The sequence below is a fragment of the Coturnix japonica genome, chromosome 3 (genome assembly GCF_054131305.1).
Source record: "Coturnix japonica strain WE chromosome 3, WE-NBRP24, whole genome shotgun sequence".
In the NCBI taxonomy this organism is placed as follows: domain Eukaryota; kingdom Metazoa; phylum Chordata; class Aves; order Galliformes; family Phasianidae; genus Coturnix; species Coturnix japonica.
The window spans coordinates 92936779-93008867 of NC_140665.1; positions in this window are offsets into that span (position 1 = coordinate 92936779).

Genomic DNA, 72089 nt, shown 5'->3' on the forward strand with positions numbered 1-72089 from the left:
TTTTAATATCCTGATACATAAATATTTTATTATTGTAATAACTTTACCTGAAGAAAAAAAAAAAAATTAAGATTAATTGCATTACAACAGTTAAGCAATTGAACTGAAATCAATTTAAGAAAATACAAGATTATAAAGTCCTACTTGTGAAACTGGAGTTTTGTAATTCCTTTAGAAGACTAGTAAGAAGTTCTGCTTCATATTTCACCAGATTTTCGAATGTGTTTGAGCAAAAGATACAAAATGATCATTTGTTGATTTGCTTATGCTTTGTTTAGGTCAAAGGAACTAATGATATAAATAGTAAGACCAGCCAAATTTCATCTTAAAACTGTATATGCTTCAGTTTCTTACCATTCAAACAACATATCACACATTAACATGACAGTTCCTTAATGGAAAGTTCTGATTGTAAGATGGCAATGGCCCATCTTGGGTTTAACCCTCTGAAGCCAGGAAGTGTGGAGTTTTTCAGTATATAAAATAGAACACATTGTTTTCATATCATCAAAACTCTAGTAAAACAGCTTTCAAAATGTAAATTTCTGTCTCCTAAGTTATCTTCCTGTGACATGAACATTCAGGCTCTAGGAATTTATTACGTATCCTTGGTGAAGCATATGTCCAAGTTATTAATCTCAGTTCAGCACTGGGAAATAAATAATGAATGTGGAACGCTGGAACGCTGCTTCTGAATCCAAGTTGAGCAAGTAGCAATTTATCATTCCCCACTTTAAAAATCTCTCCTTTTTTTTTTTTTTTTTTTTTTTTTTTTTTTTTTCCCTGTTTTGGTTAATGGTTAGAAAATTGCCATTTGCCTTTTTGCTTACGTCTGCTGATTCTTGCTGGAGTTGTAATTCTGAATAATGTCAGCTTCACCTTAGTCATTTTGTACAAACCCATACTTTCTAGGGATTTAGTCCAAGAGAATTAAGAATTCTTGTGCCCATACTCTGGGCGTACTGGAGGGAAGGAAAGTGAGGTTTGATCTTAAATTCAAAATTTTTTCATATTTTCATCTCCATTTTTGGCTTGATTTGGTTTGGATTGATTTTATTTGGTGCCACCCCACACTGTGAGAACTACAGTTCCTATCTTAAGTTGCCCTTTTTCTCACACTGAGGTTTACTATTTCCACAGGCACACTGGTATATATATTCTATAATACCAGAAATAGAAATCATTGCATAAATAAGTTCGTAGTCCACTTAAATTCTGTTCATCATCTTTTCCCAGCTTTTATATGAGCAAGAAAATAGCTGAGACCTTTTTCTAAACAAGTAGCATAAATTTTGATAGTAGCATGTATAGTAGACCCTGCTGTCATTCACAAAGATAGATATTAATTTAGAATACGGACTAAAATCCAAATATGCTTTTCAGCTGAAAATTCTAAATACCATAGTCTTAGCTTTAGTGAGTCTTCTGTGATTTTATAATTAGGATGACATAGAAGAAGAATAGTAGTAGAAACTAATGTAGATCCTTACTACTCAATTATTTTTTTTCAGGCCTAAAAAAAAAGCAAAGGAAGGGAGGGAGAAAACTGTTTTTCTCTTTTTTCCACTGTTTTTACAAAATGTGTCTTTTGTATATTGATAAAAGCTTTGCTTTTCCATGTCAAACAAAATATTTATTCTAATTTATTTTAAATCTTTTTCTGGGGGTGGGGAAAACATAACATATTTGGACGATCCAACCTATGAAATATTCCACTGGACAAAAAAGAAATAAACAGAATAAGAAGTTTTGGTCTCTAGGTCTCTTTCCTTTCCTTTCCTCTTTCCTTTCCTTTCCTTTCCTTTCCTTTCCTTTCCTTTCCTTTCCTTTCCTTTCCTTTCCTTTCCTTTCCTTTCCTTTCCTTTCCTTTCCTTTCCTTTCCTTTCCTTTCCTTTCCTTTCCTTTCCTTTCCTTTCCTTTCCTTTCCTTTCCTTTCCTTTCCTTTCCTTTCCTTTTCATGTAAATGTACAATAAACTTATTGTTCCTTAAAAACTGAGATTGTGCACGGAAAATTAGAGCCTGGAAAAGTGTTAGGTTTTATACTTAAATATTCTGTAAAGTTAATACTAATAAAGATCTTCACAATAGAAGAGATTACACAGCCATATCTTACCAGCATTGCTATATATAAAGTCGTCCATTACATTAATATTTACATTTAAGTTAATATGCTTGAAAAACATACAACTGAATGCAGTCAATATTCTATTGAAAAGCATACTCCATCAATGTCACAAATGTGCTTCCTGGTGTTCAAAAAACCTTCTGTGTTCCAGTTTGTGCGCATTGTCTTCTGTCTTATAGCATCAGTGAAAAAAGTCTGGTTTCACTGTCACTGTATCCTCCCTTCAGGTATTTGTAGGCAGTAATGACACAGAATCAAAGTATCATAGGGGTTGGAATGGACCTCTGGAGATCATCTAGTACAACCTTCCTGCTTGTGCTCATTGCCCATTGTTTTCTTGTTGCATATCAATGAAAAGTTCCTTTACTTGTTCATTGACTCTCAGCCTTTAGACACTTACAAGTACTGATAAGATCCCCCCTTCAGTCTTCTCTTCTCCAGGCTGAGCAAACCCAGGTCTCTAAGCCTTTAGTCATCAGGTAAATTCTCCAGGCCTCTCATCATCTTTGCGTTCTTGTTTTACTTAGTATTCCTTTGAGACTCCTCTTCTGTAGATTGAAAAGTCCCAGGTCTCTCAGCCTCTCAAGTGGTATGCACCAGTCCATTGACTGTATTGGTGACACTGTGTGGGATTCTTTACAGTATGTCCAGGTCTTCCCTGTACTGGGGAGCCCAGAACTGGGCACTGCACTTGTATACCCAAGAGAAAGATTAAAACACAATGGGTCAAATATTTGCCCAACATTTTTATTTTTATTTTTATTTTTATTTTTATTTTTATTTTTATTTTTATTTTTATTTTTATTTTTATTTTTATTTTTATTTTTATTTTTATTTTTACACATCCTAGTTGTACCAAGGTTTTCAGCGTTGCTGCTTTTTCTTTTGATGATCTCAGGAATTTCCTTTCCTTTCCTTTCCTTTCCTTTCCTTTCCTTTCCTTTCCTTTCCTTTCCTTTCCTTTCCTTTCCTTTCCTTTCCTTTCCTTTCCTTTCCTTTCCTTTCCTTTCCTTTCCTTTCCTTTCCTTTCCTTTCCTTTCCTTTCCTTTCCTTTCCTTTCCTTTCCTTTCCTTTCCTTTCCTTTCCTTTCCTTTCCTTTCCTTTCCTTTCCTTTCCTTTCCTTTCCTTTCCTTTCCTTTCCTTTCCTTTCCTTTCCTTTCCTTTCCTTTCCTTTCCTTTCCTTTCCTTTCCTTTCCTTTCCTTCCTCTCCTCTCCTCTCTCTCCTCTCCTCTCCTCTCCTCTCCTCTCCTCTCCTCTCCTCTCCTCTCCTCTCCTCTCCTCTCCTCTCCTCTCCTCTCCTCTCCTCTCCTCTCCTCTCCTTTCCTTTCCTTTCCTTTCCTTTCCTTTCCTTTTCCTTTCCTTTCCTTTCTTTCCTTTCCTTTCCTTTCCTTTCCTTTCCTTTCCTTTCCTTTCCTTTCCTTTCCTTTCCTTTCCTTTCCTTTCCTTTCCTTTCCTTTCCTTTCCTTTCCTTTCCTTTCCTTTCCTTTCCTTTCCTTTCCTTTCCTTTCCTTTCCTTTCCTTTCCTTTCCTTTCCTTTCCTTTCCTTTCCTTTCCTTTCCTTTCCTTTCCTTTCCTTTCCTTTCCTTTCCTTTCCTTTCCTTTCCTTTCCTTTCCTTTCCTTCTTTTTTTTTCTTTTCCCTTCTTTTCTTTTCCCTTCTTTTCTTTTCCCTTCTTTTCTTTTCCCTTCTTTTCCCTTCTTTTCTTTTCTTTAAGTGAATTCCATTGTAATGTGCATATTTTCTTACCAAATAAAATCTAAGAGTTTTTATGTTGAGATAGTTTATGTATGGACACCTTGAGTGTGTAGCCAGACATGAAGTGAAGCTGACACACACAAGAAGTACATAATTAACAAGAAGTTCAGAATCCTGAAGAAAGTTATTGTTGCTCTGTAATGAATACGCTTTATGCATTTTAAAAATGCTTACTTTTAATACTTACTTTTATTGTTCTCATATGCAATGAATTTTTATAGGTTTTTTTTTTTGTTTGTTTGTTTTTGTTTTTTTTCCCCCTCCCTTTTAAAGTATTAATTACACAAATAATCTGTAATTTGGCTAACTGGAGAACATGCCAAAGGCTAAAGGCTTTTAGGGTGTATGAAGATGCATATATTGCAGCTATATAATTTGGATTGTATTTACATAAGATTACTGTGGGGAAAAAGAAGGTCTCCTATTTATTAGCTCTTGAGAGAAGAAGAAAGTTGGCTGGTAAACAATCAGAAGAAAACTGCATGTCACTTTCATCACCTTGACTCATTTCTTTTTGCTAGCTTACATCATTATATCTGGCAAGAATATTGTAACTTATATTGTTTGCTATATCACTGCTTACTGCAAGACATTGTATATATTTTACCAATGAGAAGGGAGCATAACTGTTTTCTTAATCAGCCTGTTTTTGTAACTTAAACTTTCAGTCAGTCACCCCACTGATATATATATATATATATTTTCAGTGCTTGTTTATTAACTCTGTAAATAAGAGCTTCCTGCACACCTGTCATTCACAATTTATGTAAATATGTACATCACTGTCTTCATAGTAGGGCTGACACTGTTTAACCCTGGAATGTATCTATGGTTCCACATAGAACATATAAAGAATCTTTAAATGAAACGTGCCTGCTTCTCAAATGATTCAGTGGATACTAAAAAGTCTGGTGTGCTTTTCCCAAGGAGTTGAGTATCCCAATGCCAGTCTGTACAATGGTTCATTACACTTTCATTTTACAAAATATTCATCATTACTTTGGAGATGTAGTGTTTAAAAGTACTGCTGGCAATATGCACAATACGTTAATATATAGTAAGGTCTAGATACCCAGACAGCATCATCTTATGTTCAGTTTATGGCATATTCTAGTGTCTTCCTTCTTATGACTAAGACATTCTTGTGTGATATATATCTAGACATATAGGTATATATATAATTTATATTCCTTAGCAATGAACTATTGGAATTGAAAAGATCCAAAAGGAAGCTTGCATTTTTAACTTCTGGCACACCTGCGTCATTTATATATTCCTGTGCTTATCAGCAAGGTTATAAGTCAATGTAGAGTCTTCATGAGTGTCTTGCTTCAGTTTATAGGAGGGAGAGGAGGTTCTTTGGTATATGTATACCTGGCGTGAGATTAAGAAACAATGGTTTAAATGTTGGTCCAACCAGTTTATTACAAATCTTAATCAGGTAGATAGGGAAGGGAAGGATGGATGCTTTAGGGTGGTAGGGAAGGGAAAGCAGGCAATAGAAAAGATAGAAAGAGGCAATGATTTTATCCTCCTCTTTTTTTCTGCCTACTTGACATCTCTGGGTGCTTGGGTAAGAGTCATGTACAGTACCCCCCGAGATGGCCATCTTCCTCTAGATAAGCCCACACAAAAGTCTGCTTCCCAGCCATTAAGCTGCAGCTTATCTCTCTCTCGCTGCCCCTGGCTTAGTCCATCTGTGTCCCTCAGAAAATGGATTTCTCAACTCTTGACCAGGACTTGCTTGGACTTTTTCATTTGTGTCCTTCAGCAAGCTTTGAGTCAATTCTGCAAAAGAATAATCTCTTACAATGAGAAATTGCAGAAGATCTTGCTGAGGTCACAAAGGTCACCGCTGTTGCAAGACATTAATAGTTTGCTAGGAGAATATGTTAACATTCTTTTATTTTAGGGCTGATAGTTTTGTTTTGACCCATATTGCCCTTTGGCTGAACAAATATATTTAATCTATTTAATACACCTATGCCATCCACCCTCCATTTAATGCTAGTATTTATTTATTCATTTTTGTATTAGCTGTCTTAAAGATGAATGTTCCACGGGAACTTGGAAAGTCTCTATGAGCACTTTAGAAAACTTTAATTTTACGTCAGTGAATAGCTCATCTATTACCTTTTTATTTATTTATTTATTTTTAGAAGCCATTTTAGAAAACACAGTTAAATAACTTATTTCATTTTAAGTGGAATAGAGAAAGATTCTTCAGAAAAACATATCAATTAAATAAGTCTTTGAAGATAATCCGCTGTTTACAATGCAACATATCAGCTGCAGTCAAAATGTGCACAATTGTATTCATATTGTCTTTTGATTTTTAGTAATACTGATTCAATTCACCCAGAGTCATTTCAGTTTCTAACCCCAATAGCCCTAACACTGTGGTTCATCTGGTATTCAATACATTAAAATTTCTTATTATGTCAAGAGGGATCTGGAGTTTGTCCCAGTATGAGGAAAGTTTGAGGGACCTAAGAATCTTCAGCCTGGAGAAGAGGAGGCTGAGAGGGGACCTCATGACTGTTTATAAACATCTAAAAGTGCAGGAGTCAAATTAATTGGGCCAGGCTTGATGCACAGCAACAGAACAAGGGGTAAGGGCAAAAACTGCAACACAAAAATCTGCAACATTTTCTAAGGTGTTTTAGGGAGAAAACTCTTACAAGCTCTTGACAAAATAGTTTAGCAAACTTGATAAAATGCCCAGTCATTGATTACTAAGCAGCAACTTGATTTCATGATAATTTCATTTTAAAAAAAAAAAAAATAATAAAAAAAATTTCTACATGCATTTAACATGATGATTTATTAAAATTTAATGTGGATATGATATAAAAGGATGAGAACTGAGAAATCTAATGCTACCACCAACCTTTGAATTAATAGTATTTAAATGTAATGTCTCTCTTAATCTTTTAGTGACTCCTTTGAGGATATTATCATATATTTTAAAAGATTCTCATAGAAGATTTTCCTTCCAGTTCAACATTACCTTATTTTCCCCTGATCTAGGTTTCTTCTTGGGTCTGCATTTATAATTCTCTTTTAATATAGACCCTTTGAACATTTTGAAAACTGATTGTTTTGTCTTTGTTCTTCCTACTTCTGATTATCCCCATTGCTCTTCTTCATATATTATTTTTTTCCTTTATTAATTTGAACTTACTGAGATAGGAGACGAGATTTCTCTGCAGTGTTCTGGCAGAAGCAAAATGGATTTATACTACGACAATTTTTTGTGTATATGTTTGCTCTCCACTTAGTTTCTAGTAATTGCTAATAATCATTTCTGCTTTTGGACTATTTCCAAGCATTGCAATGGAACTGCCCATGCATCAGAAATCTTCTTCTTGTAACTACTGCACATTTACTTTCTAATTAAAGATAGTTTATTTGCTTCTTGCTTTGTTGGCTTTATTCATGAACATATCTTGGCATTTTTGACACTGAATTTCATTTACCATTTTGTATTATAGCCTTGTAGAAATTATATGTGGTTATTCTGTAACTCTTTGTATTTGTTTTTATCTTTAGAATTGTAAACTAGATATATATTCAGTCAACTTTTTTCATTGCCTTCCACTTTTTATGACTTTATTACTATTTTCAAGAGCACAAGCATTGGAACCAGTTCCTGCAGATCTCCAGTAATGATTTCCCTACACTGTGAAAGCTGCCAAATTATTTCTACACTTGATTTCTTATCTTATAGCCCATAGGACATGACATAAAGAAAAACTCTCAGAGAGTGGTCAGGCACTGGAATGGCTGCCCAGAGTCACCATCCCTGGCAGTGTTCAAGGAGCGTCTGGATGAGGAGCTACGTGATACGGTTTAGTGGCTTGTGGTAGCAATGGTAATGGGAGGACTATTGGACTAGATGATCTTGTAGGTCCTTTCCTATCTTGTGATGCTATGATTCTATGATAATTAGAAGATAAATGCTTTTCTTCATTCATGCATTCATTTCTCTTAAACACTTGAGTGAATAATATTGTGAAGTACCCTTTAATAATCCAGACTTTTGGATGAAGTCACTCATCCACATGTTTTTTCACTCCTGTAGAAATGGATTATGTTCAGAACTTGTAAGAGCCATACTGAAATCTTTCATTTTGGATTATTCTGATTTGTTATCCTGTTTAGCATTTTAGAGGTCTTCCATAACTTGTCTTGAAAATGAAAATAACAAAATTAAAATAAATAAATAAATAAATAAAAATTAATCCTCATGTTCAAAGAAACAAGAATAAACTAGTATGTTACTTTCATCCTATGGTACTAGGGCAGTTATAAATGAAAAGTTATTAGTACACTTAAATGTGACAGTATAACTATTTCATACTCAAGTTACTTTACAACTACTGAGGGAAAAACAACTGGTTGTATCAGTTTGTCACTGCTCATTTTGTTGAGTTATGCTTAAACTCCTGTCCACATTGCAATTTCAGACACATTCTCTGATGGGCCTAGTGTGAGGAAACACAAGTGTGGGACTGAGATCTCCTGAAGTAGATATGAATGAGAAAGAATACTCTTCCTTCTATGCCTACATTTTTACTCACTTCTTTCACTCTTTTGTGGTATACTGACACTCAGACTCCTTGTTAGGCATCTTACATCAGTGGATTTTTTTATGGGAAATTATTTTCTGCTGGGTAATTTTCAGTTACTCTGTGAGACAAAAGATGAGCGAAGCCCAGACAAAATCTTCTCCTTCCATACCATACATACGTTTCTGTAACAGTTCCATGTCTGACACAAACATTCCGACAGAAAATATTTGGTACTAAATGCAATGTAAAACTATCTGAGAATAAATGTACTGTGATTTCAATCATAAGATAAAATTTTCTTTGCATGCAGGCAAAATGAAGTAATGACAGTGTTCACAAAATCTATTCTACTCTTAAGACTGCTGTTTGAACTTGTTTTTTAGGAGGACTCTTTTAAAAATGTTAAAGTTGACAGTGCAATAAATTTCACACACTTTTGTCCATAAACTGTAAATTGCAATTGAACAATGCTCACATTCTTCTACTGTGTTCTGTGTATGAGAATACTAAAATGAGATCTCAGGGTCATCAGACCATAGTGCTTATATTAGCAACATAAAATTGTACATTTCAAGTTAATGGTTACTGGAATGCAGATTTTCTGCATAGTACACTAGGTATTGTACTGAGAGAGCAAAAAGCCTGAACTTTCTGCGCTACAAAATTTCTCATTTTTTTATGCAAATGAAGCATTTCCACCAGGAGAGTGGTAGGGCAAAACCATTACATTATAACACTGTATACAGTTTAGAAAAGAATATCCTTGTGAAATGAAAATACATAAATTCACTTTTTTATGAGCATAAAATTTCCCAAGATATGGAATACTGCTGAGATCTTTTTATTGGCAGGTGTATGTCAGTCTCAATCACTTCTACTTCTTTCATAGGAAAATGCAGTAGTTCAATTACAGTGGATCCAATTATTCCAAAAGAAGGAATGTAAATGCTTTCTTTTAGTAAGGTTTGCGGCTATGAGTGATAAACAGAGAAACAGTGAGACATTTTAATATAGAAACGAGATTTAAGAAATGATTATTTATTTGTTTGTTTGTTTTGTACTGGATTTCCTATTGGTAACCTCAGGGAGATTTTTGTTTAGATGTCCATTAGTAAAACTACCATGCTCTCCATGCATTACACAAGTGTAGCTATGTAGTCGAGAACAGATATTTTTTTTAAGCCACATTTTTACATTTTTATTGTCTCATTAACTGTTATTTTGAAGCTTCTACTTTTAATTATTAGGCCTTCCATGTATCTTGTACTTTGATATCTTCAGTGACATCATCAGTGTAGGTCTCACAGAGGGAAGGCTTTGTAGTATTTAGTGACAGGTCTGAATCATCCCTTATAGTATAGTTCCAAATAATTTCCACATTAGGAAGTATTGCTTTGAAGGGGAAAGTATGCAGAGTGTATGTGAGTGGCAATAATAAAAATAATACTGCCAACTGCAAAAGCATTACATTTTAGAGTAACTCTATACAGATTTGTTAGTTTCCCAGGAAAGCATTCGGCATAACCAAATGTGTGAATCTTACCGAATAGGCATCCTCATGGGGAGTGGAAGAGTTTTTTTAGCCCACTGGCGGGTCCCAGAAGTCAGCCATGTCCTCCCAGCATTTTTGCAATGATGTCTTCTGCAAAATCGCTTTTCTCTTAGGTAGTTTTTATACAGTATTCCTACTTTCAGGTAGAGACTGAGTGATTCTAGTCACACCTATATTTTTTGCAATTGCTGTTACAGAAAAATGAAAAGCTGATAACTCAAGATGACCACCATACAGTGTGTCAGTGGTACTACCAAATTCACATACCTGAAGTGTTATTACAGAGCATGTCCATGGACTTTTACTCTTGTCTACAGCCTCCATGCTGTACCTCTTAGAGAAATCATGCCAAGTTCTCCTGGTAGTTTCCTTGATGCTATACTTACTCTTAAGAGGTGGTTATCTCAGTAAGTCATGTCCAATAATTATTCCACGTAATTCACCCCAAGCCTACAATCACCCAAGCTTCTCAGTGTTTAGAAGTAACTGGAGAGGTCGTGTTATAATGATCAGATTTCAAAGTGCTCTTGAGCTGCTCTCTATGGGATGAGACTGTTGGATAATCCTAATCCTGGAACTGGAGTTAACTACAACTATCAACAGGAACTAGTGAGACCATCCTTCTCCCTCCAATTCACCCTTCCATTTTTTTCTCTGTGTGGGTGTGGGATGTGGGGGTGTCTGGGTGTTACTAAAATGAACATCACCATCTACAGGCCTAATGCTGCCTCCAGAACTGGTGAACTCTCTTTTTCTTTCTCCCTTTCTCACTCTCTTTTTCTCCTAAGAAAGGCTTATCTGAATTCCTTAATAAATTGCACAGCTTATGTAGATATAGCTGTGAGAGGACCAAAGCATACAGGATAACAGTTTTGAAGAAATATCCTATCGAAGTTGATATTTTCCTCTTGAAAAGGAGGAAATGACCTTGAGTGGCATTTCACTTTAATCTGACGGGATTTGCAAATTGTATTCCCCATGTGGGAGACAAAAGCTCTCAAGAAGTTAATGAACCTTGGAAAAGGAAGTAAAAAAATCAGAATTACAAATTGTGAAAAAATAAGAAAACAAGGATAGCAAAGAAGTGTTTAAATGGCCTATTTTAAGACTTGAAAAGGTTAAGTGGGGGAGCACAGGTATTGTACTTAGGTTAGCAGCTATTAGTGTTCTAATTAAGGGCCCATAAAAGGTCATTCTGGGGTTAAAGTCTGTTGATTATATATTTAATTATTTGTGTATGGTCTGTACTGCAAAAGATTATGAGAAATTCTTCAACCACAGAACAACAGCAGAGGAAATAACTTTGAAGTAAGGCAAATTATACAGAAGCTATTGAGCAATTCATGCAAACCTAGTAAGCCTTTGCAACTGTAAACCCTCTGATAATTTCCTGAAGTAATTTTGAATGAGTCAACAAAGCAAAGAATGAACAATGCTTTGAAAAGAAACAAGTACATTCAACTAACCACAAAAAAAAACAACAAAAAAAAAAACAAAAAAACCCCACAAAAACCAACAACAACAACAAAAAAAAACACAACAAAAAAAAAACACTGAAAATCAAAGCTGTCTGAAAATCTTTTTTCCAGCATCCTAAGGTAACATATATTTCATTCCAATGTTCCCCAGTGCACTGTTTCAGTAAGTGATGTATTTTAGAATAGGTTGCTCTTGGCTATATTTTGAAACCAAATCTGTGACTGCTCCTATCCCTTTCTTAGCTGTTGACTTCTCCATGTCCAGTACTGAACAGCTGAGTTGCTTGATGAGTGCTGTATTTCACAGTTTACAGCACTACAGGAAAGTAAAACGCACGGACTTTATGATTCATAAGCAAAATCATATTTCCATTTGTTATGGTGCATTTGTTTTTAAAAAAGGCATCAGCGACACAAGGTGCTAGCTGAATGTTTCACTGGTAATCTTCACACTGTAATTCTGCTTACATGTCTACCATCCATGGCTTCATATTAGGACTTTCTAAAGTCTAATTAAGGCTTTTGATTACAGTTTTCTTGTCTTTTCACTCTTTAGCACTTATCATCACATTGATCTGGTAACAACAAATGTGTATTAACTGAACAGCCTAATTCAAGAGACACTAAAGCATTAGAGAGATTTCTCCTACATTCCAATCCTGTTGTTCCTCAACTTTTGTTACTAATTCTATAGAAGCCAAAGAATGGTTTACATGCTCATTTTCACATTTTAATTTTGATTTTCTTTTCCTCTTAAAAATTTAAAAATCAACAAAGAAATTATTTATAAAGTAAGAGAAGGTGAAGTGTCTTCACTAGCTTTTGTTGTTATTGTTGTTCTTTTAATGTATTCTGGGCTTAAAACCATTTATGCCAAGATTTACCTTGGATTATTTATTTATTTATTTATTTATCTGTGTTTTAGTAGACCACTAAAAGTGTTATAATAAAACCAGTGATGTGTATTTAACTATGACATCAGTAGCAGAGTTGCTAAAGTAATTGGATTTGGGGTGAAATGCAAAGCTTAATTTGCAAATTGTCCCTGTTTTCGGGAGAGTCATTCATTTCTTCCTGAGACAAGTAAAGAAAATTTAGCATAGCCATAGGAAAAAATACTAAAATAAATAAATGGTTCCAAAAAAACACCCAAACAAAATTGAAGACATGAACATAGAAGCAAAGTTATTCTGCAGATGTTTTATTATTTTTTTTCTGAGTTTCCCGTGTTTTAATCTAATTAAAAACACATATTGATTTTTTTTTCTTTTTCTTTTTTTTTTTTTTTCCCCTATTACTTGGTTTCTCTCCTCTTGATAACATCTTAATGAAGGTAAAGTCATAAACAGATTTTACATTATAGCAATATCAGCATTACCTGTGATAACACAGAAAACTTGGAGAAGGACCTCCACATCTCATGACATTTTTCAATTTTAGACCTAATTCCAAACTGCAGCACGTGTACACATCTAGTTGTCTCTTACAAATACTCATTGAGCTGCCTCATCCACAATGACTTTTTAAACGGCAATTTTTAACATATACTTGAACTACAAATATTTGCCAGGTCAGATCTGGAATTCAACTCAATGGATTTAAGTCCTCCCGGCATCTCAGCAGCTTGCTGTAATTTCAGAAAATGCACTTTCCTCAACTGAAGTTTTGCAAAACCATAGTCAACATGACCCAGACTGTGATGTTCAATTATTTGTCAGATCCAATGTAACCATTTCTTTAAGATATAACCATACTTCTTTAAAAACTATGCTTGGAAAACAGCAGTCTTTGAAATAAAAAGAGTAGACTTCATGTAAAGGTATCTGTGTCAGAAAGTATTTGTACAGGACTTTACATTTTTAAGTGTGTTTGATAAGAAGAAGTGCTTTAATGACCTTCAGTGACTTGCATGAGATCAGCTCTCTCATCCTGGACAAGAATTGCAACTTGTCCTCCTTTCAGCACACCAACTAGCATGACTCTTTCTTGGTAGTCTAAATGGTAAAATGAAAGTCATTGCACAATCACTTTCTTATACTATACAGAAAAATCCTTTCAGTGGTAACTGAGGAAGTTGATATGAGCATGTGTGGGTCTATTACAGCTCCATAGCCCCAAGCAGACTCTGGGATACTTGTCTCTATTTTCCCCTTTTCACATTAAAAGAAGAGACAGCCCTTCACCTCATTCCTTTAATATCTCACTGTGCTGTCTTCCTACATGGCTGTTGCTCATCATACTCCTGATGACAGCTGTGATACTCTGAGAAAAACAGCAAGGATACTCCTCCATCTCCTGGGCAACTAATAGGAGTAAAGGCAGAAGTGGAACTGTTTTCTCTGCAGTTGGTTTCAACACTCTACCACAAAATTATGCCTAATTTTTCTAAGTGATAATTACAGTACAGTTAGTGTAGTTATTGTATATTGAATTTTTACTAGTGATGAATCATAAAGGTATAGTCTGCCTTTTTCACTGCTTTCAATAGTAAGCTATGAAGTTTAATTTTTGGAAATATTTCTAAGACCTACTCTAGCTTTATTTGTTTAAAAACCCTGTTTTCTAAAGAAAGCTCTGTGTTTGTTTGAAATCCTTTTTCACATCTTTCATATCTTTTTAAAAGATATATTCAGTCTTGTGATGCTATAGTAATCAGTAGGCATCCCTATAGTGTTCTTTCAAGTGAGTACTGCCTTGCATCTTAAGTCTGAATTGCTGCAGCTGATGCACAGTAACTCATTGGACTACTTGCTACAGAAAATTTAGCTACAGAATTCATTACATGCTACTGTCCAACAGTAAATTGCTGACATACTTAGTGGGTAACATAGCTAAAGTTACTTTCATGATCTACTAAAATACTCCCTGCAAGCACAAACAAAAACAAAAACAAATGAACAAAAAAACAAACAGCAAAACCAACAGAAAATAGCCAGAAGCTGAATAAAATCTGAAAATTTGCTCAACTGGATAGCAAAAATGTAAATAAATGCAAAATTTTATTTGTAATGCAATATTCTTTCTTCCTTTCTATTACTTAATATTTATTTATTTTGAATGCTGTTTTGCTGACAAAAGCACTGACAATTTAACTTTTCTTAAATTTTCCAGACATAATATTCTACAGAGTTACAAAACTTACTTTAAGGAAGTTTTCCAGTAGCATTCATGGGGTATATATATATATATATATTTATTTTTAATATTTCATTTCTCAAATGCTCTCAGTATTTGCCTTGACTCTCAAATCTCATCAGTTTCATTCTTTTCATCTCCTGTCTCTGTGGTATTGATGTTTAGTTTTCAGTTATCCACGTGTTTTTCACAGCTTATTTGCTGTTCACAGAAACTAACAGAAGACAGGTGCAAAGAAACGCATATCACATGATTAATTAATTAAATAATTAATTAATTTATTTTTGTGAGGATTTTTTGTTTTATTCTTGCAAAATAGTAATACTTTGTTTCACTGATCTATGCCATTGTTAGACATTAAAATATTCTTTATACATGAAATCCTCCAGCAAGATCAGCACTGCAAGAGTAATATGTTGCTCTACAATATGAATCACTTTACGTAGCAACAGCTGACTCATGCAAAATGTTTATAATATTCTCATATATATATTTATATATTCTCATACTGAAGCCCTGTGAACTGAGCTTACCATTCCAGATGTTGGATGGGTTCTAGAAGAAAAATCTGGTGTGTTAAGGTTTTCATAGATAATAATAATAATAATCATCATTTTTTTTTAAAAGGAAGAGAATAGAGTAATAGAAAAAATAAATAAAGAATTGTTGTTAAGAGTGTGTTAAATGCTTGGGTTGCTTGTATTAGAATTTATACCTTTTATTAATCTGCATTATATTGAACTATAAGGCAATTCAAGCCATTTTAAAGTCTCTGATTCATTTTTTTATTGTTCTGTTAATGTAGTCCTTTTACACAATATTGTTTTCTGAAAACCATTTTTAACAAGTGAAGTAATGATTTCAGTACACAGAAAATCAGTGTAGTTCTTACATCTCTGTATGTGCATCTGGTTTAAACAAAGATAAATGATCCAATTTTGTCACAGGAACTTGTCATCAATAATACTATGTAAATCATCTCCATTATGACAAGTTTGGTATATTTGCTCCTTTTGACATTTCATGAAGCAACGGTAATGAAATTTGTGAACTGCTACAGAGCTTTGTGAAAAGGAAAGTAGTTGAGATTATTTTCAGAAGTTTGTAAGGAATGCTGGTTAAGTAAAAAAATTATTTCTGTCAGATATTATGAATACCATTAAGGAACCACGAACGAGGTGTTTTGTTTTGTTTTTTTTACTATGTAACTCTTCTTGTAGTAGCGCAACTTCTGCAAATAATCCATCCTAAAAAGTTTACTGTTGCAAATTAAAAAAAAAAAAAAAAAAAAAAAAAGGAAAGCAAGCTGAACTGTAACCATCTTTGGGACCTTATTAATTAGTAAGATGGACTTTGCAAAGCACCTTGATAAATTCTGGGATGTTTTTATATTTTCTCTTCATATAACAGCAGTCATGTTCAATTGTCTTAATCTAATGTTACTCTGAGAGACTTAAGCATCATAAGCTTTATCTTTTTCAGATCCTATACTGTCACTGGTGGTTGGTTGCTTACTGTCACTGGTGGAGGTAAGGGGTTGGCTTTTTTTGTTTGTTTGTTTGTAGTTTAGCACTTATATTTGGTATAATGCAATGGAAAGAATTTTAATTTGTCTAATTTCCATTAAGATTTCACTCGAGCAGTTTTCTATTTTTCACTATGTTTAAAATAATAGCACAGCAGTTTGTCCTTTAAACCTTAGACTAATCTAGTAACTGGTTTGCAACATTTACTATTATAAATATGCTGGAAATAGTGAAATGAGGAAAGGAATATCTTTAGCATGAATCTTGGAGGTAGGAGTCTATAGCTTTTGAACTGGTTCTCCAGATGACTGGATGGTAATACTGAAAGACTTCTGTAAAATTAGGCTGATAATACCACTCTATCAATCATGACTGCTATAATGATTTGTTATTTAATATCTGTACATTTCTGTAAAAGTTACAGGTGCTAGATAATACTGAGGAATATACTGACTTACAACAGAACTTGACTGCTCATTCTACAAAGCAAGTGTGATAATGAATTGTCATGGAAATGGCTGTATAATCACAGGTTGTGGATTGATTGTACTTCTACGGTGGCATAAAGTAAATGCAAATAATTGCTAGGAGGAGATAAAAACTTTGCTTGAATTTGAACAGCAAAAGAAAAAAACATTAACAAAATGTAGAGAGGCAAATACATGCACTGGGGAAAGCTACTCTTTTTCAGTTAAATTATGATGTGAATTTGAAAAGTTTTTTCAGTCAGAAAACCTCCACTTAGCAGACTGAAGAGCGTTAAGGATTTGCAGAAATTTCTCTAGTGGGAACTGATATTTAAAAGCAAAGGCTACTGGGCCTGATTATTTTTCTCATTAGGCAGCATCTCTAACTAAATAAATCAGATGTTGCCATACAACATTTCACAAAACCTGTCAAATGGAAGGCTATAATCTGAAAACATACCAAGAAATTACCATAGATCCATGCAGAACTGGATTCAGCAAACTTTTTCATCTTATACTAATTGACAAAAAGAAGTGCCTCTGCAGCACAGAATTTTGCATGCAATTATTATTAGACAGACAAGTGAAAACATTCTGAATTACAATATTTTCCTCGTGTTTTGATGTCAAGTGCTACTCAAACCAATGTCTGGGATAAGTAGATTTTTTTATTTTTATTTTTTTTAATACTGTACAGTACTCCCTTTAGCAGCCTTTTTCTCCTTTTAATAACAAAAATTAAGTGAGATTACTTCTCTGTGTAGTCCATATAGAAGAAGAATTAAAAATACTTCTTAGGAAGAAGTGTAGAATCAGTTTATCATAGACGCTCCAATATGTCTAACATCATACTGTGAGGTAGTTACATAGGACATATGGCTGAAGGCCAAAGTTAGTCTCCCTGGCTGAATCTGCAGGGAGTGTGTGTGGGGGGGAAATACATACACACACACACACACACACACACACACACACACACACACACACACACACATATACACATATATATATATGTGTGTGTGTGTGTGTGTGTGTGTATATGTGTGTGTGTTCAACAGATTTAGTGCTCTTAGAACAGGAGCTGCTCTGGAGATTCTTTGTGATGAACAAATGATTAAATGCTCAAAGGTAGTGACAGAGAAAGAGAGAGGAAGAAAGACATGGGACTGCCTATAGACAATAGAACATTTAAATCTTATGAACAGGATGTTATTGCTTTAACTGGGAAACAGAAGAATGCCCTTGTGATATCTTTTACTGCTACTCACACTTTTTGGTCAGAAAATTTGAGTTCAAATTACTTTTCTAAATCAACAAATAAAGGAAATATGTTGTCTGTTTCACAAACTGTGTGGACACTCAATGAGGTGGTTGGTTTTTATGCGTGGGACTGTTATCAGAGCAGCCATCGGGAAATTTATGTGACTACTTTGCTGGTGCTAGTACTTCTCAGTAAAGAATCTAATATCTAGGAACCATAGATAAATGAATGCATCTCTCTTTATATGTGCTTGATTTGATGTGCTTTCCAAAAACATGAATGGCATACATCTGGGCAAACAGAGCTGTGTCAGCCCATCTCTCATAACTTCTTGAGTCCCTTCAGTTTCAGGTCTTCTTAGCTGTCTTCAGATTTGATACAAACAATTGTTAGTTGAAGTGGGAACTATTTACAAGGTTATTGATTATATTTGGCATAGTGCTGATAGCTATCATTTATTAGGCACCGTGCATTTAAATCTTCAACAAAGCTCCAAGCTCTATCTGAGCTTCCTATAGACATACTGGGAGAGGTGCTAGTTTTTAGTTATATTATTCAGTCATTTACTGTATTTTATTTACTGTGTATTATTCCCTTTGTTATGTGAAGCAAACCATTCTTGATAAATTCTAGCATTCTAGAATTAAACAGACAACAAACTACACAGTCAACTTTTAACAGGTTGTTCAGTGAAGCATGACACCAACTTCCCTTGCAATTGGTTTTTAGTATAACTCACATTGAATAATCACCAGTTTAAAAATTTGTGCCGTAGTCCAGCTTTACCTTATCTCTGCTAATTTATGTATCTTATGTAGCAGAGATTGATAAAATTTTACACATACTGCCCAAACAATCACATCTTGTTATTTCCTATCAAATCAAACTTTGAGTTTTGTTAATTTTCAAGGTTTTTGTAGAAATAAAAATGAAATGGAGCTGAGGCAAAACATTCTCCGTCCTCTCAGTGTGTGTGTGGGTTCCTCTTATGTACAGTATCTGATATCTCATATCAAGCAGAGTAGGAATGACTAGAATAATGAATGGTCAGTCCCCCTGTTTCATATACTGATACTATGCTTAATGCATGAAAAAAAACACATGAAAGGAAAAGTAATTAACAGGGAAACATTTCATATTATAGCAGTTCTTATAAAATAATTAAACGCTCTGTTTACTCCAATCAGATACTGTGCTGATGGTATTCTAACATGATGGCATCTATGATTTTAAATACATGCATATACATACATATTTTAAAGTAGGTGGCATTTACAAAACTTTGGCATAAATTGCACTGAGTTTAAAAGCAGTGTGTGCTCATTGTAAAGGGAAAATGTTCAGGGCAGTAGCAACAAATATTATCAGTAGTAGAGAAGCAGGATAATTAAAAGATAACTAAAGATAATTAAATGATAGTGAAGACTAACCTGATGTGCTTTAGGCTAAGTGAAATAATTAATCTTGATACATGGTATATGATAAGGGGTTTTCAATGTATACTCTTACACTAGCTTGCTAATATGAAATCACATCCTTATATTCAGGAAATAATTGGGCTAAAGTTAAATGTTTGTATTAGACTCACTTTGTCACTAGTGCAGTTAGTTTTACTGTGAAAGGTGAACTTTAGAATGCAAGCAGTGAGAACAGAAATACTCATTAGCTACAGAACTTTTGAGGCTTCCATATATTTATGAATCACTAGGCTCATGAAGGGCTTGGAGAATCAACCCTTTGAGGAGAGGCTAAGGAAGCTGGGGCTGTTTAGTCTGGGGAAAAGGAGGCTGAGAGGAGACCTTATCGCCCTCTTCCAGTACCTGAAAGTTGCTTACAGTGAGAGTGGGGCAAGTCTCTTCTCACTGGTGACAAGTGACAGGATGAGGGGAAATGGCCTTAAGTTACACCATGGCAAGTTTAGGTTGGATATTAGGAAGCACTTCTTTACAGAAAACGTAGTCAAGTACTGGAATAGGCTCCTTGGGGAGGTGGTTGAATCGCCATCCCTGGATGTGTTTAAGAGCTGTTTGGATGTGATGCTCAGGGATATGATTTAGCAGAGGGTTTTTAGAGTTAGGGTTCTATGGTTAGGCTGCGGTTAGACTTGATGATCTTCAAGGTCTTTTCCAACCTGGATAATTCTATGATTCTATAATTTAGAAAATGTGATCCTCCTCATCTTTTTTCTGGGGTACTGAGAGGGGAAAGATGCTGCGATGATTAGTTGAGACTTTTTAGATATTACGGTTCCATGAACTGCAAAGATACATTAATCCTCTTCCTGTTCCTGACCTGGTGTCCCACAGGGGTCAGTACTAGGACTGACACGCTTTAATACCTTTATCAGTGATATCAACACTGCGACTGAGCAAATCCTCAGCAAGTTCATTGATGACACTAAGCTGAATGGTGCAGTCAACAGGACTAAGGGATGGGATGCCATCCAGAGAGACCTAGACAGGCTTGAATAGCAGGCCCAGGGGAACCTTGTGAGGTTCAACAAATCCAGTGCAGGAGAGACATAGATCTTTCAGAGCACAACCAGAGGAGAGCCACCAAGGGATGAAACACCTCCTCTGTGAGGACAGGATGAGAGAGCTGGGGCTGTTCAGCCTGGAAAAGAGATAGCTCCAGGGAGACCTGGGAACAGCCTTTAAGTATCTAATGGGGAGCTATAAGAAAGAAGGGGACAGACTCTTTAGCAGGGTCTGTTGCAATATGGGAAAACAAATGCCTTTAAATTGAGAAGAGATTTAGTCTGGATATATGAAAAATGTGTTTTACAGTAAGGGTAGAAAAACACAGGTACAAATTGCCCAGAGAGGTAGTGGATGCTTTGTCCTTGGAGACATTCAAGGTCAGGATGTATGGGGCTCTGAACAACCTGATCTAGCTATAGGTGTCCCTGTTCATTGCAGTAGTTGATCTAGAAGACCTTTCATGTCCCCTTCCAACTCAAATGATGATATGCTTCTATGATGATTCCATGCTTCTAGCATGGCTGATCACAGTATCATAGTATCATAGTCTCATGTGGGTTGGAAGGGACCTTAGAGATCATCAAGTCCAACCCCCGGGATTCGAGCCTCCTGTGTAGCAGAGCGGCACTTCTACCACTTGCGCCACGGGGGGGATTTGAACCCAGGGCCTCCGGTGTTGCAACGCGGCATTCCGACCACTTGCGCCACTGGGCCAACACTGATAGTTGGCATTGGTCAGGAAATGCCTTTCCTCAAGCACTTAGTATATCTAAGTAAACTGATTTTTTCTAATCTATACTGGAGCAAATACAGAATCTCAAAAACTCTTCATTTTGTGATGAAGGAGCAGACTTTACATAAAATGTGGATCCACTTAATTTAGATGACAAGTATTAATTGCTTATCTTGCCTTTCAGTTGTTTGTCTTGATCTATCAATTTCACTTTGCTTTCTCCTAGTTTTTTAACATTCTCAGAAAATTTATATCAGTATCTTCAGCTGTTAATAACTGAGTAGAAATTTCTTTGTGAAAAATTAATATAACATATCACCAAAATCTGAATTATAAAGCAAGTTCAGAAGAGTTATTTTTTTAATAAATTATCTAAATGAGTGCAGACACTTTGCAATTTGCTTGTTTATATAAAAGAATTTAAGATTTTTAGGATAACTTAATTTTAATTAATTTACTACTATTTTTAGTAGGAAGTATCTTCTCATCACCACGATTTTATACTATTCATTTTAGATAAGCAAAGTAACATTTAGGAAAAAGTAAATGGTAGGTTTTAGTTGTTCATTATGTCAAAATTCTAGGAAGATGGAAAAAGTAAGTATTAATTAGTCTCAACTGTGGTAATATTTTTTATAATACTGATTTGTTAGAAATGAATTGGGGTTAATAATTTCCATTCACGCAGAGTTCCTAATGGCAGCTTTTTAATCAGTTATGAAGAGTTTATAATTTCTGTAAAGAACCACTATTTAAAAGAAAGTACAACTGGTAGAAATAAAATTTTCTCCCAGCTTTTCAAGCATAATATTGTAGGCCAACATCATAAAAGAGGAGACATTATTTTTGGACCAGCCCTTTTGGTTGTACCTGCCTATGTTCAGCTTTCCTGGCTAAGTGTAAAATGCTGATTCCCCTGTGAACTGTGGTGAGTCATGTTCTACTTTGCAAGTCCTCATGTCACAGAAGGCAAATGGATGAAAAATTGGAAGCTCTGCTCTGTGAAATGGAGATTGCAAGGACTTTTCCAGATTTCATTAACAAGTGCACAACAGAAAATACTGCAATAAAATTTCTTAAATTTTATTAATTACTTAAAATAAAATTACTTAAATAAAAATGCTTAAATTAAATTACTTATTACTTAAATAATAAGATGAATATATGAAGATAAATATAGATTATGAGTAAGTCTTACTTTTTTTCTGATGCTGGAAACTCCACATCTATTTAGCATCAGGCAAAATTGGATGAATTCTCAGAACACAATGCAGGTCTTATCCATGAAGAAATTCAGTCTGTATTGCCTTTGTTTTTGCATACCAAACAAAAATATGTCTTTTCCTGACAGGATAGGATTCTATGCCTTTTGTGACATGCATCTGAGCTCAACACTGAACTTCATCCGAGTGCATTCCAGCACCACTACTTGCATGCAGGGATTTGCTAATATGACAGCTATCGATGTTACTACTTCACAGCCACTTCTCAGACCTTAAATGCACAGCTCAGTAAAACACATATTCTTTACTCAAGATCACAAACTACTCAAATACAATGCCTTCTCAAAGGCACCAAATACGGAGTGCAAGTCAGCTAGAGCAGTGTGGGATAGAACTAGTAGACATATTGCAGATCGTTCCTGATAACAAGTTGCAGAAGTCTCTTTGACAAAGCAATATTAGGAATACATCTAAAAATGCATGTTTGAGTGGTGAGAGTTTATTCTTATATAATTGCTTTATGATTTCTCTGAACTGGTGAAATTAAGGGAAAGTTTATTCTGAGAAGTTCACTTGCTGCACATTAATTTGTTTTCTGAACATGCCTTTTGTTTTGAATCTTGAACACAGTAGTTGGGAGGAGGTGGAACTGGTGAATGAATGGAAATAAAGAAGAAAAAGCATACTTCACACGCAATTTTGTTTTCATTTTTTAGTACTTAGGCTCTGGAATAATTCTACTAGTCTATCTCCAAAAATATCCAAGCCATTATGACACACCCTGTAGAGGGTTGGCCCTGAGCTTCAGTTTCACTGCATCATGGATAGAACTGTAAGCTAGGAAATCCAGAATGCTCCTCAAAAGATCAGTGATTTAGTCCTTCAGGTTCAACTAGTAGGCTGAATAAGGATTTGCATCGGTACACTGCTAAAATTCTGTGGACTTTATTGTCTCTTTTTGCAAGATTCAATTTGAGTCTTTTTAGGAGTTATGTTTGCCAATCTTATTGCACTGAGTGGGAGATGAAGGTGTCTGACAGTTCTGAGGACGAGTGTTACCTGTCACAACCTTAGATGAAGCAGCATTTTAATGGGGATACATCTATTACTTATTTGAAATAGAACAACTGAAGAAAGTACATGTACAAAGGTGAATGAGATTATGTACACAGCCGAGGAAAGCAATTTGCCTTTTCCATTACAGTACCTACTTGTGAACTGACAGAATAGGAGAAGCAATTCATTCCATCCTGTGGAGGGGATTTTAGATATCTTGGAAATAAAAGCTGTGAATGGTGACAAACAAGAACTAAGAAGTAGTAAGATAATGGAAGAACTGCTTGACAATGTGTATGTCACTACTAAGTACTTGGGATGAACCAGTTTTTAGATGGATTGCTTTACTGAGAAACAGTCTTCTGGCTGTGTGCATTCCCAAACATTTTTTGCTTCATGTGTTCCAGATGAAAACATCCCTTCCACTTGGCACTTCATAGCATCTCCTGCTCCATTCACTGCAGTTTTCAAATTATGTGCATGTGAAGTCCTCCAATCTGTACTTGTTTGCAATACTGCAAAATAGGGTGGTTTTTTTTTGTTTGTTTGTTTGTTTGTTTGTTTGTTTTGCACAGATAGTTTATTAATTTGCTGTACAAGAAGCAGATTTGATGCCTGTCTGTTGAGTCCACTTTAAACCCTCTAGCTTAAAATAGAACTCAGACATTTCCTTGAAGTACAAAATTATGTTATTGATTACAAAGTTGGAAGCAATGCCTCCAAAGAAAAGTATAAAGTGGGAAAACTTAATCTTAGTCTTAGATGACTTGACAAGAATCTTAGCTGCTCATGTACCATAGCAAGCTTGGGAGTCTTTTGCTTTATTCTGTGCATATATGCAGTCCAATAGCAAAAGCTTTTCAGTTCTCTTTCAGAACAGAGCCTCAAAAGTAGATTTCCACTGCCAGTGAAAATTCATTCAGACTAGAAGGAATTGCCTGTTTTGTGAAAGACTGAGCATGAACATGTTGCCTGAAAAAATATTTCTCCTACACCTCACCTAAGCTAGCTTAAAATTATAAGAATTCTAAATTCTTAACATGTCATAAAGTATGCCTGGATCAATAGAAATGTTTTCGTGGGATAAGTAACATGAGCTATTCTGGAAAGTTTCTTAACATTAACTTTTGAGAATGTCTCTCAGCAGTCTTCATCAGTTGCCAGAAGTCTCCACCAAAAGCAGCCTTGCTTATTATGAGAATGTTTGTACTTAATAGGATTTTTTATTCTTCTTGCACTGTGTAGTCTTCATTCACCTCAAGGATCCAGACTGTCTGCACCCACGGCAAAGGAAGCCTTCAATCCCAGAAGAAAGGTAAAAGATAGTAATTCTTGTCAGCAAGAACAGGTCTTTCTTAAATCACATGGAATTTTTTTCTTGGAAGAGTAAATCCTTTAAAGCTTAATGAGCTGTTTTGCGTTCTTAGTTTCACTATATCTCAGAGTCATCTTATGGATGAGAAACTGATATTTCTTCACTTCAAAAAGATGTTAAAGAGGTAAATGCAATGGTTGTACAGCATTTGTAACTTGTATTATCATATCATGAGGGAGCACAAAACAGAAATATCAACTAGAAAAACAGAATGACCAGATAGGGGTCTTTAAATATTTTTACATTTTATTATTTCATTTGACTTTGTAGTAGCCTCAATCAATTTTCTGCTTATTTACAATGACATTTGCAGTTCTTCAGTATGAATGAAGAGTTAATTAGACTGTTTTGTGATAAATTCCTAACTATGAAACTTCAATTAACAAAGAGTTTAACACAGCTCAGATGGCTGATTTGCAGATTCATAGTTCTGTATATTTTTTAATTAATTAACATTTGTTTAATGTTTCAAACATGACAAGAACCCTGAAAGCAATAGACAGAGTTATTCACTCCTATGCAGACTTTAGGTGAAAGAATTAGCTCAGCTGAGTTTGGAGAAATACAATCTAAGTAGATGATTACAAACACTTGATAGATCACTGGATGGCAGTAGGAAAATGGGAGACAGTGTTAAGAACTTTGTATTTACATTGACATTGATATGTACAAATGGGACACATGACTTTCCGCGTTATTTGACATGGCAATGGCTTGTGCATCTCTTAAGTGTGCCTTCAATTTTCACTTTAGCTATTTCCCTATTCTTTTATGTGTTGTTATTTTTTTCTTTAGGTTTTGATCCTTATTTCTTCTTTGCTGAATCAGTGCTATCGACTTCCTTTGATATGTCCGAGATTGAAAAACAGAACCATTGCTCCTAACCTGATGCATCTTACAGCTGAACTGGGTATATTTTCATTCGTCTAGCTATATCTTCTTGGAGATGTGGTTATTATATACATCTCTATACTTTCCCAAACAATGCACTTCAGCCAGATTACAGTTACACCATCTTTTTAAAACATAAAAAGCAGAAGCAAAACATTAATATGTTTCTTTTCTCATTAGTGTCAGTGTGGATTTTCCCAAGAGTTATTGTGAAAATAATGTGAGAGGAATAATATTTTTGAGATAATACACTGGTAGACTGTGTTATAGCAGTGAATGAACTCTGAATCTTTTATCAAGGTCTAAACCATCCTTCTTCACTGCAAAGAAGAAAAGAGACATACACCAAACATTGCAGAGGAAAAGACAAGCAATCCTCTGATACAACCAGAGTGATTTTTGGTTTATCACTTTGTTTACTGAAACCTACTTATTATTTTTTAAAATTGCCTTGATGGTGTCTGCAATAAGTTCACTAGAGTTTCAAATAATATATCTTGCTTCTGGATAGAGCCATACCAATATGAGTATTTTCATTTGATGAACCTAGATTATATATGGTGATGCAATGGCTGGAAGCAGTATATTGATTCATCAGTTAGAAAGTGAATTAAATAGTTCTTACAACCTAGAGAATTTGGAATTGTTGAATGGTTTCTTGCATTTTTCCAATTGTAACCCCCCAGGTGAAGGGATTCACTTATTTCAGATAAATTGCAAATATCTTTTCCAAACCTAGATATTTACCGCCTTCTGGGGAAAAACTTTAAATCAAGTTCTTAAACAAAAGACATTTACTTTTCTGAGTGTCACTATATACTAAATACTGTATTAAATAGGCTATCAATAAAAAAACTTTTCTGAAACAAAATACAAATCCTTCCAGAATCTTTATTAGCCCTTGGCACATGGTGCTGATAATCTTATTGTCTGGTCTTTTTAAAATAGGATGGAGGTTCTGTCCCACAGGAATATCCTACCACACTCAAGGATAATCACAGGTAATCAGATCTATTTTATTTCATTTTATTTTATTTTATTTTATTTTTTGAGGAATTTAATATTTGAAAATTGGATTTATCTGAGAATTACACAGGTACTGCTAAGTTATCACTAATCAGTGATCATGAAGATTTTGTGTTTAACTCTTTCTTGAGTGTGTGATAATTAAAACAAAGTAACATACTCCTTTTTGTCTGCAAATATGGAAATAACTACTTTCATTTTAACAGTGGTTTCCCTTGATATAATTTCTTCTAGCAAACTTAGTGTCATTAGTTGCCATATTGCTGATGTGTGACTTTAACTAGGCAGCAACCTGTCAGTGCTGCTTTTATCCACTGACTTTCAATTATCACAGCAGGTCAGTTCATTTTAAGATGGCTCAACACAAAACTGACAGTAGGAGGCAGTGTCACTTAACTGAAATATTGGCTTTAAACAGTAAAGCTCTCTTCCCAGTGAAGCTGCCCTTGGAGTTCTTCCCCCCCCCCTCTTTTTTTTTTTTTTAATAATTATCAAAATAAAATAATTTGTGAAAAAACTTGTTTTTCTAATGTACTGAGTTGATCAGACATATCTCACATTGAGTTTCTGTAAAATTAAACCATATAAATAACATATCTCAGTTAACTACTAAAACATAGTATTCCCCCACAAAATGAGATTTGCTTTTATGAAACAGTAGGAGTTAATAATTTACTATTGCTTTATGGCACTGTCACAGAGGAAAACAGGAAAACTGAAGAATGAAAATTACAAATTTACTAGATCCAGTTCTGTTCCCAGGTATATCACGCCATCGATAAAGTTTATTTGCCCTGCTGTAGTTAGTATCTTTCTGTCACATTAGTAGCCTTATGTTTGACTTTGTACTGAGATTTACACATGCAAAATCTCAGTGTTTTGTGGGTGGAAAATGAGACCTTCTTCTGAAATCTAAAAGGATTTTGCACAACTATAAGCAATACTACAATGTAGTAAGTATTCAGTAAATCTGCTATTATTTTCCCTCAACTTTAATGTCTGTTATCCCTCAACAGGAGAGGAGAGGAGAGGAGAGGAGAGGAGAGGAGAGGAGAGGAGAGGAGAGGAGAGGAGAGGAGAGGAGAGGAGAGGAGAGGAGAGGAGAGGAGAGGAGAGGAGAGGAGAGGAGAGGAGAGGAGAGGAGAGGAGAGGAGAGGAGAGGAGAGGAGAGGAGAGGAGAGGAGAGGAGAGGAGAGGAGAGGAGAGGAGAGGAGAGGAGAGGAGAGGAGAGGAGAGGAGAGGAGAGGAGAGGAGAGGAGAGATCTCATACATGTTTATAAACATCTAAAATGTGGGAGTCGTGTGGATGGGGCCAGGCTCTTTGTAATGGTGTCCAGTGACAGAACAAGAGGCAATAGGCATGAGCTGCAGCATAGGAAGTTCTACACAAACATGAGGGACACTTAACTTTAAGGTTCACAGAGCACTGGAACAGGCTGCCCGGGGAGGTTGAGGACTTTTCTCTGGAAATTTTCAAAACCTGCCTGAATGCATGCCTACCTGTGCAGCTTAATCCACCATAGGGAACTTGCTTTAGCAGAGGTTGCTCTAGATGGTTTCCAGAGGTCCTTTCTAACATTCATGATTTTGTGATTCTGTAGGATGACACCAGAAATTGATAGAGAAGAATGCAAAAACAACTTGAAGGGTGATATCTCATTAAGAAGGGAGAATAATTGCATGCTAATGAGGAAGATACTGAGCAAAGAAGAGTGACAGTTACCATATATTTTTTATAAGGACACAGGTGGTAAGACAACAAAGTAGTAACAGCAGTCTCCTATGCTTTTGTTTTTAAAACAGACTAACTCTGAAAGATATAGATATCATGCCCTTAAATTGCTGGTTAATTAACACAGCCTGTAGAGGCACACACACATATATATCTCAAACGTTCTTCAGTTGTTACTAGAGAAAGTTACCATGTGAAAGCAGGTCACATGGAAGTTGCTGATAATCTATGGATGAGCTAATTGTAGACTTACAATGTTTAAATTTCCATCTGAACTCGAGGGATAGAAAGCATTCAGAGATCTACTGTTCTTATGCAAAGCATACACTTAAAGAGTGATAAGTTATTCACCAAGGCTAATGAACAGAAAGATGCAGAGAGACCACAGATGGAAAAGCAGATTGCTTGGGGTTGACAAAAGACATTATACTTTTTCAATGTACAGAGAATCTGCCTGCAGATGGACAAGGCCCTGGAGAGAATCTATGCTAAACTATCCCTTTGATGGAGTTCATGGTTCATTAATCTGTGACTTGGTTGCATCTTAGCTCAGGTCATGAGAGGAAAACATATCAGCAGAAGCACATTTTATTAGAGAGTATAAAGACAGACAGTTCCCTGTTTTAAGAAGAATGAGTACTTCTATTTTAAGAGTACTAGAATTTTAGATAGAAGGCACACTATGGCTAGCAAAAGATGGGAAATGCTTTTGGGAGAATATGTCAAATGTGAGGACTTTCATAGAGATAATAATTTTTAAAAAATGTAGATTGGTAGATAAAACTTAATGTAAGACCTCTGTATAAATATTTTTAAAATGATTCAGTTTCTATAGGATATATTATGGGGGAAAAAAATCAAGAAATTCAAATAAGGCCTGCAAATTGGAATGCAACTCAATACAGCCTATTATGCTTATACTAGTCCTATCAAAACAACTAGGATTAATCACCTTTTTTACCTTATCTTAATTCTGCTTTTTCTGACTCTTACTAAGGCACATAAATTTATGTGTCATCAGTATCAGAACAGTTTGCCAGAATAGTGACTGGTCAGTATAAGTTATGTTACTATGTTTAGCTTTTATGAACAATATTGCCAATTGGTAATTGACAATTATCAATTACTACCAACTTTAAAATATTTATTTGTTTGTTTGTTTGTTTGTTTGTTTGTTTGTTTGTTTATTAAGAACATCTGAGTATATCACTTTGTCCATTGTGTTCCAGAAAAGACCTTGGTTGTATCGTGTAATTAATAAACTATGAGTTCTAACAAACTTTACTGCAAAGTCCAGTCAGAGATAACATAGAACAGTAACAACATTTCCAGACACCTGATTGACAGAGCTCATTGTGGTGCTGCTGATTTGAGGAGGTGAAGGGGAAGAGATACCAAGCAGACGATACTGTCTGAATATTATTAAAGAAAATAAAAATATATATTTTTAATATTAGTGCCCCAGCTAAGTAACTGTTGTAATTTCCTTTAGACAACGATAAGGACAAGACAGAGTAGTTCAGGGAACAATCTCACTTTTAAAATATGACCTTCACTACAGTTAATCTGTTTTGGAAGTACAGCTGGAGAAATACACACTTCTAAAGTCCAAAATACCTTACTAGTCCTATAGGAGGCTCACACAAGTAGTTTGCACAATTTCAAATGCATTGTTGTAAGTAATCACCTTTCTGCTAACTTAATTACTTCAGCAGAAATCATTTCTGTTTTGTCCTTTTCAAGAAGCGTACTACTTCTGGAACATCTGCACACACAATAACGTATTTAGAAAGTGCTCAAGCAAGGCTTGATTAGAACTGCAGGAATAATATATGCTTCTATATAAATTCAGTCTAAATCCTATTTTATGAAGTCTTTTATAATGCAGTGTAATAAATGCCAGTACAGGGAATGTCACAGCTGCAGGTGAATCAGCCTGCAGCATGTATACAGGCCTCTCAATCACTCATAGAGATGAGACAAAACACAGAAGGGTAGGAAAAAAAAACAAAACAAAACAAAACAAAAAGAAAGAAAAAGAAAAGAAAAACAAAACAAAACAAAACAAAACAAAACCACCCAGAATGCTGCAAGGAAAGACAATGCAACAGTCATAATTTACAAATCAGGTCTTGCTTAAGGATCTGGAGGAATGATATATACCATTCTGACAGAAATCCTTCAGGTGAAGTTGTGCGCTCCCAGAACATCACAGACAGCAAGATAAATCTCTCTGGAGTAAAAATGCTACTCTTAAGACTTAGACGTCTGTGTCTGAAAATCTGGAAGAGGTAGAAAAGGTGAAAAAGAAGCACTGAAGAAAAACAAATTGATATGTACATGAACTATGATATTTTTACGCAGACGACAAAAACTTTCTGAGAGATGATGCATAAAGGTGTCACCCCCAGTAAATCCACTGAACATCACAGTGGTATGTACAAAACTGATATGAGAATAGAATCTTCTTGATAATTTGTGGCACAGATTAATTTAGGAAAAAATCAATGCACTCCAAAGGCAAATCAGGTCAACAAAAGTTGTCATACACCCTTCTTATTTAATAGTCTATTTGCATTTGTGTGTTTACATTTGAAATTTTCAGGCAAGATTCTCTCTTATTTTCTCATGTGTTTGTATATAGAGTCAAATACTCTTTTACTCCATTCATTGCATACTTTAATTTTGCCTAATTACTAAGTTCCTAATCGATGTCTAAGTGCATACTGAATTAAGAGACATATTTTACTAGCTGTTCTTTTTGTGTGTATTTCTTTTTTTTTTTAGTTTAGAAAGAGAAAAGTAAGAGTAAGTGTTGTTATTAACTCTTAATAACTAAATTCAATTGCAGCCTTTCTCAAACCTATTTTATCTTCTATTCTTACCCTCTTACCCCTTTGCTCTCTCACAGACCAAATGATCCCTTTCTAGGCTACTACCAGCTGTGAGGATTTCAGTAAGCAATTTTCTCTAAGTGCTTTCTCCCGAACCTTTCTTATGTAGCTTGCAATCTTTCTTATTGAAACAGAAGGTTTATGATCATTTTGGCTAACAAAAGCACAAATGACAAATCAGACCTCATTTTAGCAGTGTGCTTAGTGTAGGAGATTCATGCATTCAGAGAGAGTTCTGTACAAGTTCCTACTTTATCCTTATTTAGAAATACTTGCCTTTATAAATAAGCAAAGGCATATTAAGTATCCAAAATAACTCTCTGAAGTTCAGTGCTCCAAAAGTGTAGTGTCTCTGTCCAGTGTAAACGTGCTTTTCTCCACCGACTGCAGTATAGTCATAGCCGGTTAGAGCAGAAAAGAATTTCTACCATGGGACAAATTTCCACTCTGCCTTTTGGAGTGTTTGTGACTGCAATATGTCACTTTTGGTCATATAATTTACGAAGGCTAGCACTCCAAATAAATAAATAAATAAATAAATAAATAAATAAATTTTAAAAAGTAATCTTTTTTTTTTTTTTTATTAAGGAGACAGAAAAAGAAAAAAAGAAGAAAAAATTACTTCAATAGTTTTGTAGGCTTATAATACTCTTAGCATGTTTTAAAAACAAACTGACATTATTACTGCCATCACTTAAGCTATAGAAATATGTGCATATTAAAATTTTCATTTGCATACTTTTTTACCATCTTTAAATGCCAGTAATTTAACAAGAGTTAGGAAGAAGGTTAAATCAGAACATATTGTTTTCCACTCCAGACAATGTTTGCTGTTTTAACCTAATCATGCTTTCAAATACAGTTTTTACTTTATATGGAATTTTATTTCTTACAATGATTCATATCTGAAAAATGAAGCATGTTTCAGATCATAGGGAAATTGATCCTTTGCCTTTTTTTTCTTATGAGAATTATTCCACTGCTTTTTTTCCTTTCTCTATTGCTTTTTCTATAGTCAACCTCTTAAATGTGGAAATAGGACAATTAAGCCTAATAAAGATAATACCTATCAGATTCTTAGCTGGTGTTTTACTTCTTTCATGTACTGGATAGAAACTGTGTAATGAAAATAATAAACTGAGTGTTATTTATTTTATTTTACATTATTTAACATATATTTTAAAGCTGCAATATTAATGAAAAGCAGAAGAGGACCTACTCCAAATAACATTTTTGTTTTGTTAATATTAGTATCAGATGAGGTTTAGACTGGACGTAAGAAGGAACTTTTTCTCTCAGAGAGTGGTCATGCACTGGAATAGCATGCCCAGGGAGGTAGTGGAGTCTCCATCCCTGGTAGTGTTCAAGGAGCATCTGGATAGGGAGTTAGGAGATATGGTTTAGTGGATTTCTGTAGGATCCTATTTCTATTACTTTAATGTAAAGCACCTACTTCTGCAGATGCAGACTTACTGGAGGAAAGGGAGAAAAGATGTGCAGCACAAGGATATTTACTTCTGCTAGCATCACCTATCCAAAGTACATTATCATATTGCCACGTATTGCCATGTACTGCATTTCCAATTCTACTGCTGTGAATCTGGGTATTAGCAGGTCACTGCAGGTAAACAAATCACTGTTGTTACACACTCTCATAATCTGCTTAGTCATGAACTTTGGCAACAAACCAATAAAAATATGCTTGTAAAAATGTGGGAAGCCAGAAATCAATGAACCTTGTGTATGAGACACAATGTTTTCTAGACGTTATTATAATAGAGCCTTACAATAAGGCAGTAGGCCATGAAATGTTGATTCTATCATCATATGCTGCCACCTGCCAGAAAACACCACACTTGAACTAACCAGTCATGTACTTCTGAGGCTGCTGAGTAAACACAGCTTACTTTCTGAATCAAAAGCTGTTTCCTTTTGCAGGTTCAATGACAAGACTAAGAAATCTCAGAGAATGCAAAACAGATAAATAAATAAATAAATAAATAAACAAAACAAAACTGTTTCCTCAAGTGAACTTAAAAGGCAAGTGCCGAGTCATCAGCTGAGTCAGATTCTCTAAATACAGTTGCACTGTTTTGTACTGTTGCTTTATACTAAGATTTTGGATATGTTTGGGTAAAAGATTTTACTTCTTTGGATAGAAGCATTTATTTCTCTTCAGGCACAGCAACAGGCCCAACACTGTCAGCAAGGTGTCTCTCATACTCTGTATTACATAAGTTTTTCCAAATTTATCAGGAAAAACTTCTTTACAGAAAGGGTTGTTAAGTACTGGAATAGGCTCCCTGGGGAGGTGGTTGAGTCACCATCGCCGGGTGTGTTTAAGAGCTGTTTGGATATGGTGCTTAGGGATATGATTTAGTGGAGGACTGTTAGTGAGGGTAGTATGATTTGGTTGTGTTTGTACTCAGTGATCTTTAAGGTCTTTTCCAAACTGAGCAATTCTATGATTCTATGATTTGCAGACAGATTTCCCAGCAGCAGAGGATGATATGGTCTGAAATGTCTATTTACTTTTAGATAAACAGTATTTTGTCATGATCTTGCACATTAGTCAGGAAGACAACCTCTCTGATCGAAGCTTTTAGTAATACATGGACTTGCTTCCATTTGTGTTGAGAGCAATTCGAAAAGAACTTACCAGTAAAACTGCTCAATATTGTCCTACATATCTGAATCTTACTGATGACAAAATGTTTGTCTCACTTTCTAGCATGTGCTCCAATACTTCCATTTCAGACATAATAATCTCTATAACTTGCTCATATCTGAACTGGCAGGACAATTCAATATAGCAGGACAAGCTGAAGTCTCTGGTGTTTATCCCTGAAGCTACTGTGATCCAGGGAGAGCTTGTTGACATCTGTGAGACTAGAAGGGGAGTCTTCCAACATTAGCTGATGTCCATAGTATCCATGCTGAAATGTGCCTTTTGGGGAGGAAATTACCATTGCAAAATTGTTGGCAATTTAAAGGCCTTTAAGTGGAACACTGATTTGCATAAGGCCAAATTTCAGTCTTTAAAGCATTACTGTCTTCTAACACACAGAGAGAGCACTGTCAGACGCATTACTCAGCATCTTTTATTAGACCAGTGTCTTCCCTGGAGGAATTCATTTATTAATATGGCTAAAGCTGCTTTATCATTATAAAATTGTATTTACCTAATCTGAAGCAGTAAAAAAAACTGTAGCTTAGCTGATAGCAAATGGTCAGAATAAGAGCCCAAGGGATTAATTCTAGAAAAAATCTGCATGAAAAGGCAAATATTTTCTTGCAGAGACCATACTTGAGACATTGATCTCATGGGATGGGTTGTGGAACAGCACATGTTCCTCATGCTTGCAGCAGAAAAGCAGTTCTCTAAGATTAGTCTTTAAGTTCAAAAATATTTTATGTATGTTCAATAAAAGGTAAAAACAGAAGTACTATGACAGGATTATGTCTTCAACTACAACAATGTTGTTGGTTTCATTTGCTGGAAATTTTGTTAGAAGTCGTGAGTCAGATATACCCATCTGGTTTGCATTGCTTCTCTGAAATAAAACATCTGTAAACACTAACTCAGTGGTATTATTTCATGAATTACTGTTGATTAATTCAACCACTGCTAGCAGAAGTTATTTTAGGGAAAAACAGAACATTTTTTTCTCCACTGATTAGTAAAAAAAATATGTTAACTGTTCAGCACTCCATACATTAAAATAGTAATAATACTCTTTGTAACTCTGTAGCCTGAATTTACCTAATTTTGCAGACACTTCTAAAAAGAAAAAAAGGGCAGTGTAAATTTCTGATAAATTCCAAGACTGAGCTGTATTCATAGTATCCTGATCAGCTCGATGATCCTATCATTATATTTGATTGTTAATTATTTTCTTCTCTTATATTCAAGACTGTTCTCCTCTTTTCTTTGAATCTGATAAAACAAAAATATCTTTCAGCACTTTGCATTCTCACTTTGCTGAGAAGAATGGCAACATTATCACAATTAAAATGAAGCATTCAAGGAGAGCTGTCTACTTCCAGATCTTTGAGAGGAGCTGTGCAGAGCTAGCTGCTTTAATTGAACTAATGAATTCCGTCTACAGTACCCCATGCAGATATTCTTTTACTTTAGCAGCTATATTGAATGTTTTCTATTAAAAGTCACATTAAATTGGAAAATTTGTTTGTCTGCATAATCCAAAATGTGCACATTGATTTCTTCAATTTTACATCTGACTTTTTATTATGCTTTGTTATATTTTCAGGAACACGAACAGAGGATATCTACCATAAGGATTTCTACCCTTTGGTTAGAGAAAGTCATGTTCTTGCATGTTAAAGGATCTATCAATCTTTTGCAATAAGATTTATTGTGATTTTTGTCTTCTTTGCATACTCCCTCTTGCACACTGCACTGAGAACCACTTTGCTGTCAAGGTTTACAGAATAGCCAAGTACTCAGGGCACTTTCAATCCCTATTAATGATGACATGATTTGGACTGTGGTTGAGATGACCTTTTTCTTCTGGAGTTTGATATAACTCATTTTTTAGTCAGTCTTACCCTACAGGTCCAATTCAACCATACACTGTAGGCCATCAAAAGACAGGCGCTGTCTTCAACAGAGCTAGATTGGGCCCTCAAGGTTACACTGTCTGTGTTTACACCATGGATTGCAGTATATTTTTTTTCTTTGAAAAAAGTACATAATGCAGCTTTCACAAGACTCAAACTGCTATTCAACATTGTCATATTAAAGATAATAATTTTGTAAAAACTGTGGAGGATTAGATTTTTATCATCAGCTCTCTTAGATAAAGTCTATAATAATAATATCATAGATATAATTATTTTTATGAGGAAATTTGCTTGAATAATTTTATATACATATTCACATCATTTATCTTTATATGTGGAATTATATAAAAAGAAGGAATGAAGGAAAAACTGCAAAAATCAGGTGTATCATAGTACATACAATTCTTTTTTATTAATAATAGTAAATAAACCTTAATTCAGAGGATGAATAGCTACATTGTGTCAGAAAGAATACTGTGCAGGAGTTCTATTAGACTTTAATTTCTTATTTTCTGCTGCTTCTGTATTAAAGATAATCTTAAAGCTACATTTTACCAGAAAGTATTCTTATTCTAACCATTATTATTATAACTATTATAAATAAATAAATCAGGAAACATTAGAAAATTTTTGAGGCCGATTCAGTTTAATGTAAAGGGAACCTCCTTTTTGATTTGTGATGTGATTCATGAGAAGTAAGTGCACCAGAATTTTCTATCATTTCCATTCTAAGAATAACACTTCCTCAACAATTGTGTAGAATTACATCCCTACCTCACAGAACAACTTTGTTCACACTGTGTAGAAGTTCAAGTTCATACCTTACAAAAATTGAGTTAGGTGTCTCAAGTAGGTATTCTAAATTTGTTTTTTAGTGTCAGTCCCATAGAAAATCATGGTATTGATTGGACACACTTCAAAGAAATAACTTGGAGACTTTAAAAAACAAACATGTATTTAAAAAAAGACTTGTATAAAAATGTACAACCATGTTAAAGAATAATCTCTTCAAATTTTAAAAGGAAAAAATCATAATGTTATTGATTCTATGATTGTATTTATTGTATACTACCGAACAGTTTTTCCTCAAACTAATAGAAATGGTTTCTAGCAACCTCTTCTGGTATATCACATGTTATGTGGACTTATTTATTTATCTCCAGATTCATATTTATCTGTTTGATTTAGAGTTGTGAATTTATTTCCATAAAACCTTGTGAGGTGAACAGTGTATCATTACCATTCAAAAAAAGTAAGGCTTCTTTCCCTTTATAGATTAAATTCAAGATTATCTACAAATCCTAAGTGTCTAGAATAAGAAATGTAGGATCTGATTATGCAGAGAGTTTATATTACATTTTATACATTCAAAGCACAGTCTCCACTGACTGCATTTGCACTTCTATAAATCAGTGTCTACAGTCTCAAGTTAGACACCTAGAAAATGAGAAACATGTATTTGGTAGTCTCCTCTGAAAAACTACATTTAAATGACTTACTATGTTCAGAGAACTGTAATTCCACAAAAGCAATCTACTGAGTAGGTCAACAATTAACTAAAAAGTTACCAGCTGTAACTAGAAAGCTGTAACTAGAAAGATCTTACCTTCCTTTTTATGCAGACCTTCAGATTCATTCTCTGAATCATATCAAGCAACAAAAAAAAATAGCTGCTGGTACCTGTAAGTTATCATTCTTTGTGAAATTCAATATGCTACATGAATGATATACACACTTTAGATATTTCATTGATACATGCTCACAGGGTAAGGCAATTTCTGTGCTAAAGTCTGAAAAATCTCTTTTGGAACTAAATAGACATCTTAAGGAGTATTCTATGTAAAATAAGTTATTTTCAAAATTCAGCAGGCTTTCATGACTGTCTGGAACATGGTTTATCTTTCACTACACTATCACTGTTGAAATACACCATCACATGGCAACAAAATTTATAGGAATACTCGCATGAAGATTCAACCTCCATTTAGTTATTGGTGTTGAGATATAGTGTCACTACTACAATCTGGAATCAAAACAGTATTTTATGAAGTGGTGACTTGTAAATGGTCCATCAAAGAAAAAGTTTAAGATGCAGCCCTTCATGGAACGCACTGTCTTTTAGGATAGGTATGATCTAATCTTCTAGATTTACTCAAAACTGGTCAATTCATCAGCTGACTTCTATATCATGACACTGACTAAGCTGAGGGCTCAAGCTTCAGGACAAAGTCCTGAAGAGATAGTAAGGCCAGAGGAGAAATCAGTCTTTCTCTTGAAACATGACAACTCCAGTCCCCATGCTGGTTTGAAGACTAAAGAGTACATTGCCAGTCTTGCCTGGGCTGCCCCACTAGACCCACCACATAGTTTGAGTTTAGTGCTTTCTGACTTCTATTTATTCATGCCAATGAAAGATAGACTGCATAGGCATCACTTTCCTAGCATCAGTGCTGTAATAACCACTGTGAAACAGTGAATTACTGTGGGAATACAAGAAGGAGCAGCATCTGTGGAGCAAAGTAAACAGCATGAGAACCAAGAACACCCCTAGGAGAAGAAAGAACAGCTCTTAGCTCTGATTTGATAAGCGCCTGCATGAATGGCAGAAGAAGTGTTTGTGGAATGTTGACATGTAGGGGAGAATGGGAAAGCTAGGAAAAGAAAACTTGTGAAGACATGTAAGTGATGTGAGAAATTGTAATAAATGATTTGGATCATTCACATTTGAGTCCATGCATCAGACGCAGCAGATTACCTCCACCAGTGCAAATTATTACAAGTGTAGCATGCAGACTCTTGTTCACCACTGCCAATAATTCAAACTAATAGTGATGACTATGATGAAAGTTGTGTTTTGTAGCTGAGTAAGCTCTATCAAACAGTTTTATTATGATCTTTTAATCTGTTCTAGTTGCCATGGAAATAAATAGGAAGCATTACTTTTGGAGTGCCCTACATAGAATGTTACTGTTGACTTTTACCTGTTCTCATTTCATTGGTGGAATATGGTCATAATAAATGGAGTATAGTACTGACAATGGACAATGTGAAAACATAATCTTCTGGTCTACAGATATTTTTAGGTAGAATATTAAAACAGTATCCTGAATTTTATTTTAAAGTGATGCTGCAATATGAGATAAGCATTTCCTAATAATAATCACTACCCACTGAACGCTAAAATTTAATGCAATACTCTCTTTCTTTTATAGTTGAATGTGACATTTGAGAAGAGTCAAGAACAGACATACAAGTCCGAAAACAATAAAGACATTGCAAGGTGCTTTAGTAAAAACATTGCAAGACTATTTCATGAAACAAAGGTTTTACTTGCCAAGGTCTTCACAATTAGATGCAGGTTTCAATTTAAAATATATCCATTTTCCAATATTCTTGTATAAGTTAAAATCTTCATCGCTGATTTTTATTTATTTTTTTCCTCTAATTGAATGCAGAACAAAAATCTCTGACAATCCTGCTGACACCTGTACTAAGTTTCCTTACAGGTTTTGGATGTGCTTTCAGGTATAATTCAGAATATTAATGATGACTTTTATAATCTCACATAGTCTGAGATTTGGTTTCCTAAGAGCTCACTGTCAGTCTTCTTGCTATCAATAAGTAAGCTAGAAGTTTTAGACTAGTATGCATTTAAATACCTCTGTAGCATTAATATGTTGTTGCTGGAATTGCCTATTAGTAATTGCCTATCTCATATAGCCAGCCCAGTATGCATTCCATTCAAACAATAGCAATAATAGCAAAGGAAGGTATGCAATGACAGTAATCCTCAAAAACTAAACAAGTAAACAAAAAAAGATAAAAAATAAATAAAAAATATCTTTAGTATAGAAAGTTTCATTCAGAAGAACAATATAGACTGCTTCTTCAAAAGCTGTTATTCTGGTACAAATTCTCTCAATTTAAAATCTTTGTTGGTAGAATCACAGTGGTAGCCCATTCCTTAACTAGACAGGTTTTCTTAGCTCCAGAATTTGACAACCTAGGAGGATGATATGTTAATCACAGTACTGTAAGGACTGAAAGAGACTTATGGAGATGGCCTAGTGCAACACCCTGCTAAAACAGGTTCCCTAGGGCAGATTGCACAGGAAAGTGGGTGAGTTTTGAATATCTCCAGAGAGGGAGTTTCCACTACATCTGGACAGACTGTTCCAGTTCTCTGTTACCCTCACAGTAAATAAAATATTTTTCACACTCATATGGAACATTCTATGTTCCAGTATGTACTCATTATGCCTTGTTCTGCCCCTGGACACTGCTTAAAAGAGCCTGACCCCATCCTCTTGACTCCCAACCATTAGATTTTTATAAGTATTTGTAAAATCCCCCCTCATCTCCTCCAGGCTGAACAGTTTGAAACCTCTCAGCCTTTCCTCATAACAGAGATAATCCAAGCCTTCATCATTTTTGTGGCCCTTTGTTGGGCTCTGTCTAGATGATCCCTGTTGTTTTTTTGAAATGAGCAGCCAGAACTGAAGACAGTATTCCAGATTTGGACTCACCAGGGCAAAGGAGATGAGTATCACATCCCTTGACCTGCTGGCCACACTCATTTTAAATAATTTTTAAATAATAAACTTTTAAAATAAGAAGTTTGGGGAAAATATTACTTTTTACTCTTTTCAAACCACTATCTGAAAGAGGCTTCTAACACTAGATGTTACCCAATGATTTCCCAGTGCAAAACCTCTTGAACTTCTGTTCTGTGTTTGTCATGGACCCATTAGGAGTAAGACCTTACAGTAGTGAGCCAAAGTAAAAAAGATGTTGCACCTATATGCTAGCAAACCTGTGCTAAGGAACATACAGATGTCCCGGCTGTAAGCACCAAGTCTGTCTGTAGCAGAAGAGGAAGAGCTTTAGTGCATGAGGCTGAGGATCAGTGTGGTGAGTGCTAATAGGGAATACTGTGAATGAAGATGAGGAAGTAATTTGTGAGAGTGAGAATAGACACTGTGAGAGTGGTTAATTCAGAAGAATCTAGAAGCTGAACCTCAAGAGAGTGTCCATATAGGGAGGAAACAGAAGGTATGGGCATCCTGGCCTATTTCAAAAAGCACTGAAACTAGATTCTACTATGGAAAAATCAATAAAATGAGAAGCAGAAAAATGAAATCCACTGCCAAGATCAGACTTCCATGCACCATTTTTGTATTCCTGTGTTCACACAGACAGAAAGAGCAACATTCACCTATGTTTAGTGGAGTGTGTAAGGTGTCCTAGGGATCACAGAATCATAAAATTGTAGAATTATCTGAATTGGAAGGAACTTTTAAAGATCATCTAGTCTAACTATGTGTAAGAAGCCATGCTTTTTACATTACTGTCTCAAAGTTTGCTGAAATGGACAAGTTCAGGCAAGTCCTGGCCAAGGTTCCAGGACTGCCTTTGTCTGAGACACACAGGAGATGGACAAGTCCGGGAGCTACGAAAGGGAGATAAGATACTGATCAATGGCCCTTAAGTGGTCTTTCCTGTTTGCCCATCTCAAGGAAGATTGACAGCTCTGAGGAAGTCACAAGACTGACCCGAGCCGTCCCGAAATGTCTCGAAGGCTGGAAAGAAGGATAAAAAGGGCACGGACAAACCCCGAATTTTGGGAGAGGTTTTCTGACACCAGATGCCTCTCTACGCGAGCGCCTGCATGCTGAAGAAGATGGCTGCATGCTGAAGAACCTTGTTGGGCATCTAGGTATCCGATCTCAGATCCCTCCACCGTTGTCCTACTGCTGCCTATTCTCTCTTCTGGGATTGCTGCTCGAGACTCTGCTCCGAGGGACCTCGCTGCCCGAGACTCTGCTTCTAGAGACCACGGTACTCTGACCGTCTTTTCTGCGATTCACCGATCTGCTGCTTGCAGCCTGCTACTCCGTTGCTGCTCTCCCCTGCCCTGGACCAACGTTAACAACGTGCTACGGGACGCTGCTGCATCCAGGAGGTGACTATTCCCCGCTTTAACGTAATTCTTGCTCTTTTCCACCTTTTTATATCGCCTACTTTCCCTTCCCCATCACCCTAATTTTGGCATTTGTCACTCTCCCTTCCCCATCCCCTCAATTGTCTATTATTTCCAATAAACTGGTCGGATCAACATTTGAATGCTTCTTCTTCTTAATCTCACGCCGGGCATAACATTATTAAAAGAACCTTTGCCTCACTCCTAAATTGGAGCGAGACATTTTTTATTGGCGTAGTCGGCAGGATCACTATGTTGCAGTGATCAGGAACACCTACAGCTAGATCAGGTTCTCAGAGCCCTGTGCAGCATGACCTTGAATGCCTCCAGGGATGGATCATCATCCACCAGCTCTCTGAACAAGCAGTTCCTGTGCCTCAACGTCCTTATTGTAAAAGCTTCTACTATTGTAAAAAGAATTTATGTTGAGACTATATACCTTGTTGTATCCTTGATACAGAGTCTATGTCCTTTTTACTCATTAACACCCTTTAGACACTGAAAAACTGCTAGCAGGTATTCCTGCAGCCTTCTCTTAAAGGGAGGCCTGATATGGCCTTTTATTATTTAAACAGGTCTGTATGACTGGGGATGTGCACCAGTGAAAATTTCTTCTCCCATTTATTTTTACTTTGTCTGGAAGGAGACTTCGGCCACTAATAGCAAATGAAGTTGTGACTATTCCAATTCATGCTAATTGCAAGCCCATTTTTTTACTATTCATTTAATTCCAAAAATAATATCGAAATTATGTAAACTTTAATGTAGTATCAGACCATATGAAGTAACTGCCTCATCCAGACTGATCCGAATAGTCAGAAGTAGTTAGGTTGTTAGACTCCTACAAGCAGCTATATTTTGTTATTTTTGTAATTTATTTATTTATTTTTTAAAATTAATATTTTCTCTTCTGATAGAATGATACTCCAAGTAAATACAGAACTGTTTGAACAGCCAGAAACCCAGGTAGCATAACACATGCACTGCTTTAAGAAGAAGAGTGCATTTGTGCTGAAAGATATCTGTGTAATGCTGACTGGCCTAGATTTTTTCACAGAAAATATTGAAAAGACTGCTCTAGTAATTTGGTTAAGGGCTATACAAACCTAATTAGAAATGTGAAGTTCCACAAGGGCACAAAATGATAGTTAGAAACAGCTATTTAAATATTCATTTTTACACCCTCAATAAAGGGAGAAAAAAGAACTAATTTAATAAAAGCCTTCATTTAAGAGTTGATCATAAAATTGCTTATTAGTGATTTGTACAACTTTCTCTGATGACATAGTGCATTCAGTGTTTCATTGTTTATCCGACTTTATCTCTGTAAGCCTATATAATGCATATAATACCTTCTCAACTTATAAAGATATTCCCACTTTAATGAGAAATTTATGATCAGAATGTAGAGGTTTTTTCCTTCTGCATATTAGCAAGTTTGATATGTAAAAATAGCTATCTGCACATGGAGTTAATTTAAATTATTATCTCTTATACATATAACCATGTCTGGATGACTAATTTGCCTTTTGTTTCTTTTATTTCTTCCTCCGATTTCCATTTATTTATTTATTTATTTACTATAGCTCTCCAAACTGCCACATCAGAAAACACAGCCTTTTTCTAATCCTACTCTTATTTCCTAACAGCTTTTATTGTTGTTGGTTGGTTGGTTGGTTTTTGTTTGTTTGTTTGGTTGGTTGGTTTGGTTGGGCTGGGTTTTTTTGGTGGGCTGATATAAAAAAAAAAAATAGCAAACAAATCCAGAAAAAAAATGTGTTATTACAAACATTAACAGTTTGCTAGTTAATAGTCATGTGCAGTGTAATTCAGCCACCAGTTAGAAAACCCAGCTAGCAATAACTGTGCTTTGGGTTCAATTGTTGTACGAATATGTTCTCAATACTCAAGGTAAAAGTGTCAAACTACTCAGAATCTGTATTTTTATTTTTTTTATTTTTTTTAGCAAGTTTTCTCTGAAGTCTTGGTTCAGATTTAACCTCGGGCTCCTTGCAGACAGGTCTAACTATAGGACTTACATTCATAGTAAACAGTTTTTAAAGATACCATTCCCACTGCTGGTATTTGAAATAAGATAGTCAGATAGGGGCAACTACCTTAGATGATTTTTTAAAAATTACATATCTTGTATGCCATGCAATCAAAATGTGTAGTAAACAAAACACAAACAAGAAGTCAGTCATATCTTGGTTGTTTTTGGTTTTGTTTTTTTTTTGTTTGTTTGTTTTAATAGATTTATTTAATTTCTTGCTAGTGTTGGTATTTTAACCACTTGAACATGACAGGTATTGTGAAGCTTTCGACAAAACGAAATTTTCTTATATGATCACTTTCATTCATCCTCATTTATTCTGGTCTGCAGATGCTAGAGTCCTCTTTTTTTCAAAGCCAATATTACTAAAGGGGTCTTTCCTTACTATAGTTATGTGCATTGTATTTCATTTGGATGACTGAATATGGAAAGGATTAGACATGTTTCCAGTTTGTGTATAATAATAAATCCTTAGAATTTGTTAAAATCCCTTAGTGATTTTCTTCTGATATCTTCGGTTCTCTTTCTGGAAGAATTAAATGTGCAGGATTATCTGCATTTAAATCAGAACACACTTGAAATTTTTGAGTACATTAGGGCTTTTTTGTTTGGTTTGGATTGGTTTGGTTTTTGGTTTGGTTTTGTTTGTTATTTAAGTAAATTGGTTATTGATTTACTTACAGTTTATTAAGATCATCATTATAGCAAATAATGATAATCTTTAAAATGGCTCTATTCCATCAATTATCTTCTGAAAACAGTTACCTACTAGCAGAAGCTCTTTCTTACCCGTGTTTTAAAGAAGGCTGAGTTGTCTTGTAACATCGTATAGAACTGAATAACAATATATGCCTAAATACTCTCTTAGTAGCTTTGTTACTTGGCAAAGCTGCCAAAGGGCAGCTACGTGGTTGTACATTATAAAATGCACATAAATTACACATCCTCCTCTGCCTGCCTGAATCAGCAAACAAACTCAGAAAAATCAAAAGAAATAGTTTTAATTTAAAGAAAATTATAGATAATTAGGACAGTTACAGATGAGTATGAATTTATTGAAGTCATTCACTAGTAATAACAGATGGCAAAACATTTTTAGAGCTGAAAAACTGCTAGATTTCTCATTTCCTCCCTCTGCTTTCAATGGTGAATTCACAATGTCATTGCTCAGTGTAAAATACCAGAATGATTAGTGCTACTAACAACAAGCATAATGAGACCAAACTATTGAATACAGGAGTGAGGCTTTTTTTCTGTGCAGTACCTTTGATAACCAAGCCATAAAACAAGGTTCTGATTACAGTAGCAACTATTTGAATTCCCTGATGAATTTCCCTTTTACCCTTAAACACCACGCTAACCTTGCACATTCAGCAGAATTCTCCTTTCAAAGCCATACTAATGCTTTTTCTAGAAAATAATGTAATGTGTGAAGTGTTCTCACTGACTTTGCAATCAGTTAGAAGAGCTCATTCTCAGGAAATACATATATTTATATATAACACCATCAAGCTGTTCCACTCCTGCTCCTTTAGAAGGTTTCTTCATTGACTACACTTAGTTTCAGGTAACAAAACAGGACATATTTTCATGTTTCTCAGTAGATATACTTTTTAAAGTACTTTTGTGTATGGTGCCCAAGCAGAATACCATTGTAAAAGAGTACATTTTTTGGTCATTGTACATATTGGTCATTAAGTTTGTAAAGAAGCCCACAGCAGAAAACTTCAGGTAATGAAAATCACTTTGCAGTCATTTGGTGCTAATATTAATAGCTAGCTACAGAGAACAAATTCAAACTGCTGTGCTACAAGTATTGTCCTACTAGCATGAACCATATTAACTGAATTCAATTCTGTAGTCCATAAATTTCTTTTTTTTTTTTTTTTTTTTTTTTAATGTATGATTCATTGGTGGTCAACTGAAACTGCAGGAAGCAGAAATACAAAAGGAGAAAGGATCTAAAAATTATGCATGACACATTTGAGATGCTCTTTATCTACAATCATTCAGCCATTTTGAGTTTTAGAACTCAGCAGTGGAACAAAATAAAATATTAGAATTGGATCATTCTTAGCATTGTATTGAACACAATGTTCAGAAAATGTAAATTCTTGTATCCATTTTAAAAATATTGCCATTAGAGGGAGATTTAAACAATTGTGATAATAAAGAATTAAAGTATCAAAACAGTTGACTAAGTAGCAGAATATTATTGTTTACTTTACATAATCATCTTTCAACATGAATAAATGAAATTTGGACTTTTCTTTATTAGATCTTGAATTTGGCTTAATTGAACTTCATGAGGTTGACATAAGCCCATCTCTCAAGCCTATCCAGGTCCATTTGGATAACATCACTTCCCTCTAGCATGTCAATTGCACCACTCAGCTCAGTATCATCTGCAAGCTTTCTGAGAGTGCTGTTGTTGGTTTTGTTGTTATTCCTTGGCAACATATTGCTTTGTTACACTAGAAATGTGTTAGAAATTAACTGTTCTGGAAAGATTATAAGTTGGCCCAGTATGTGTATGGATGTCTTTATAAATTATAATTAATTCAGGCATAGTTTTTTTTCTATAAAGTTTGCAATATTAGTAAACCAATTCTGTATTAGTGGAATCCATGTTACTTTCTCATCTAGCTATTCTTGTTAATATTGTGATATACAATGTGAGGATCATGAGATAAATCATGTTGGAAGCAACTTCAGGTAGCCTTTGGTTCAAACTCCACTGAAAATGAAGGCCAACTACAAATCAGGCCAGATGGATAAAGGTTTAATCTTGTAGGGTCTTGAAAGTTTCCAAGTATGTAGAGTGCAACCCACTGGGCAACATATTCTATTCCCTACTGTCTTAACAAGTTTTAAGGGTTGTCTAAATTGGGAAGAAAGACATTATTGTGCTACTGCAAATGCAAAATTCATTAGTGCCACCTATTTGTGAGACTATAAAACTACAGATAATCCCTGTAAAACTGTATTGAGTTAATAAGAAAATATATTATTTTTTCACTGCTTACTCACATGAAAGAAATCAAGAAACAAGTCTCAAAGGGTTTCCTTCAGTTTTGCATCTATATAATTTCATTGTATATATACATTGTTCAAAATAAGGCTTTTATATAATTTATATATTTTATATACATATAAATGTAAGATTAAACCATTTCTAACATTTAAATAATATACATTTACATTATATATACATATACATATATATATATATACAGTTTTCTTTTACAACTTCAGATACATTGCTTCACATGAAGGTGAGCAGTTCTAGAGGAGCTGTGCTGTCAAGTGAAAGAAAAAGGCAGAAAAAGGCACTGAAATTATGAGAATGTATCATTCCAAAAAAAAAAAAAAAAAAAAAAAGACTTTCCAGGTGCAGTTTCATGTTAAAGAAGAAATCAGTAAAAAAATAGTATAAGGCTTTTTATTTTTTTCCCTCTAATATTTAGAAATTATCAAATATTTTATTAGATGAGGAATGATGAGACAAATTGTAATGCAAAAAAAGAAAAAATACAAGAAAAAATCCTTGGAATTTCATTAGTGGTTTTATCTCACTCTACTATTGAAGAAGTGGGCAGTGCTCATAATAATATATGCTTTCTCTTTTGCTCATTCATTTCAGACTGCCCTGTCCAGACTGTGAAAACACAACTGTTTACAGTTAATTTATCCTCATTTCAGTCAGACATAAGAACAATATTCTTATAGACCTCTGTGGAGAGACAGAGCTTTGAATGACAGGAGGAAGTTAATAAACAATGAATTATTGTCAAGAAATGTCTTTAAACTTCAGAGGGACATATGTAGCCTGAGGAATAGGAGGTATAATTTCGCTTGCTATATAAGTATTTGTAGACATGCAAATTTTCTAAATATGTTTGCCTGACTGTAAACAGATAGAGATTTTCAGAAAACGTGAACAAATGATAGATTTTCAAAACCCTGTTAATTGTTAGCTAATTCCTTTGTTGCCATTGACTTCCTTATGAAAATGACAACTTTGAAAACACGTATGAGTATGCTCTGTAAAAGTCATTCCTCTGGCTGATAATATATGTGCACTAGCACAGACAATGAATAAATAAATATGTAAAAAAGGATTATATTATGGGAAAAAAAAAAAAAAAGTAATTTCAAGTATTTCTTCATTCAGTCAAATGATTCCTGTAATACAAATCTTGAACACAACAATACAGATTATAACTCCATATAAAATATTAGAACATTGTTCACAGTTGCATGTTGTTTCCAAGACAATGAAAATACCACGTACAGCAAAACTGAAACAAATAATTTATAGATAGACTTTGAAAACTTTGATAAATATTTTCTGGCAGAAGTTAACTTTGCCATGATCATAACAGTAAAATATTATTAAAAATATATATTAAAAAATAAATAAAATTTCAAGATCAAATGTAGACAAAGTAACGATAAAAATCAGTCATTTGAAAGATAAAAATTTGTTTGTTTGTTTGTTTTTCTTTTTCCAGCAGAAATACTACGTTTCCTATAAATTTTTAGATGCAATTTTCTGTAGAGAAATTACTTTTTTTCTTATGCTTTGTTCACATATCTGTAAAATCTGAAAGTCTCATATATTTATTTTTATTCACTCATTCTGCTGTCTATACAAATATATTGCTTCAGAGGCTTACTAATTCAAATGCGTCATATTCCTTATTGTGGTTGGTTGCATTCATGTTCTTTTAGATCCATGAATAAGTGAACATGATATTTTATCTGAGTATAAAAATCCTGACTGAACACCTGGTTAGTAGTTTTTTGTTGTTGCTGCTGTTCGTTCATTTAGGTGTTTGTCATTTTTTGTTGTTGTTGCTGTTTTCTTTTTGTTTTGTTTTATTTTATTTATCAATGAACTATTGATAGGTGTTATGTTTGGACTAACCTTGTATTGAATCACATTCAAATGATTGAGGGTAGAAAGCAAATGGAAAGTGGTGCTAAATATGCAAAAATAAGAGCAAATTGATGTTAAAAGTCTTGCAAAAATTGAAAACATACTCTTCAAACTTAGTATTCATCAGTTCAACATGCACTGAGAAAGTGAATGTTGATGGTCCCATGACACTTTGTGGAAGTGGAATGTTGCAGGTGGTTCCATATGCTAACAACAATGCAAAAGTACTCTAACGAAAATGGAAATCTGAATCACAGCCAAGTAACTCAAACTTTACAATAATATAGATGAAAGGTCAAAGAGGAAAAGAATATATGTTATTATTCAGGTTCCCTTACCTAAGTAATGATTTATTTTTTTTTTCCTCAAGACCCTCAGTCATTACATGCTGATGATGATGCATTTAGGAACAGAGTTCGTGATTGTATTTCTTTTCATTGTAGTTCATATGGTTTCATATTTTCTTATTAAAAACTAATCAAGCCCTCTTCTGAAGATAAAGTCTACTTGTAATTTTGAAATATTTTTCCAGTTTTCAAGGTGGTTTACTACCTCCTAATCTCGTCAGAAGTCATATGAAATGTTTATGTCTGCTATCTTTAAGTGACCTTTAAATATCAGATAATTATTCATGACTTCTAGTGCTGATTAAATGTTTAAAATACATGTACAGGAGGTGTACTTCAGTAAAAATGTTACATGCTTTGTTACTGTCTTCTCTTGTCTTCAGTTGATTGGCAATAAGAGAGAAAAATATTCTGTTAAAGGGTGGATTTTCTTTTACCCACAAAATCTAGCTTTTTTTTTTTTTTTCTTGGATACAAGGTAATCATCATGAAGATGCAGAAAAGTGCTCTTCCTAAGACAGCACTTTAAAGAATGCATTGATATCCCTGAAAGAATACTGTTAACACATCAAAACAGCATTATTTTTAATGATCAAACACCTATCTACTTGCAGCAGTAGAGAAATAATAATGATGGGATGACCTACACTAATTATATCAGTTAAGAATCTGACACCTGCCATGGAATAAGAGTTTGTCTCTTCCAGAACAGAAGAAAGATTTTATATGTACAAGATCCTTTGAACTCTCACATAATTGTCCTTCTAGATTTTAAAAATTTGTTCACAACGACAGTGTATATCCTTTAGAATTTCCAAAGATCATTAATCAGCTCATTATTTCTCATGAGTATTAGTGGCACATTAATGAACAGAAAGCTTGAAAAGAAATCAAGAAGTAGGTGAATGCACTGAGTAGGTTTTTCTACCATCTGTTATGATCCAGCATAGTATCAGTCCGTACTGACCTATACTTGATGTGCCTCTAAATATTAGAATTTACAGCGAGGCAGTGGTAAATCATAAACAGCATATTTCTATCTGAATTATCCCACTCATCTCTCTAGATTGAAGTACTGACTGGAGATGCTGTATGTATCTTCCAAAGATTTGCATTCCTAAGGTGTCAAACATTTATATATTTTTATATATATATATATGCTTTTTTGTAAATGATGTATAACCATGATGTGCCAGTGAGTTTGGAACAATTAGATTCACACCTAAAATACTTAGTTTTTATCTGTGAATCTTAAGATCCACTAACATAATCTCCAAGGTGTGGTGCTTTTTTGTTTTTTCGTTTTTTATCTGTGTGGTTTTTTATTATTTTTTATTATTAATATTATTATTATTTATTATTTACTTCTGAACATTTACACAGATCTGCAGGGTAACAGCCTCTGTTAAAGCAGACTTTTTTGAACCTAGCAGGTGTTTAATTAATATTTTCTCTACTTTTGAGAAGCTTCTCAGCTTTGGAGCAGAATGCAGTTGGCCTTCATAGTTTCTTTCTAAGTTGATTAAATAGCTGATAGAGTTTGTATCTGTTCTAGAAACCTCTGAGGATAAAGATGGCATATAGCTGCCAGTAGTTCTTCTTTTGTCAAATTAATTGACACAGTGTATGTCTTGTATTTAAAATTCAAAACTTCTTTGAAACCCAACCCTGGAGACAAAAGCATAGTGCGGGCCAAAAGCAATAGAATAAAGTCAGATGTGTTATTTTAAAATTCAGATGTAGTATAATTATATTGCTTTCATAAAGGCAAATTTGCAGAAAGACTATTGCAGAAAGAAATCTATTACCAAGCAGTTCAAGGTTTGTTGAACCAAATTAGGTAGACACCTCCTTTGTAAGTGTGAAGCTCCTCCACAACCAGATTCAAAATTCCTCCTAGACCAGACATGCTTTACAGCATCCAGAAATCCTCTGCAAAGAAAATATATCTGGCTCATATCACTTGTTTTTGTAATGGTATGTTTTACTCATGGTTTCAAATTGAATTCTAACAATACATTCAAGTATAGAAAGATGATGCCACAGTGCGTGTGAACTCTGTGATGTATCTTTTGCATGAATACACCACTAAAACCTTTGACTTCAAGTAAGTCTGTGGGAGAGTAATAGGCAAATATATATATTGTTATTTTCTAGGCAGACTTTTGTGATTCATTTCAGCTTGATATATCCTGACAAGCGTTTTGTCAATAAATAGTTGGTCACTTCAGAAGTTGTGTAGGCAAAATAATTCGAAAACTGACCTATCAGTTTCTTACCTATTAGACATTCACAAAAAAAATCACCAACTCATACAGACTTCAAAGAAAGCAGATGTCTAATCTCTGGTTTAATTTATTGTTAATCTTACAGAAAAGAAATATTTGCAATGGCACACACTACAGCATAAACTTCAAAGAGATGCTGATTGCCCAGAAATGCAAGAGAAGTTTTTCCTTCTTATACCTTGAAAAACATCTTTAGAAATATAAGTCAAGGATTGTTTGTTATAGATTCAGCTGGGATTTTGGTATCTAAACACATTGTGCATTTAGCTGTTACAGTAGGGCATAAGTAAAGAAACGAGTGCTCAAGTGTGGGAGTGGATCATTTTTTCTTCTCAGGGATCAGACAAAGAGTAGACAGTGAAGTGACAGTTTCAACTCTGGAATAATCAGAGATGTTGGAAGTAGCAGTAATATCTTGTTTTGCTCATCCACAGAGACTTTAGATCACTCTAATTAGCTAAAAAATAAATTGAAGCTTGGAATTTATTTGTTTATTCATTTATTTATTCACCTCTGCTGCTTGCAAAAAATTAACAAAAAAATAAAGATAATAATAAAATAATAATAATTTTTAAAAAGCACATCCAAATTATTAAAAGGTAAGACTTTATTTTTATTCAGGGAGATGTTTTCTCAAGTGTGATTTGCCAGGTCATACTCATCACCACAGTGAGCTTATGCTCCTTTTTTTGTACACACGGGAAAATGTAGAACATTCTTACAATAAGTACAGTAAGGAATATATCTATAATCAGTGTGGGAAAATAAGTTATTCAGTTTAGATAAACTAAAGATACCAGACTGCATCTATTAGAATCAGCTGAATTTGAATCCTGGCGTGGGGAATAAATTTGATGTGAAATGATGTAATTAACAGACATACTGTAATGAACATCACTGAAATTGTCAAGGGAATTCATCCCTGTTAAAGTTAAAATATAAACCAGTGTTGTCTCTATTTCTTTTCAATGAAAATCAGAGTCCACTACCTTCTTGGGATGAGAGAAACATCATGTTCTTTCTACTTTAATTTGCAGTGATCCTCTACAAAATAATTAGAAGAAGAAAAAAAAAAGGAAACTAATTTTCATTACTTAAAATGGGTAAGACATATCAATATATCTTCGTGAAAAAAAAAATAAAATAAAAAAAAAATCAGAAAAACAGCTATATGTTGAATTATATTTTATAAATCTCTACTGAAGAAGCTTGTGGTTCTCACTGATATTCATGCCTACATCTACATCTTTGATGTGCTCTTGATGTGCCCTACAGGCTGACTTCAGTGGTTTTCCACTCATCTATGAGAGTCTTCAAGGCTTCTTTAATATTTGGCCTCAGAAGCATGTAGTTGGTTAAGAAAAGAATTTGAATGAATTTTTATTTATAAGAAAATTAGTAAAAAAAAAATTTGTTAGTAAAATTTGTTAGGGTGTGAAACAGGCCAACACTCCCTGGAGCCAGGAGCGGTGAGGGCTCCCCAAGGATGTCAGAAAAGGGCCTGGCAGCCTGTCCTGCCAAGCCAGCTAGGAGCAGTATAACCAGACGCTTTAAAGGACAGCCTCAGACTTGGGCTTCAGCACCACCCTGAGCATAGCAATGTGTTCAAGCAGAATGTCAGGCATTTTGACCAGACCTGGCTTGATGGGATGGGGCACATGGAAAAGGTTGCCCAGAGAAGTGATGGAATCACTGTCCCTGGAGGTGTTCAAGAAAAAGGTACATGTGACACCAAGGTTTACTGGGCATAGTGGTGATAGATCAACAGTTGGACTAACAGTCAATAACATATGAACTTAGTGCTCTTTCCCAACCTAAATGATTCTATGATTCTACGGCTGAGTAGTAGTGTGGTAGAGATGGAGACCAGTAAATAAACTTTGAAATGAAATAGAAAATAGATTATGTGTATGCAGGGGTCATTGGAGATACCATAATCACCTGTAAAATCATACAGGGAAAAACAGCAAAATTAGGAATGTGAAGATACACAGTCCATATCATCAGAGATATCTAGAAAGTATCTTCTTGGAGATATAAAGAAGAAATGAACAAATGCAAACATACATAATTTCCAGATAGAAAAGAATCAGGGGGTCTGGTTTGCAGTCAGCTGAATCTGGCCAACAGTGTGCCCAAGTGTCCAATAAGGTAAAGTCTACATTGGAAATGATGCAGCCAGCAGGACTAGGGAAATTATTCTTTTTTTGAATGCAATGATGTTGAGACTGCTTCTCCACTACTGTATTCAGTTTTGGGCTATTGGTGAAGGGAATAGAAAACAGTGCCCCTGAGAAGCGACTGAGGGAGCAGGGTTATTTTGTCCAGAGAGGAGAAGGCTGAAGGGAGGACTTATTGCTCTCCGCAACCAGCTCTCTTGGACTTGAGATTAAAAGACTTTTTCAACCTAGATTGCTCTGAGTCTATCTGTCTGAGAGCTGACAGCTCATCATGATTGTTGTTTAAAGAAACATAGCTGTAGCACTCACTTATGCTGCAAATATCTAGCGGTGCCTTCAATGCTATTAGCCATTCGTTTTCTTTCTTCCTGGTTTGAGGGAAGGGAATTATTGTGTGGGTAAAGTCTGGATTTCAAAAAATATATTGGACATTGCTAGTTAAATGCAGTGAGCAGTAGCATGCCTTCTTATGTTATCTTCAAGAAGAAATCTTGTTTTCTTCGAGAGTTTGTACCTTAGAATTCTCTAACACTAACACAAACTGAGATAATTTGTATAATATCTTAATACTAAATTTCTGGCTTTTCCATTAATTTCTTTCTTTCTTTGTTTCATGCTAAGTAAAAGAAATCACTTAGTTTAGGAATTCAAGAGAGAGGCACTGCACAGAATAGAACTAATTATCTAAAAGAAAATGAACTAAAACCACACAAGAAATTTAAGTCACTAGGTAAGAAATACAGAGATTCATTTAAGAGTGAGTAAGCACAGGACATATTTTACTGAACAGCATTTAATACTAAAGGAACCCCTCTTCTTCTTCTTTGTGCTAAAGAATAAATGAAGCCATATTTACTAATCAAAGTCAATAACTGATCATCATGGTTTTATGATTTTTGGTTACTGGTATTCTACATCATAACATCATGTAGGACACTGGGTGTTCAAGTGTTAATGCTCCAGTTCCAGATACCTGTCTGGAAGAGAAGAACTACATTCCCCAGGGGACTTTGCATTCAGAGAGGAGATAGATAGAAATCCTGGCAAGGTCACCTGATTGGGTTTTTGGGTTTTTTATCTTTGTCGCTTTTCTCTTTCACCTCTCTCACTGCTGCACCTCCCAACTGCACGCATCACTTCTGTATTACTATAAGACCTATAGCTTTCAGACACACTCTCATTGTATTTGATTTATTAGCTTCAGTTCTAATTATATTGCATTATAGTGTGTTATTTTGCCCACTGATACCATATTTAGTAAATAAGTTTGTTTCTCCTCAGATTGTTGCCGCTGTTTCTAATTATTTTGGGGTCCCCTGTTTCCCTTTTCCGGAGGTGCGGATTTTACAAAATCCCTCCACCCCACTCATCACGGAACTGGGCTGAACTGGCCCATTAACCAGTGACACTGATAAATATGTTTACAGATAAAAGTAAATCTTACCCTAATAAAATTGCCTGGCAAAAAATTAAACTACCTTTATCCCTCACGTTATAGTTATATGCTTCAGATTGTCATTATTCTTAGTTTGCTTTCTATGACCGAGAAGTTTTACACCAGATTTTCAGTTGGTAATCAGTCTTTAGTTTTAATTATCATTTCATTCTGAGGGGAAAATATATATGTATATCTAAAGTATTATGAAAGATAGGTACTGAAAATTTGTAGTATAGTCCTTTTTTGTTCTCTTTCCATATACTTTGAAGATTTTTCTCTTTTGGTTAAATCATGTTTTTTTTCAGAATCCTTCTCACAAGCTGAAATCAGAAACTACCTAACAGGTCTGATTGTTAAATTCTATCAAAGTGTAGTGCCAAAACATGTAAAAAATCTCATCCATTACTTTTCCAAAAGAGTAAAGGAATTAAGCTTTAATTGTAGATTTTGAATGACCTTTCCTTTGAGATTACATTTGATTCTTCTTCTTTTTTTTTTTTTTTTTTTTTTTTTAATTCTCCTAAGGACATAATTTTTAAGTCTATATAGTATAATTATATATCTTTGTTAATTATATCAAGAAATAAAACGTAAGTGCATTTGCCAAAAATATTCATAAACAGTTGTCCAGCTGCAAAATACTTTTTAAAATTAGCTATCACAAAGAGATTTAGCATTCAACAGCATTTGTATTTTATGACATAAATGAAAGAGGATAACATTAAAACTTCAAAGCAGCAAAGATGACACATTTCCCGTCATGCTGTCACTGTGTGATCTACAAACAGCATGCGAGTACACAAATAACTGCTTTTTGATTTTCTGAAGTTCAAGTATAGATTTATCTCAAAAAATATCTAATTCTACTGGTACTTCAAATCTACTAAATGCCATTAAAGTGCCATGACAAATATATGTGATATTTTGGTAATTTTTTTCTCTTAACAGAGACGTGATAGGTCAAAATTATATATAAAATTGTGGTCTATCTAACTAGCCACTAGTGAATGCTGTGGATTGGTTGAAGCCTTACTTTTCTTGATTTCACCAAAATTTCAAGAGCGTTTAATTTCAGATGAACATCTCTAGGTATATTTTCTAATGCCAGCATAGGCTGTGATTAATTTGATTTTTGTTTATGATGAAACAAAAAGTTTCTTTAAGATGTCAGTTCAAGTTGCCCTAAGATAATGGTGATAAATAATTAAATTTACCCCCCAGAATTGCTTCCTTTTGTCATTGCTGATAAAGAAGTAAAGTGAAATTAAATGGTCAGTTCACAGGTGCCTATAGTTAGAAGTGTTGAAAACCACCCTTAACACATCACCAAAAAAAAAAAAAAAACCAAACCAAAACAAATAATAAAGAACAAAAACAAAACAAAACAAAACAAACAAACAAAAAACAAAAAAAGAAAAAAGAAAAAAAAGAAAAAAAACAAAACAGGTGAACATTCCTGAATAATGTTGCAATATTTATGTATAAAATAGGGAGAGGAGACTAAGCTGCCATTCATAAATGTGAAAGTGTTGGGCTGAGGAAATCTGCTGAGGTTCAACACAGACAAGTGTAGAGTCCTAAACCTGGGGAGGGATAATCACATGCATCAATACAGGTTAAGAGCTGTGCAGCTGGAAAGGAGAATTGCCGAGAAGGAAATGGGTAACCTGGTGGACAACAGTTGACCACAGGCCAGCCGTGTACTGGCCAAGAATATCAATGGTATCCTGGAATGCATTAAAAGAGTGTAGCCAGCTGAATGAGGGAGGTGATTCTCTCCTTCTCCTCTGACCTGGTGAGGCCACATCTGTTATACTACGTCCAATTCTGGGTTCCTCATTTCAAGAAAGATGGAAGTCTTCTAGAGAGAGCCTTGCAGAGAACTACTAAGATGATTTCTGGAGCAGCTCTGTTGTGAGGAAAAGCTGAGATATCTGGGACTGCTCTGCCTGGAGGAGAATGAGAGGGAATCTTATCAATGCTTATAGATTGAGGTCAAGAGGTCAAGAGTCAAGCAGATGAGGCCATGCTCTTCTTTTGTCTGGTAACAGAACATGGAACAATGGGAATTAACTGGAACACAGGAACCCAAGAAAGATTTTCCTCACTTTGAGCATGATGACAATGAAGCAGACTGTCCAGAGAGGCTGTGGAATCCCTTATCTAAAGATATTTAAAACCTACTGGGACACTTTCCTGTGTGACTTGCTATAGGGAACCTGCTTGAGTAGGAGGTTGGACTAGGCAATCTTCAGAGGTTTCTTCTAATCCCTATGTCTGTCTGATTCACTTCCCATTTGTAACCTGTCTTTTGTTGAGTTGAACTTCAACTCAGTTACTCCTTGCATATAAATTGATCTCAGTGCAGAATTTTATTGCCTCTGTGGCCCTCAAATAGTCACAGCTACAAAGATAATCACTCTGAGTTCTGCCTTTTTACCTAAGTATTAAGAACATAATGCAAGGATTTGATTACAGTGTGACTTGGTGAGAACATTCACAGTAGAAATGGGCACAAGATCCTACTTAGCTCTCAAATAATTTCATTTGTGATTATATGTATTTTCTCTTGACTTTATTTTCCTATGCATTTCCTCGTAGTAAGTAAGAAATACACATATTAATTACGGTATGAGGTTACTCCATTCATAAAAGACATTCCAGTCCACAGGCTTTAATGGCATACTGTCATACTGTTCTGTAACAAAAATTCCATATCGGTCCATATGACCAGAGTTCGAAAGGTGATTGTACTCCAATATTCAGCGTTGCATTAACTTCTGTTTGTGTCAATTGACTTCTAAGTAGTAGAATAGACCCCAGAAGAGAGAAACAACAGATGTCAGAGGCCTGAAGAACATGAACAATGAGGAAGATGAAAAGCTTAGAATATTTTTGATTTGATATAGAAGCCATACAAAGTAGTGCAGGTGAAAAAAATAAATAAATAAATTTTAAAAAAAGATAAGTCCTCTAGAAGTATTTCAAAGAACATTATGTTCTTGACAGCATAAAAAGGGATGGATTTAAACTATTATAAGGAAAAATAATTAATGTGTGAGGGGAAACAGTTTTACTGATAAGACCAGTAGATTGTCAGGAGACTATGGGAACCTCAGAAAATGTGCATCTTAATGAAAAGTCTAATCAAATGTCTGTTAATAATGAAATTTATATAGTATATTCTACTTAGGCTTAAAGATAGACTAGGTGATAGGCTAGAGGTCTTTTCCCAACTTCTTATTTGGTTATTCATTGTAATTTAAGTATTAAAACTTTATATGGGTGCATTATATTTAGTTATGTAACATTATAACCTACTAAATGTGTTCTAATTCCTTTTCAGGTTAAATAAACTGTTCACTGAGAAAAAGCTTTTGTCAATTTAGACAGTTCAAGTGGTCATTTCAATACATATATTTGCGATATCAGAGTGTAATTATTATGTACATTATAATTGTTAAAAAAGAGAATGCGGGGGTACAAAAAAAACTGGTTTACACTAAACATAGTGTGTGGTACTGCTCACTGTAAGAATAGTAGAATAATTTCTGAGAGCTTATCCACTGTAATACTAATATGAGATTTGGCATGCAGCTAAGGAACGACTTGGAGAAATCTGTTTTTAAATTTCAGCTTATATGAGTTGAAATAATTCTGAGGATGGTTATGCTGTTTGGAGGAAAATTCAGCAGAACAAAGATCTGCTTTGAAACAGACTTCAATCTATGGGAGTCTGAAAGAAAAGTACAAAAAACATTTCTAAAAGTTCAGAAATAATAGCAGACGGTAGTCATTTAGACACTGGAATGGCCTGCTCAGGGTGGTGGTGGAGTCACCGTCCATGGCAGTGTTCAAGAGGCATCTGCATGAGGAGCTACAAGATCTGGTTCAGTGGTTTGCTGTAGCTACGGTAACGGGAGGACAGTTGTACTAGATGGTCTTGTAGGTCCTTTCCAACCTTGTGATTCTATGATTTCTTCTATTAATTTCAAATACAGAAGCATAGTATGCACACTGACAAAGCCCTGAGGCAATCATTAACAGAGATACAACTGTACTACGGTAAAATATTTTCTGAAGCAGAAATCTGATGAAGCAGTTGCCTTTGCTTATACTATTATTTCCAGTGTAGGAGAATTATATAGCATCAGTTCATGAACCATTGTCAGATTATTATTTTTCCATCATTGTTTCTTTCCTTTTTTCCTTTTGTAATTTTCAGTAAACTTATACCTCATTTTATCAGATCTGACTAGATTTCTTGACTCTAATCTCTTCAGAAATGCAAGTTATTTTCCTGAAAAGAATACAAAGAAAAAATATATGCAACACTGATTTTGTGATAGTCATGGACACAGACAAAATACATTGCAGAACCTGTCTGAGAATACATCAGACCTGTTTACAAGTGAAAATAAATGTTGAACACATAGAACTGTTTTGTTTTCATAGAAGGAAAAATTCAGCGCTTTTCAACAGCCTGTTCTGACAAATGGGTCATTCTTCAGATAGTGTTTGTGCGCACCTTACAAAATCGGCCTCCTACTTTTGAACAAAAGAGCTGTCAGATACCGTGATACAATGTAATGGCTGAAACAGAATTATAGAGACAATCAGATAATTATGAGCATGCATATGCAAAATACAAAAGTAAATAGTTTTTCACTCGTGTGAGCAGCCATACTTACTGTGTCTAGCACTGATTTTCTTCTCAGCCAGTGACCAAAATGAATGCCTGGAACTAAGTGTAAGAAGAAGGCAAGTACACTTCTACCAAGTACTGCCTTACCCTTAAATCAAGCATGGCTTAAGAACTTCCTCTGCGACGAATGATCTGTCAGTATTTAGAAATCCACAGTATATTTCTATTCTACATTTTTCCAACCTTCCTATGAAACATGGAAATCTTCAGCAATGATATCACTCAGAATAAATAATTTTTATCTCTCATCTCTGCATATTAGGAACTACTAATACCTTTTATGCCACTGGAAACTTACACTAAATCACAAGAATGGTCAGTGTTTAATGTGATTGAAAACCAAGTCTTGCTTTAGTTCTCCTGTTATTCAAATCAGTTTCCTACTATAAATCTTAGAACTGGAGTTATTTCTATAAAATTATAGGCTGTGCTCTGAAATTATGGTACTGGTAACAGTTTATAATGCAAATAGGCAAATTCTTCAAATGAAATATCTATCACATAGAAAATAGTTCATTGAAGCCGTGATATTTTCAATTTTATCTTGAAACTGTTACTTTATGGTGTAGTTTTATTATTGCATAATGGTCATTAAAGTGGTGGAAGCACCTAGGGCTGTGAAAATACTTGCAGGGAAGTGGTCTGCCTCACAAGATTTATAGACAAGTTGTTTTTCAGCCACATGGAATTTCATTTGTCAGTGAATTTATTTTTGGTCTTTATTAATTATGGTGAAGTTTTGAAAGGAAGCTTCCTTCAACTGTGAGGCATCCAGAAAGAGGCAGCTACAATATCTTGTCATATGTATAACATATGGCATACTGTGAGTAACTGATCTGCTTACTCACCAGAATACCTGTTTTTGAGACTCCTAAAATATTAGATGAAAGTCAGTTTAAAGCCTCTGAGGCCATTTACCATAGACCCCTACAGAAAAAAAGAAAAGGATTTCCCATCATAATCCTCTCTGATATTCTCTCACACAGAGCACTTTAAAAGTACTTTGATGGAAGTGAATTTCACATATTAACTACTTCTTTGGTTTGCCTGAAGGTCTGCATCTTAATTTTTAATTCAAGTCACTGTTTAAATCCCCAAAGATATTAATGGTGTAAGATGAAACACTTAAAGCCTTACTCTTAAAATTATTTCCTAAAATATAACTTAAATATTCATGTACATTATCTTCAATTTCCAGATTTATTTATTTTATTTATTTATTTAGGAGGAACATTCATATATAGTATACCTTGTGCTCAGTTTAAATTGCTCAGAGAGGTAATTCAGAAATAAAATAAAACATAGTGACAAGAAAGGCACATTTAACCCTAAACCACTACAAAGCAGGACAATCCCTTCCCTCACTTGGCTGGCAGTGTTGAACCTGATGCACTCTAGAGTCAATTTATCCTTTTGGCTCCTAGGGCGCACTGTTCACTCAGATTGAACTTGCCATCATCCAGAATCCTTAAATCCTTCTCTGCATAGCTACTGTTCAGCCTCTCACCCCTCAGTTTGTACATTTATTTATGGTTGTCCTAACCTAAGTGCAGAACACAGCACTAACTTCTACCCTTAAGAGATTTAATAGGTTCTTCCAATTTAGTGTCATTTGCAAACTTGCTTATACATTCAAGTCCTGTAACCTAGTAATTGATGAAAACATTAAAGAGAAATAGCCATAAATTAAAGTCATGAGGAACTTCACTAGTGTCTGTCAGCCTCACGTGACCCCTTATGCTGCAAGCTCTTTGAGCAGACCAGGACAGAATGGTTCTGTTAGAAACAATATTGAAAGCTTTACTTAAATTCCAAATAGTTACATCAACTGGCTCCCCTTGGTTGGGTAGGCGGGTAACCATGTCACAGAAGGAACTGGTTAAGCAGGACTTTCCCCTCATGAATTTGTATGGTCTATGTTTTCTTTCAGGTATTTCTCAATAACTCACAGAATAATCTTCTCCATCATTTTTTAAAGCACTGAAGTGAGACTGGCAGGTCTGTAATCACCCAGGGTCTTCTTTCTTGCTCCTCTTGAAAAATCATAGAATGGCTTAGATTGGAGGGAATGTTTGCCAGCTTCCAGTCAGCTGGGACTTCTTCAAACACCCGTGATAACTGAAAAGCAATTGAAAAGAACTACAAGAACATCAGCCAGCTTTTTGAGTACTCTAAGAAAAATGTGAAGCAAAAGACTTACTCTGAACAAAGCACCTATTTTTCCATAGTTCATAAACAGAACCTCATACAATTGTTTTAATCATAAAAGTTACTAGAAAATGTCACTAACTTACTGATGCTTTTCTGTTTATTGTCTTACTTGGGAAGAATACAAAGTTGTTAGGATACATAGAAGATTAGAAAGGCAGAAGCCCAGCTTGATCTCAACTTGTAGCCAAGTGTAAAAGAGAACAAGAACCTTTTTCACAGATATGTTAAAACAGTAAGAGAAAGGCTGTTCTGCTAATGAAGAAGCAAATATGTTTCTCACAGGCTCTTGCTGTTAATAGGCAAAATATTCAGTTAAGCCAATAGACATATACAGAAAAGAGAAAGGAACTCATCAAACTGGTGAAGAGGTCTCTCTGGCTGTATAGTACTGTTTCATAGGAAGAAGCCTAGGTCCAAAAGAAGCTCTCCCTTCTGTCCACACTTTCTGGTCACAGGGAAGCACAGGTGCAAACAATATGCCTGTGTTCCTTGTCCAGCCACACCCCTTCACCAGGTGCTCAATTACCAGGTCAAGTAACTGACCTAACAGTTCCCATGCAAAGGCTAAGGAGAATTTCCATCCTTTACTGGGTGTAAAGGGGATACAATTACTGAGGATAAGAAGAAGGCTGAGGTTCTCAATGTCTTCTTTACATCTGTTTCTAAAATTCAGACCAATTTTCCTTGGGACATTCCACACCCAGCCAACAGGATGAAGTTCAACAAGAGCAAGAGTTGGGTCTTGCACTTTGGCAGTAACAGCCCCAGAAATTCTACATGCTTGGGGCTGAGTGGCTAGAAGATTGCATGGAAGAAAAGATGTGGGTGTGTTGGTAGACACTTGGCTGAATATGAGCAAATAGTGTGACCAGGTGGCCAAGTAGGCCAATGGAGTCTGTCCAGAGAACGACAATGAAGTTGGTGAGGTGTCTGAAGTGCAAGTTTTGTGAGGAGCAGCCAAGAGAACTGGGATTGCTTAGCATGTGGAAGAGGATGCTCAAGGGAGACATTATAGCTCTCTACAACTACCTGAAATCATGTTGTCACAAGGTGGTGACTGATCTCTTCTCCAGAATAACTAGGGATGAGAGGGAATATCCTCAGGTTGCACCAGGGGAGATTCAGGTTGCATATTAAGAAAAACTTATTCTCCAAATGAGTGGTTGGGTGCTGGAATGGTATTCCCAGGGATGTGGTGGAGTCACTGACCCTTGAGATGCTCAAGAAATGTTTAGATGTACAAAGGGATATTGTGTAGTAGGGAATCACTGACTATAGTCTGGATGATCTTGGAGGTCTTTTCCAACCATTGTGAAACTATGATTTAGTCTAAGGATTAATGCCAATTATTGAGTATTTGTATCCTCTATTATTATTATATGTTTTGATCATCTTTGTTTAATCACAGAATTAAATGGATGGACATTTCCATTAGTCTTGATAATTTATTTAAATATATTTTCCAATCCATTATTCACTATTTTTAATAGCTTAATATCAACAGTGCATTGTGTCAGTATGAAATTAGTTTTCCTAATGTTTATTTGCTTCATTTATCTGTTATTCCATACTTTTGTTTCTGTCTTGATTGTCTATAGGGATTTCTTTTTTCTATTCTTTTCTGAGCTATACTATATACGATTCATTGCCTTATTTCAGTTCTTTAACTAACACCCTCTCCTGTTTTCATTCATTCTTCCTCTCTTGCACATTCATAGTAGGTTTACCTTTCTGCCTTCATTGTGATACTGTCTATTCTGAATTTATCTACTTCTTTTATATATACCTCTCCTCATGGGTCTCAGGCCCTTTGTAAAGTCTAGCACAATGGAAGTGTATACACAATTCAATTTAAGTACTGTAACCATTGCATCAACAAAAGCAACTAATATTTACTTCAAAATGCCTTATGAATGTGGGCTAACAAGCTCCAGTAGTATACACTGTCTGAAAAATTCTGTAAGCTTTTGTATTCTAGTAATTCTAGTAATTTGTCTTCTTAAACACTAGGTAAGGAAAAGGATAATTCTGAAACATCAAATCTTCTGACATTCCTGACTTTTCTGAAACAATTCAGCAGTGGACTTAGCAGGAGGACAGGTTATCTTCAAATGTAAAATGATCTTTGGTCAAAAATTATTCTCCCATCTTTATTATGGACATTTACTGCTCCTACTTTCAAATGGAGGCAATAATAATAATAATAATAACAAATGTAAATTGAATTAACTTTTACATTTTTGTTTTTTCTACTGATAGACATCCATGTCTTATCTCTGCTGTCTAACCTTTTTGGATGCTTATTTCTAGCAATTCAGGAAAAAACAAACAAGCAACAAAAACAACAACAGAAAATTCCCAGGAGCCTGTACAGTGTCAATCCTTCGTTCTCTCTCATACATGTTAATCCAAGTCTATCTTCACTCACTCATTCTTTTCCACTCTTCAAGGCAGGAAATTATATTTATTACTACATATCTCTTTTCATCATCCTCATTCCCTTTTTTTTTTTTTTAATTTTATTTATTTATTCATTTTTAATGCTTCTCTAGCACAAAACTGGGTAAGGTAACATTCCTAGAAATTCTATCTGATTTGGAGAATTTAAACCATTTTAAACATCTTATCTAAGTATTTCATGTTTTTTTCTCTTTTATTTTTTCCTTCTTTTTTTTCTATGACATAGAAATAGAATTGATAGCTTGAGGCTCTTCATTTCTCTTAACCTTGCCCCAAAATCTTCAGTATTCACAGTTGCTTTCTTTATACAGCTATATCTGATTATATATGCACTATATTTTTTGTATAGACTGCAAGCTAGTTTCTTTCAAGTTTCTTTTTCTTGTAGATAAAAATACACCATGTACAATGTGGCAACATTCTTGTCACAAAAGATCTTGCTTCTGTAATACCTATAAAATCACATGGTCTTTTCTTTCCCATAGAAATAAAGAATCATAGAATAGCTTGGGTTGGAAGGGACTTTAACTTTTAATCAGTTCCAAACCCCTGCTGTGGGCAGGTTAAATATTTCTTATTTTCTTTGTAACTGCACTTCTACAAGCACTTAATATATTTGCTCATAGCTTTCTTCAGAATTCAGAACAGTGCTAAGTTTATCTCCTGACATTGTAAAATCTGCACCAAAATTAGATAAAGATGCTTTCTCGTGTAGCTTTATTTTACACAAAATCATTTTGTATACCAAGAACCATTCAATAAATAATCAAGAACCATAGACTGAATTTCTCCTGTGGGCATCAATCCAAAATCATAAAATCCAGGATGTCATCAGCAGGAAAGCTTCAAAAGCTAAATCTTCTCATGATTTGCTTCTGTTATAGAATCATAAAATGGCCTGGCTGTCACGGTTTTGTGGTGTTGCTGTCAATATTCCACATCATAATATCATGTGCAGTATGGATCATTGGAAGGCTCATGCTCCAGTTCCAGGAATGGTGGCATTCCAAGTACTCAGCTCTCAGAGGAGAGCTCTCAACCCAGCGGCCTGGATTTGATTCCCGGTCAGGAAATGTCATGGTCAGGAACAATCCTCTGCGATGTCCTCTGGGATATGTAGTTCTCCTCCGAGAGCTGAGTACTTGGGACAATGACATGTGGGTCCTACACAAACACATGACTGAGAAGTATTAGACTGCATGAAGATAAAGACCAGTGAAACAATTAGTTTAGTTGTTTTTCGTTTTGTTTTTAATATTTTATTCCACTCCTTGAATGCATTTGTTTGGAGATCAAGTTATTCTTAATTTGTTTGGAGAACAACGTACTCTTAATCCACAATGAAAGTTTTTGCCTTGTGCTGTCAGAATGAAGTTTCCTTCTATGGACAGTGAATAAAGGGTGAAATTTCTGGTTCAGGAAGGCATGTCCACATATTATTAGCCTTAAACACATGGACAGGCTCTTTGTTATTTTACACTCATTCCATAGATAATAAGCATGGGCAATTTGTCTCCCTGGTATTCCTTACCAGTTTCTAAGTTTCCCTTTGTTCATTGTTCTTACTTCTGAAAACTCAAAAAGAAATGTAAAGATAAAGGATACACTTTTTTTTTTTTATGTTAGTGATGTTGTTGTGTTTGTGGTTTTATTTTTTTGTTGTTGTTTTTTAAAAAAAGAAAGACAAAGTAATAAAAACAATTCATTAATATCAGATGATAAATCATCAAATTTTAAACTTCTCACAGCTCAGGTGAAAGCAAGCAAGCAACAGCATTTGTGTTATTTCTGTGGGTATCCAAAAGAAAGGATGTGACAATCACTTTGTGTATTTTGTACAGTTTATGTTTTGAGTCACTCATATACTTTTAAATGATAAGCTTTCACAACCCATTATTGTGTCTCATGCGATTGATAGTTTTATACAGTCTCATAAAAATTGTATACAGAGACAGTTCTCTGCTCTGTGACAAGAAACTTGCATTGTCTTTGGCACAGCACATCTTTTTATAGCTATTAATTTGATTGAAATTAAACAAAACTTCCAAGTAACGTGTATGGTTTAGTTACAACTGAAAATTTTCTATTGCCTCTAAGCTACTGTCATACATGTCAAAAAAAATAAGCTTTTTGAAAGTTGAATGTTAATTGTTAAATTACCATATCAGTAACATAATAAAATGATTTTCCATAAGGAAAAGTACAAAAGAATTATCTTAACCTTTAAATATTTATTAAAAGTACATGTTTTAAAATATTAATTGCAGCTTGGATATTTAAGAAGAGATATTTTAGGGCAGACATATAAACAAAACACAGCAAGCTGATGGGGGAAAAAAACAATCCTTTTATTTACCATAAGTAAGCTTAAAGTAAACTTACTCATCTATTTCTGGAATCACAGATGTTAGCTCCAGTTCACTAACAAGTCCTGAGTACTGTTGTTAAAAAGTGCACATAATTTCCACTATACCTTCCTTGATATTCTACAGCTTCTGGCATCCCAAATGAATTTCAAAATAGGATGAAAACTAGCATTTTTTTTCCTGTCTTCACAACTTCTTAGTCTTAAAATGGATTTCAAGTATATAGTGATTTTAAATTTGCTGGAGTCAAAAAGTTCAGAAAAGCAAGAAAACATATTTTAGTTTAAGCTAAGGTTGTTTGTTTGTTTGTTTGTTTTCTTTGTATTTTTGTTTGCTTTAAGAAATAATAGTTTAAAATATCCAGTTAATTTCTGAAGATTCAAATACATGTACTATTTCCCAGTACTGTAATCCATAGCTGAACTGATAAATCCACAATCAGTACCATCTCATAAATCAAATAGAGTGACAGAAAGATTAAATACTGTAAACATCTTGCTTTCTTTTTTCTTTTATATAATATATATATATATATTTATATCATATTTATATCATATTTATAACTTTTGTATCTTTTTCTGTTGTTCCTTTTTCCTTTCCTCTCATTTCTTCTCATTCCCACTCCTTGCCTCTTCCTGACTTTCCTTTGTCTTGCCTTGCCTTGCTTTTTGGAAGAATTTCTTTTACTTTCAGAGTTGTGAGGCCCTGGAACATGTTACCCAAAGAACTTATTGATAAACTATCCCTAGAACTGCACAAGGTCAGATTGGATTGAGCTTTGAGCAACTTGGTCCAGTGAAAGGCAATTCTTCCCAAGGCAGGGGAGCTAGAACTAGCTGATCTTTCAGGTTGAAACTTCCCCTTCAACCACTGTTTGATTCTATGATCAAATAAATAAATAAATAAATAGAAGAAAGAAAAAAAAGAAAAAAAAGAAAAAAAAAGAGACAAGTAGCAGATATTTGAAGGCCACAATCATCCCAAATGGCCCCTGGCATCATCATTAGTGGTTCAATGAGTGAAGAAAAAACTGAAAACACTAGCTTTGTCTTATTCTTAGTACAAAATATCCACTCTTCTATTTCCAATCCAAGCAATTCCAGAGACGATTTTCTTTTATTTTTTCACCTGCTCTCTTCCATTTTGATCAGCTTCATTGAACAGAATTGAGTCTGTACACTATTTAGAAGAGTAAAGACCCTATGACAAAAAACACTCTAAGTGTCAAATACCTTCTGATGAAGGCACATGGCATTCCGGCCTTTTTCAGAAGACTTGTTGGGAACGTCTAATACTCTAGTGGAAAAATTACTTCCTAATCTCACTGTGGAGAAATCAGCTGGTACCACTGAGCTCAGTAATCCAAACTGTAACTATATAGACTATACTGAAAAACAAACCTTAAAGAGATCAACAGAAATATTCTTAGCTCTTGAGCATATGTGTTAAATGAAAGACTGTCAAAACAATTCACCAAACTTTTGAAACAGTGCAGCAAAGATCATCACGCAAATTAATGATTAATGATCATTTTTCAATCTTAGTTAAACCATATGCATTTCTAGTATCCCATTCTCCAGTGTGTTTGACAGTTTGATTTGCTTGGGCATAAAAAGTAGAAATTAAATTTCTTTCCTTTCTTTACTTTATGCTAATTTAATGCACGTATTTCTTGATGATAAATGTGGCAAGATTTTAATAGCATATGAAATGAAGAAGAAAAGAGCCAGAGCACTGAAAGATTGTTAGACTCAGATGCAGTCTGATGATGTAACTAAACCATGTAGCATCTTGAATCTAAGGACAAAAAAATCTTTTGTATTCACTTTCAGCAATATTCAATGTCTCATATGCTGTGAGAAAAGTTATCCCATACAAATAATATTGCCGAGACATGCTCACAAGCAAAGTCTAAGGCTGAAAAAAAAAATGTGAATACAACACCAAGGTAAAGCTGTATTACAGAAAAGAAAAATAAAAAGAAAATAATAAGCCTATTAACTAAGCAAACTGTCAAGAATATAAAATATTACAACCTATATATTTTTCTATATTTATATAGCATACATATTAAGCATCATGATTTAAACAGAAAGTTTGTTTGTTCAACTGTGATTCAACACATCTGCCTTTTAAAATCCTTTAGACATAAACTTTAAAAAGTAAGTAAAATATTACAACATATTCATTTGTATGTACTGCTTTCTTTATGCTTCTTGGAATACCATGAATGCTGAAGTTTTACATACATAACAGATGGGTTTAAATTTTTTTGTCTCATTAAAGCAGAAATAAGCAACTGCTTGTAAACATCTTGGATTCCCACTATCATTAACTTGACAGAATCCATCTGCCTCTTGCAGTTTTATTTCAATGTAAATATGTAGACAAATATTAATTTGCCTATTGTGTCTACATATTTAATGTAACCGAATCATAGAATCATTGGATGATTTGGGTTGGAAGGGACCTTTAAGATGATTTAGTTCCAACCCCCTCCTATAAGCAGAGACACCACGCTCTTTATAAGGTTGCTCAAAGTCCCATCCAGCCTGGCCTTGAATGCTTGCAGGGAGGGGGTATCCACAACCTTGCTCAGCAACCTGTTCCAGTATTTCACCACTTTCACAGTAAAGAATTTATTTCTAATATCTACTCTAAATCTACGCTTTTCCAGTTTAAAGCCATTATTTCCCCTTGTACTGTTGCTACCTGTCCTTATAAAAATTCCCTCCCCAACTTTCCTGTAGGCCCCCTTCAAATGCTGGAAATCAGATTTCCTCAGAGACTTCTCCAGACTGAAGAGCCTCAGCTCTCTTGTCCTGTTGTCACAGGGGAGATGCTCCAGCCCCACCCCTGGAGACATTCAAGGCCAGCCTGGTCTGGTCTGGTGCTTGGCGACCCTGCACATAACAGGGGGGCTGAAATTAGATGATCATTGTGGTCCCTTCCAACCCAGACCATACTATGATTCCATGATTCTGTTCTCCACCCATCCTGTATTTGTGCTTGGGAGTTTATTAAAGTAGGAAAATTTAGGAAATTTTAAGAAGTAAATATTATCTTCTTTTTTTTTAAATTTATTTATTTAGTGGTAGGTTTTTTTTTTTGGAACTGATTTCACAGAAACTTCTTTCAGCTGTCTAACCTATTTTTATTTTTTTTCAAAGTGAGGTCATTTAAGCAGCTTCCACCAACAGTGTGATATAGACTCACTGAGAAAAATAACTTGTCTTTTTCCAAAACGATCATGTAAACAGTCATTCAGTCTTTCTTATCTTCTATGAGGGTTTGTAGAAATACAAGGTACTTTTTAAAAAGCACTTTAATGAAATACTGTATGATTATGTTGTTCATTGCTAAAAAAAATAATAATTTAAAAAAAAAAATTTTGCATTTGAAGAGTAACAGTAATTTCAAAAAAAACTCTATCTCACTTCTTTCCAGGCTATTTCGTCAATACTGAGTTCTATAGCTATCTAACCTAGAAATAGGACTTACCCCATTATTACATTACAACTTCATAGTTTTAATGATCTTTTCTTTATTTCTAACAGATACAACTCAACATAGGTTAGTTGTAAGTGGCAAGTAGCATATATCCTCTGATCCAGTTTTAGCAGCTGCTGTTACAGCCTGAATCAAGTCAGCTTCTTTATCTCCACAGGAGACAAAACATTTGTCTTATGCACAAGTCTATGTGCTGAACCTCAGGGTTACACCTTTAGCAGTACATTCAGTCATGCCTGGTCCTAAACAGATCTGTACAATGAAAATTAAATACCTCTAATGATAAATTCTCAGAAAAAAATCTTTATATTTTTGTCCTAGGCCAGCTGGTTCCTAAAAGTTTCCAGGCATTTTGCAGAAGCTAACAGAAACATGATGGACATAGGCTAAAATAATATTGTCATATACTCAGATTCTGTCAGCTGGACTCAGAACTGAAGAAAACTCTGGCACCATTTTGTTTCATACTACAAACATAGCTATGAATAAATATTAATAGTTGTTCAGTGTTTTTTTATATGCTTTGTTTTTTTCTGATAAATAAATTCTTAATTCACTAGTAGTTTAATTTTAAGAGAAAATTTTAGGTATTGTCTAAAAGTGCCAGGATCTGATATGGTATGAGGTAAGATCACTCAGGATCACTGCTGGGACCCAGCCCAATGACGGATGGGTTGCAGAAGGTAGGATAGACTATTGAGATAGGATGGATTGTTATGATCAGGTGGAGGGCTTTGCCAGTCAGGTGTAAGGATCATCTACTTTTTAGATATGACTGGTCTTTTCATACCGTCTTCCACCTTGTCCTTCGTTTGTGGAGCTTCTATTTCACACGTATAAATCCCCACATGTATGCAAATCTCTGCACTTTCTACATTCTCCCCGTCTATGTCCAACACTACCCCACAAAAGTCCGTGTTGGTCTTCTTGGGAGTGGCATCTGTAACTTGACAGCTCATCAACCAGTGTGACAGGGAAATTTATTTCTTGTCATTGTCTCCATTTTTACTTTCCCAGATCTATGTCTTAGCACTTTGCTTATGGTTCTTCATTCTTTACTTTTATCATCCTGATCCATGATCCTCACTCAGACAACCCTGCTTGGATGAACAGTCTGACATTCCACGACTTTCCTGATCCAACTTGATTCCCAGTACTTCCTTCTTTTCTTATTAAACCATTGTTGTACTGGAAAAGGGCTTTGACCAGAGACCCTTGACCCTGCACAAAAATACCTGTTATTATATCATGATTTTTTTTTTCTTTTTTTTTTTCTTTTTTTTTTTCAGTACAGCCTATTGGGGACATTATGTTGTGATATTGCATAAAAAAATGTTAACTGTTTATTTACACAAAACTCAGGACTTTTAAAAGTATGAAAGCATCCTCACCACAAATGCATATTTAGGTAATGTATTTTTGTTGCAAGAAAGCAGTACTTAATATTGGACATGAAGAAATAGTTATTCTTTTTTATCCACAGACAATTTTTTATCAACTGTGTGGTGGCATAGCAGTGTGTCCTCCAAAGCATTTAATCATCTGTGATTGCTAGAGGGACTTGACATATTGCATCCCATCAAATTTTATTGCTGTCAAGATATCGTGGTCAGTTCTTAGCCAAACCTACAAATCTGGTTTGACCCTTGATGAAGACTAACCAGCAGCACTGAGATAAAGAGAACTGGAAATAACTCAGACCTTGAGATAAGACTAGGCAAGGACAGGGTTACTGTCTCTAT